Here is a 69,400-nt window from a genome sequence, read left to right on the forward strand (position 1 = left end):
TACTTTGATGTTTTGAAATATTAATTTAGCTAATTTACTAAGTTTAAGTTTACCACTATCAAGTTTATCCATTGATCTGAAATGAAATGTAATTCATCAAATTTCTGAACGCATTATACCGATTGTAATTGTTTTAAGCCCCATAGAAATAAATGATGCCATTAAATTGAAAGCTTAATGTTTTATCAACATTGTCAGTGTTTCTCATAAATTTTCCTTGGCATTTTTTCCGTGGCCATTTTTTCCTTGGCCATTTTTTCCTGCAATCCTCCCATACAGGTATTAGAACGTCGAAGGCTCGATTAACGCTTAACTCAATCGACAAGACAGTGGCCACAAACTGAGCCCATGCAAGCAAAATAGGTACAGTCATAACTATCCATCGATTCATCCATTGATTGACACGATGTTCTACAGATTGCAAGACAGTTTTTACACGTCGGTGCTGATGTGCCCATAGCACGATTCGAGCTGCCCATCCAGATGGTTATCAATACATGCAAAACAACAACTACTAGAATCTGAAGAAGAGTATGGAAAACAAACTGTAAACGAATATAATTGAATTAAGTTGACTTTTTCTCTCGAAGGCTCGATGGACGTTTTATTCACCGAATCAATCATAAGTACATCTGTGACAAAAGAATTTCATGCAGAGAAACGTGCAATCATATTCACGTCTCTTCCCTTGACACGCTTGGCTGCAGGTTGCATGACACTCTTTACACGTAGCTGACACGTTATAAATACCACGAGTAGCCGAACTACCCGCCGAGGCCGTTATCAAAACATGCAGAACTAAAACTATAACAATCATCTGAAGAAGAACATGGAACCTGTTAATCGAACATGGCGAGGTGCTCCGCGGACAGACCGTTTGAAAATTACAATAACCACATGCAAACGTGGTTAACGGATAATAAGATAAAAACCCCACTATTTACAAATTGAAAGAATTTTAAAATCGACAGTACACGACGTTTCGATCTCACCCTAGATATCATCGTCAGGTGTGAGATATAGACTTAAAACAAGGGTATATATAATGAGGAGAACAGGTTGATTGAGTGATATAATACCCTTGTTTTTTAGTCTATATCTCACACCTGAAGATGATCTCTAGGGTGAGATCGAAACGTCGTGTAAATTATATTTCAGATTTTTTGATTGAATAAATTCTCGATTTTAAAATTCTTTTAATTTGTACATAGTGGGTTTTCATTTATTGCCCGCTCCCCCAAGTATGTGCTTGTAAACTTTATTATGAATGAACAGTGAATGAAGTAGATAAGTCAATTTCTTTGTGGTTTAGAATATCATTTAGAATATACTGGCGGCCTATAAAAACCTGAACAAGAAGTCACACTTTCATAGTAACTTAAATATATAGATGAATATGAATAGTTTGATCAATGTTAAGTATATAGGCGGTCATCGATTCATTACGTAAATTTCCAACGATGGAGACCCTCTACCTTGTTGACCTGTACGCACGAGATTGAACCCCCTTGTGCGTATACGTACTACATCCGTATTTTCGCACCCTCCCCCTCTACTGTTCTCATTATCCTAATCCAAACCATATAAGATTGCATACTTTATCAAACTTCATCAGTTCACGAACTTTTTTGAATGCATCATCGCCATTACAACGTCCAATCGGAGTTAACCACCCTATGTTTGGAGAATCACCAAGGTCGATGAGGCGTTTTTATAAAGCAACTCGTATCAAATCGCTTTACTCTGCCGTGGCACAAATCATAATCGCCTTCAATAAATGACCCTACCTCAAAGCATTTCCATGAGCTATTTGGCCGCATTGGGTACTCGCAGTGGGGCTTTGGTTGAATAAGGTTGTAAGGAAATCGTTTTTGGACCAAAATTTCTGATGTCATTAGGGCACTAAGCCCCTGCCCCCTCTGTATGATGTGATGTAATTTACTTTAACCACCCCCCCTATTGTGCTTACGTAATAAATGGATGACCCCATATATATTTCTTCCAAGTTTAAGCCTGGTTTTCACGACAAGTTTCCATCTACCTTTTTTACTGCCGCCAGGCTTTACCAGTAAGTTTAAAGCCCATGCCATGAAACCCAACCGTGCTATTGCACCTCATCTATATAGAAACAACATACCTTACTGCTTTTAGCTGTCATGTCATACATTTGAAAGGGAAGAAAACACTTGGCGCCTGCTGGAAAGATGGTTTAGACGATTATACCGGATGATGTATAATAAATGATGTCGTGTCGTTTTAAGCCAGCTGTCCATATACGATATTCTGAATTATTTAGACAACTGAAGTTAATATTGAGTTAGCTTAACTCAGTTTTGTAATCGTAGATTCTCAGACTGAGGAAAAGTAAAGACGCTAATGAAAGCGTCACTCATAATCTCTCCCCGACTCACCAAAAACTGCTGCCACGTGTACAAAAAAACCCCAATAATAACCCCCACAGCCTCGAAGAAATCGCCATAGGGACGTGCGAACATACCGACATACCGACAAACCGACAAACCGACGAACCGACAAACCGACAAACCGACGAACCGACAAACCGACGAACCGACAAACCGACATACCGACATACCGACAAACCGACGAACCGACAAAAAGACAAATCCGTGCGTGGATCACCCTTATATAAAGTGGCTGGAAGCGAGGGGCTGCGTGTGTGCGTAGGTTACCCTTATATAGAGTGGCTGGGATCGAGGGGCCGCGTGTGTGAGTGGATCACCCTTATATAGAGTGGCTTGGATCGAGGGGTGGTGTGTGCGTGGATTACCCTTATATAGAGTGGCTGCTATCGAGGGGCTGCGTGTGTGCGTGGATCACCCTTATATTCACCCAGTCCTGAGAATGGCCGGTTCGCGGAGCTCCGTATACTGCCTATACTAAAGAGCTCGCGTGAATCAGGGGTCGCATTAGCGATATACTGACACTAAGGTTCTCAGTGAACCCTTATATAGAGTGACCGGGATCGAGGGGCTGCGTGTGTGCGTGGATTACCCTTATATAAAGTGGCTGGCCGGATCGATGAGCTGCGTGCTTCCATCAGTTGATTTTCACAATCAGGATTGTAGACATTGTCGACGAGTAGAATCGGCCGACATTTAGGATTGATAGATCTCTACTTTTACATGTTCTGGAGTTGAGCCGCACGTCCTATGGCGTAATGTCGTAAGATTCAATCAGTCCAATATTGGCGGATAAATTCCAAATACCAGTCCAATGTGATAAGTCTCTGCTGGAACTATTTAATGCTATAATGGACTTGAGCCTAAATAGTTAACACCGGACTCCGCAATCGCGGCCGAGTATCAACGGAACAGAATAATGGAACAAAGATTGAATCACCCGCGTGTTGAACAAAAGCGCGCGTAACATTTTAAATTATACAATTCGCCGCTTACATTCAGCGCTCCCATATGGTCTAGTGGTTAGGATACGCGGCTCTCACCCGCGTGGCCCGGGTTCGATTCCCGGTGTGGGAACATATTTTTCGCTCTTTTTAGTGTTATTTTTTCTTTATAAAATGTTAGTGATTTGCTAGTTACAGCCTACATATTTGATCTACATGCCATAGTTCGCTTTAGCACCAACCCTTTTATTGATATGTTCATTATGACGATTAGCCGTTTTGGCCCAGGCATTTTGTTGCATTCATGGCGATTTGTATGTACTTATACTTGTGAAAAACCGCTCCAGTTTTAAGCGTAAAATGACAAGAAAGAATTCTAATTACAGTGAATTTATTATTCATTTTCACATATATACACGTTGGCTTCATGATAAAGTCACGGGTGATTGTGGGCTGATTGCGGGTCCATTGGGTAGTAATGCATTGACGTGGGCACAACTCGTCATAGACACACGTACACGTGTCTTGTTAGCTGCTAGGCGTAGACCAGGCCTGGGTTCGGGAGAACTGCCATCTGTCGTCAACACGATGCGAAGTCGGATCCGGAGGCTAATTTTGAGAACTCGTCGCGTCCCAAAAGGACACCTTGATGTCCAACGGCAATATAAGCGCACGGGCTGTTGGACTGAAATGCAACATTTTATTTTGTTTGTTGATGTAAAAGGCACCCACAGATTTGATGGACAAGTCGCCCCCTGGATCCACTCCCACTCTCTATATATATATTGTGTTGAAGTTCGGAGTGTAGGTGATAGGCTTAGAACCGATGAGTCGTTAACGTATGCCAATACGATATCTTGGTCATTGGTGAAGACACCATCGCTTTCTGCCAATGCATTAATCCACTGTCAGCACCGCGTGGACCAATCACTATCTGCCCTAGGGGGCGACTCTTTCGCAGTTTACTCTTCGCGCATGCGGTGAATATAAGTTTCATGTTATGACTGGTCGCGGGATTGACGTCGAATACAAATGATTCATTATATTCGGGATTCGTTTGTTTGCGTATTATTCTGGTTTTCCGAGTCTTCACAATTTCGTCCGAGAACATAAAACACACTCTCACAAAGACACCAACTAGAAAATAGCCATTTAAAATTGTTCACGACGGTGAATGTAAATGCACAAATCCCACCGACCTATTAACTTTTGAAGTTGCTTTTTCCAAAAGAAAATATATAGAAAGCGACTTTCACTATCAAAATCATCTTTATATCTCTTTCTAAATGGTAATCTACTCCGAATTACCAAAAGTAGAATTTAGGACATATTTGAATCACCCGCTCGTTGATTAAAGTGTGCATAGCGTTTAATACACAGCATGCGCCCGAAATAATTGTAATCCCATATGGTCTAGTGGTTAGGATACGCGGCTCTCACCCGCGTGGCCCGGGTTCGATTCCCGGTGTGGGAACAATTTTTTTCTTACGTTGCAATTTTTTAAATAAGCCTATTAAGCCTAATGTGTTACTAGCGAACTTTCCGCCGTTTTTACCTGTACTATCCTTTTCCCAAACGTTCGGAATATAAAGATCTTGACCTCGAAGAATCCCAACTGTTAACTTCTTAAATAATGGATCATATGCTAGTGATATATACAATTGTCCTTCATCCAAATCACTCTGAAAAACACAACGAAGAAAACATTTAAAACTGAAAGATTTGTGTTTTGCTCTTCTTTTTAGAAAATGCGTTTTGGTGGTTATGAATTTGAGCCGAGTAGTAGGCCGACTTTTCCATGCGGCCTTAAGCCTAGCGCACATCGACAAAGCGACTGGAGACAACTAGTTGCTAGTGAGCGAGTACCCCGCGCACATCGAAAATTTAGTAAAAACCAGTAACTGCGTGGCTCATGCCGGTCGCTAAATCCATAGCGCACACATCGACAGCAACTGAGATGTGGTTAAGCAAATATTCTTGAGGGCATCACACGTCACGTGACAAATAGCTTTGTTTTAGTCAGTTACAACCATGTGTTGTTGATTATGGAGCGCTCACATCGACGGATATGCGAGCAACTGAGTACAACTAGTTGCTCTAAAGTAGAACATGAGCAACTGGGTGGAACTGGAGATAGATATGGACGCTAACCAGTCGTAAGCTCGCTCACATCGACAAATTCGAGCAACTGATTGTATCCAGCCAGTTGCTCTCATGCGCCGAAAACTGCCTGGCAACTAGTTGTCTCCAATCGCAGTGTCGATGTGCGCTAGGCTTTAGGAAGCTTATATAGCCGCTAACAACGCAGGCACCTAATGTAAGTACTATAAGAAGAGAAAGAAACAGAAGAAATAAGTTTGGTGTGAGAAGTAATTGGGCAAAAATGAAAACTTTTAGATGACGCATAAGCAAATAAATAGTAACAGGGTTGGATGAACAAGGGATTGCACCGTCGGATGTCTGTATATTGTAATGATCAATAATTACACGAATCCTGTTGGGTTTTATTACCAGCGAAACACGAAAAATGCCTATAATCTATAGGGAAAGTACCGGTACGTTCGTAAAAAATCAAACGGCCCCTCAGACGCACACTTGGTATTTGATCCAGCTTAAGAGATAATCGATTCACTTAGGATGACTATGTAATATTGTGATCTACGATGCTTAAGGAATAACAATAGGTATTAGTTTCACCTTAATCATTATAGGAGAAATTAAAAGTTTTCCACATAACAGAATATTTTGAACTTATAACGAAATTCCCATTAGGAACTGACTGCGACTGTGACTTTGACCTGTTGACTCAATCATTTTGTGGGATCTATACGTATTAAATGGGAAAGCGTCATATGACACGGTTTAATTATAATTTTATCAACTCCGATAATGACAAATGAAACTTTATGATTTCAGTTCAGCTATCGTCTGCAATAAAATTAAAAGGTTCAATTTGGTATCGGGTTATTTTAGAATGTTACAACCCGAGCAAATCACCTACACCTCTCTCATATTGATGAAAAATATATATAAAATGTTTGTCCTTGTTTCAAATGTTTAAATGTTTTCTTTTCTCTATTTCTGGTCATTCCATCTGATATGATGGCTGTTGGTCAAGAGTGTTGTTTCATTCCAATAAATTCCATCGGATAGAAAATGTTATTGCTGGTTTTTTCATCTGAACATAGGCTTTGCATTTCTGCTCCAATACGCGCGGTGCATTGGTACTCACCGGTAAAGACTCTTGTAAATCCATCCACATTTCATCTGCTATTGAGCTGTCGTCTGATATAGTTTTCAACGGTAATAGCACGTGACCTTTGATGGAATCTCTTGAAAACCGATCGTATTCACAAACTGTAATCAATAACTTAGTTTCAGTTCTGTAATCCGCGGATAAGTTTGTAAACAGAAACTCCTCGTTGAAAACTGGGTCTGCGTTGCGATAGTTTTTACTGGTAAATTTCGTATCCTTGTTCGGTAGTATAGTTAACTTCAGGAATGTCGTTTCCGATGACTTTTTGCGATATTTCGATCGCAAGTTCTCGGCCCTGTTTATTCTGACTAACAGCGATTTTCTCGCGTTTCGCGGCTCAACCGAGAAACACAATCTTCCGTGGACTTTTCGCGAACAAGCTGCGTTAACTGTCGCGGTTTCTTCGTCGTAACTGCTGTCGGAGAGATAAAGACCTTTATCCAATTCTTCTAAACTGATACTAAACGAATCGAAACTTCCCCTTCTCGGCTGATGTCGGGTCGACAGAGTCAATCTGTCGACTGACCGACACATCGTCGACATCCGCTGTAAATCCGTTAAACTTCGTCGCCTGTCGGCATTCATCTCATCACAACTCTCATAATCCAAAAAACTGTCTTGACTTCTTGTGACGAGCGGTTTTTGAAGTAACTGTATTACTGGTTCAGTTATGATAATAGTAGGTCTCCTACTCCCATCCGGGTCGCCAGGCTCGTACCCTGCATCGTCACTAGCAGCAGCAGCAGCAGCAGTATCCCCTTTAGACTGATTATCGTAACAAAATATACGACAGCAACATTTCCAAATCACTGAAACAATCATGTTTCGATGCGGTATCTTCACATACGCGGGGAAATGAACATTTCAGTTGCATATGCGCGCAGCGACATTCTTAATCGTTTCTATTAAGTGCCTCCGTCCTGAATTCCAGGTTACGACGTATAAAGGCGCTTTTACAGCTTGTGCTCGATTGCTAATTATTCCATTATTCGGTATATTCAGCGAGAGCCTGTTTATCACTAGGACATCGTACATGATAACTGGGTTTGTTGACAATACAATCATAATCACATTTGTATACGGCAGGTCACCCTCTCCCCTTTCTCCTCCCCTCTCCCTCCCCTATATCTCTCCCGCTCCATCTCTCATATTTCTCTCCCCTCCCTAGGGGCGGATCCAGCGGGTCAATTTGACTATATTCCTTGATATTACTGCTCAATGATCTGCCAACGAAGAAGCAAGCATTGCATTGTAAAATCCATTAAAGGAAAATTTTGAAAAATAACTTGTTTTCCGTGTATCTGGGGCATTCATACTATGTACTTCTTAAGAATATGTTAGTCACATTTTTTTCTGACTATATTCCGAAATACAGTGGAATATAGCTTGGATCCGCCCCTGCTCCCCACTCCCTCTCTCTCTAAGTGATTAAAAAAAATTCATTCGATTAATGCAACTGCGGCTCGACAGCCAATTTCCGCTAGTTTAACCATATAGACTCTACAAGGAATTCATAATTGTTTCAACTCATGCTCATTCATTGTAGTACGCGCTCGTGTTGAACGGTCAATTAATAAAGGTGGCGCATGATACTAGAGTTAGTGAGACAGACACGCAGTGTATGTGTCGTATGTCGCTTTAACGGCTAATGTTATAACGTCCCGTTCGGAGCCTCATTCGTTTATTCGAGCTGAATAATAATGAGCCCGGCTCAAGGTCTATTATCCTGACCCCGTGTGTAGACGATATCGTGCACCGCCCGAAAATGAATAAAATTTTTCTAGTTCTAGCTGTTGGACTTGTCTTTGCTTTCAGCATCGAATACAGTAAGTTGAAGATAAATGTTTGTTATATTTTTGGCAGGGATTTCGGGCGTGTAATTGCGAGGAACGAGTCAGAAAACGGTTGTAAGTTGTAAGACATTTGTGTCGGAGCATGTAGGCCGCCATCTTGGAGGAGGTCCCCGAACATGGCGACCAGTATATATATATATATATTATATCATTTCATTAAATAAGTATTTCAGTTTGCCATCCTATTTTGCTAATAGCCCCCTCCTTCGAATGATTCAATTCTAATTTCACAGCTAAAATCAAAACTCGATTTCCAACTAAGTCAGAACAATGGAATATGTTATACTTAATAACAACTTGAAATCAATCATTCAATGCGATTTCATGTTACGAGGGTTAAGCTTATTTTCGTAATAGTTCACCTGATGAATTATTGTTTTATAGTATCACATAAAACAAGCAATTTATATTCAACCTCTTCGAGGTTTCTTCAAACTGTCCTCTTTCTTGCTCCGTTTTAGACGTAAGAAAGTATATGGACATTGTAAATTTGGGGTAATTAATTACTTCACGATATTTATGATATGCTGGTGATTTCAGATATCCTGTGGTATATGCGTATCATTTTGTAGTTGTGGACACACGCACTTCTAGTTTTCCGGCTTTCAAATCCTTATTTGTTCAAGGAGGCGTGATATTCTTCGAGTTATCGACGATCGATTCAGTGCATGATCTTGGAACAGCCTGGATTACATATATCGATAGAAAAGTTAACATTAAAAATAGATTTATATTTCCTTTTGAAAAAAGGTGATCTTTGAAGGATTACCTATCATGAAAAAATGTGTTTCTCTAAAATTGAAGTTAAGTATGCAGCATGGTCGTTTTTAGCAGGGGCAGATTTCCACCCGGAAACTTTGAAAAGGTGCCATTTTTCCAAATACTGGTACATATTATTATGTCCTATAGAATTGGCCTTTTTCTTGCCCTCTAAATTCCAAATGCTCGGTACGACCGTACGCAGTCCTAATTTAAATTCGTTTCTGGTTGACAAACGTAGAATTTGCTACTTCACATTCGTATGCCACAGTTTCGGTAAAGGTAAACACTCAAAACCGTCAATTGCGAATATTTTAACATGATTTCGAAAACATTTCGATATAAGCATTTACATATACCAGTCCTATTGACAGCTGTCGTGTCTCATCGTGAAGCTAAGGAATTCATCTCTGAATGATGAAATATCAATCTCTGTATGTCCTTTATTTACGTATATCGATGCAAGACCATCTAATGTAACATGATCAGATACGCCCAGACTCCTCAGACTAGATCAATATTTCCTGATATAGAAAGAAATTCTGCACACATAGATATCTTCCCACTCCGAATGCTTGTTTATTCCACCAGAGAAGTACATGAATATCACCAATACAACTGCGAATATATTCATAGTTTGTTAATTACAATATCAGTGCATACAAGTACCGAGCAGGTAATTGGTAGACATTATTCCCATATGCTACGAATAGTATTTGCAATGCTAATAATAGGCTGAGTAAAGGAATATCAGACAATCTGTTCTCACAAATTGTACACCGAAATACGTTAAAGTGATTCGTAAGCGCTTTCAATAACATATTAGAATCGTTTTCTTAAACTTAGAAAACAATCTTATGTAATAACGAAATACGCTGTAACCCAAGCAATTTCAGTATCGCTCGCTAAAATTATTTTCTTCAATTTATCTCATGCTTGTCACGTAATATTTATGTATTTTCAGCCTCTTCAATCAAATGTTACCTGTGTAACACCTATGCTCAACCTTTGAAGTGTAATGATTGGTTTGACAATAGTACTCAGCCGGTTAGAGACTGTCCCGATAATACTACGCTGGGACCGGCCATCGGATGTCGAAAGATAGTACAAGAAGGTGAGTAGCAGATAAACGACGATGAAACATTCTGAGTTCATATTGTGTTGTTAAGCAGATATTACGAAATCTCACGCTAGAAAATAAAATCTGAAATGTTTCCTTGAAATAGTAGTAGGTATATCCTAATAGTCCTAGGAATACAGTAATCAGAAGGTAATTTTAAGATAAAGTCGAAACCAACTCGGGGAAACATTTCGTATCCGTTTTTCCTTCTTATTGAGGAATCTGAAGTTATATTTTCGCCTCATTCGAACTCGCTATTTCGTGTATCAAACTAAGACGTATTTCTTTTTGGAATTTTGCAGCTGAATTCGAAGGTAAATGGAACGTTCGTATAGTTCGTCAATGCGCCTATCACGGGGAGCCAGGAGCGGATGAGGGTCGTGTATGCAAGGAACGCGTCGGCACCTACCGAGTACGCGTCCGTTATTGTCACTGCAACAACAAAGATGGCTGCAATACAGCCACCGGTGCGAAGATTAGCTATGCAGCTTTGTTACCCGTCCTATTGATCACGGCAGCGTTTGGATACAAGAGTTTACACTGGACTTTATCATAGTGATAACGAATTGAATTTAGAACCGGGTTTAATCGAGTAGTAAAGATTGACAGAAACTAACCGGAAATATAGAGCCTTTGTTTCCGATTAGTTTCTGATCAGTAGCGAATGATTGATGTTTTAACTCCACGTGGAAAAAACTCCGCGGATTTTAAGGCATCTCTTTCGGTAGCTAGAATGTAGCCCACCATCTTACACAATTTAGAAACCTACATTCAATGAGAATAATGATCAATGGACGGTTTCTGTTATTTCATTAAAACTTACAAGCAGAATTTAGAACAAAATTGTTAGAGAATGAATACGAAGAACTTAAAGCTAATGGAGATTTTCGTAAAAGAGCTAATGCGATATTCGAATTAAATTCTACTGTAGATAAAGATAGATATGTTACATTGTACATAGTCATCAATAGGTGTATTATTCTGTTTAGGAAGCTACTAAAGATTTGGTTTGATTACTATTATGTGGAATCGATTCGCTGTTGAGATCATTGATTGTCGAATATCATTTTGATTTTACCTTCATCTTATCAGTCTCGAATGTCAGATAAAGATTATATTAGGTTTCGACTCGTCCGTTGTAGAAATAATCGGTATATATATATATATATATGTGTGATTAGATTTTAAAGTACGGTATACCCATGTGTTAGTCTCCTATATGCGAGTCCGTTCCGCCCAGTTCAGTTAACTGTAAAGAAAATAAGTTGATTGTAGATTTATGTCAGCAACAGTAGCAGCAGTAGCAGCATCGACAAGACTGTGATATACGAGAAAATGATACAGACCCTTAATATCGTGATCACTAGAAGATGTTAATACTTTTACGGCCGGTTTTTATAGATCGGTTTAAGCTGTGGACTATATCCGATGACCCTGGGGATAAAGAATGTTACACCATGAGCTTTCAAACAACTATCAAATCCCCGAGTAACTCTAGGGTTGAGTAACTTCACGGAGCATTCAACTCTGGATGTGTTCCTTGGTGGCCAGTTTGATTGAAGTTAATACTGGTCTTCGGAACGGTTTTCGTGAAATTAAGTCCAATAATGTTATTAATGAACAGGTCAATTACAGCGAATATGACCGGTCTTTATTCGACCGGTGAGCTTAATCTGGTCTGTGCGGTTAACTAATAGTCAGCTCTCTAAAACCGGCCGTTGAGGCCAAACTATTTCCCCCGTTGTACATGTTGTACATTTATTTTTTATCGATCTCATTTCCTGGCGGCGGAGGATTTGACCCAAGCGCGTGATCAAATGCCTTTCATTCCATTATCGTCCAAGAAGCGAGTAGTAAATTATACGCGATTCCAATATGGAAATACGATTTCTTCGACCAATTAGCTAGGGACTCATTCCTTGTATGGATGTGACATCATATTACATGTACATGAATTAATGGATTATTTTGTGATGTATATTGATTGAATAGCTGTGTACATTTGAAGAGTTAGAGAAAAAATGAATTTCGTTTTTTTTCTTATTCGAACGATCCCGTTTTCATCCAATTTCATGATAGATGAAGAGCTCGGCTTCAATAACAACATCGATATAAGAAAACGAAACATTTGAAGAAAGTGGCTATGGAATTTCTAGTTTAATTCGTTACGCTATTGTTGTGTATGATGATTGTTTGTTTTGCTCATATTCCCTCCATTCTATCAAACATTCCGTTTACATTCGCTCTCAGTTGTTCGATGTGTATTTTATAGTTTTTATAATGCGGTATTTTGAACGTTATCGATGTCAATTTTCAGCAAGCCTTGTTACACCGCCAGTACGATTTATGTACATTCCAACCATGTTTGAAATGTTCTCTTTTTATGAATCATTCTTAAACTGCATGTACTACAATTTCGAGAATATTATACTAACCTTATACGAATATATACGATTTACTAAAATTGAGTGAGCGCCACCTCGTGAAAGTCCTTTTACCACTGCAGAATAGGTAGATAGACCTCCTGCTTAGGAAACTGTTTGTAAATGAATGTTTTTGTGAATCTGACACTAACAAGTTTGAATTTTCTCTTCTAACAACTTTATCTCTCTATCTTAAAAATTGAATCAATGCTAATTAATCATTAATCATGGAAAAACAAAACACGTGTACACTAAAAAGACTTTTATATAAATAAAAAAAAAATATGATTGTTATTTTATATGTCTGTGTTGGTTTTTTTCTGGATATTTTCGATGTGATTTTGATTTCGGCTTACATCGCCATCATCGGTAAAAATTTGAATCGGTAACATTTCATTGAAATATGAAAAAGTGTAAATTAATCAGTAATCAACAGTAAGACCCTCAGTAGCATCTTGGATATGTCTATATGCATAAAACCAAATCAAATCAGTATTTCTTATTATAAAATACATGTAGTAACAAAACCTGAAAATCAGGAACAAATGGCCACTTTGAAAGTACGAGAGCCAGTTCTACAGTTCTAAGACTTGACTCAATGGAGTTTAAACGTTGGAAATTAATTAATTCTAGCTCTTTATCCGTACGTGAATCGAACCGGACAGATATCTATGCAGCCTGTTGCAGGTCGATTGAATATGAGGAGTCGCGCTAAATTGGATTGATATTCACGCTAAACCAAGATGTAATTTATCCCATATTAGCGCGGAGCATCGACGTGTAGATGATCATTAGGATCAATAGGATCGAGGGGTTCTTGTACACGTTTTTGGGAAAATGACTAAGAGACGAACTATACCACGAGAATCGACGGAACCATGAATCTGATTAGTGACGAATGACCAAGACCATTTGACAGTAACCTTAAAACAGTCATTTTCAGTAATACTAAAATTACAACAAAACTAATAAATGTGTATATACAATCCTAAATCAGGGGACTTTGACAGGAGCACAACGAAAGAAAAAGAGTGTATACTGAAAAGGGGCAAGTTAACTAACCACGCAGCCAAAACAAGGTCTGGAAAGTTCTGAAATTTCAGTGCATTTTCATACACTAGGCACTTGAGAGTTATTTAGGAGGATATAAGCTTAATCTTGTGTTGCGGCTGTTCTATTAATCGCGGGTGGAAAAAGTGCCCTGAAAAACTATTGCCGTTGTATTTTCAAAAGGGCACGGGGAAATTCTGAAGCACGTGCTCCTTGTGCTCCGCCTGGATCCGCCCCTGAAAACGAAGAGACTCGGTGTTTAGTAATGAGATGTGATACAAACAAGGGGTAATGCAACATAGAAACAGTAACAAACTAAACAGAGCAAAACAAACTAGGGACACTAGTACTTATTTATGTACAGGAGTATCATATATATAATATTCTTAATTTTAGGGTACATGATATACGTTTCTGGTTGATCATTCATGGCAGAGATAAAGTTTTTCTTTCATTCAAGCCGAGGCTGATCGCGGTCGGAAACGCCGATGATTTGAGGTATTGTCGCTTTAATTCGAGTTCCATTTTGTTGCAATGTTGCCCATCGTGTTCCTCTTGGCGACAACTACGCATGCGCATAAACACGAACTAGTGACATTTATAAAGGGGTGTTAGCATTCTAAAACGTTAATTCTAAACTTTCTTTTTTCAACGAAAATATGAACGGACAAGATTTGTTTCTTTTCCTAGATGAAATGAAATTGTAATATTGATATTTCGTTTTCAGACGGATATTCATGCCTATTAACCCTTCGTCCAGGCGTTAGGTCGAGTCGAAGTTCGGCCATCTTAGAATTGAATAATGTACACAACTAGAATCCTATGAAAATGAAAACTGAAGTCGGAATTATTGCCATAATTGCGTTTATCGTAACACTATTCAAAGAAGGTATAGTATTGATGATTTTTGGGGTAATGTATTTTGTGAAAAGCATCGAATACGATTAAAATGTATGCCCGATCGAGACAAAATTGCGTAAATAGTTCATGGCTACGCCTATCTCTCATAGACCTGTATACAATGTATACAATGTATATATTAGTCATTCTAGGATTGAATCGAACATTGAGATTCTCAATCTCAATTATATTCATAATAGTAGTAGTTTATTCTTTATCAAAGTGTGTATTACACTTGTATGACAGATAATCAAAATTACAAATCTTAACGTGACATGAGAACGTGATATTCGTCCTCAATTTCGTCAGTGGGGCAAGTTGTACATTATATAGTGTAACTCACGGTTTCGCCTTAATTCAAAATGCCTTAATTGGATATGTCTGTATATGCTGCCTATGTGTTTGTAATAATTGACTAATTACAGTTTACATCAATTACTTAAACATATTCTTTAGCGTAGAGATAGGTCGAATGACAATATGTTGTTATCACTGCTGCCTGTCAATCCAGTTTACATTTGATCCCCTTAGATTTAAGTTATATAAAAGCTAGTACTCAGCAGCTCGGAAACACTTTCATGAAAAACTAATAGTTGTCGTTTGCTGTCGATTGCATCCGGTTTTCAACGAGGACAACAATTTTTCGTGAAACTGGATCCTAAGGCCCATTTGCTCCTGGGTGGAGAGAGGCAATTGGGATGTCGGGGATACAAATGCTACGGCACACTGTGGGTTCAAACCCACGGCCAGCATCATAGAATCGAACCCTTGACTGCCTGTCCACTCCTTTCCACAATAACAAACATTTTCTGGTAATCTATAGCTCCAAATATCAATCACGTTTTAAAAGTCGCACAATAATCGTTATAATTTTAGGAGGTGCTATACAGTGTTATCAGTGTGACAGTAATGAAGATAACTCATGTCCAGCCGATCGATGGTTTGATCAGTCTATGAACGCATTGGTCGATTGTGGAGGCTTCGAAGCCCATGTACCCGGTACTTTCTGCGTCAAAATCTACCAAGAGAGCCCTGGATGTAAGTATTACGATATTAGTGAGGAATTGTTTGATGCTGGGACCGGACTTAGTCGCTCTATAGGGATACAAAGCCGTTATCAAACTATTTCATGTAAGCTTTTAGTGATTCCTTCGGGAATGCGGATGTAGTCAACTATCTAATTCACAGTTGATTGTCATTTGATGCATGTGATCAATGGTTTTGACATCCGCCTGCATTGTTTTCTGATGTTTAGCATTTCATTTACAGGGAACGGATGGGTGAAAATAACAAGGAGATGTGGTTCCAGAACTGATACGGGTTAGTGTCGAGAAACTCTTCCCCATTTCAAGGTCAAAAGTTTTTTCCTCTCAATGGCTGAATAATGTGAATTTCTTGTTCGTTTTCTTTTGCGCCAGGTGTCGCCTGGGGTTGTCGTTACTGGTACGAAGATAACGGTGTATTCAAGGAGACGTGTTACTGCGACAACTTCGACGGATGTAACGGATCTTCCAGAATACCTTACAGTTTTATCACAACTATCTTATCCGTCATTTCGGCGACGATATTTATTCGATGGCTGAGATAATCAAATGATTCTTACTATTCATAACTTTCCACACAGTCCGGAGCTGAAATCAGCTTTTAATCTGCTGTATATATATTTATATCATAGTATCGTCCAGTGCAAAAAATACGCACCTGCGATGGGATTAATGGGTACCGGCGGCATATACCAGATGGCGTGACTACGGTCGATTTTACGAAGTCAAAATGAGTTCATTTTCAATCAAATTTGAACTGAATTTTAGGCCCCTGAGTCCAGAAGATTCAACATGTTGAGTTAATTTTCCACTGAATGTTTGGTATAGCTTTCAACGATCATTGGTTTTACTGCGAGAAATGTAAATCGTAACTGGGCGGATCCTTGCTTGCCACAGTAGCGGTGCCGGCATCCCATTACGGACACGATAGACTATTGCGGGGTCTGATAAACTGCGAATTCAGACCGGGTCCGATTTCTACCGGACCCTTTTTTCCACTAGATTCAGGTTAACTCTCCTCTTACGCAGGAGTTGTAACATAAAACGTATATATGTTATTCTAATTTCTAGCGAAACCGTCCGTTTAGAGATATCGCTTTCCTTGTAACCATTTGATTGTAAACATCAACGACTTGTTATGAAATGTGTGTACGACGTAAATGGAGATACATTGATATTATATCGATTAGGCATATCGTAATCCTCGTCCATAAATCAGTCCAAAAACTAACTATTTAAACTTCATTTTACGCATTTTCTTAGTACTCGCTTATTTTATTATGTATATCATATATTTTAAACATTTGATTGAAATTTTGGGACCGGGCAGACACGATTTTTGTAACGAATGTTTTACTCAATTAGATCACTGGGGGTAATATTTGTAAATAGTACCTTACTACGATAGGATATAACTCGATTCGTTAAAATTGATTTGTAATAAAATCTGATGAATTTATAATTTAAAGTATTTTTTACGGAATAAAAAAAGTTTTTAATGAAAATTCTATATGACTGAATTTTTGTTGTTTTGGGGGATTTCGTTCTATCTGGCTTCATATAATAACTGTTGCAGTTGCGATCACCAGAGCTCCAACGGCTGGAACTGGAATTTCTCTATTTTCTTTGTCAGGTTTAAACCTTGGCGCGGAATCCATAATGAAATGTAACAGAAACCGATAGCGTTTCGTAATAACTACTTTTAATCAATCAAATCATCTGGTCTCACACAAACATAACACAGTGTGCATAGTAGTAATATAGTACATACAATGATAATACACAATAGAGATCAATTTCATTTAGTTTCGTCAAGAGCATTGGGTACTATCTGATGAAACTAAGGCAGATTTCGATTGTTCGTATTCTGGTCACCGGATTACAAACTCTCCACCGGCCGCTTCTATCGGCTTTACATTATTATGCTATTTCGGTATTGGTAGAGCGTATTCTGGTTGAAACGAACGCGTCAGTGTCCTAGGAATCGAAACCTGCCTTGACTGTGAAACGGACACGGAACACGGAAAGGCATGAACCTGAGGGAATCGGTAATGGTATACCAATGGAAGTTAACAGTGATTGGAATGGCACAATCATTGCATTGATTAATTTCGAAATTCTATCAAAGGTTTATTGTCATCAACCGGAGTCAGTTTGCAGACACCGCCTTCCACAATAACCAAGTATGAGTGGTCGAATGTTGTCTGGAACAAAAATGTCACTAAAATACAGAAATTATTGTTGAAATAACGTATCTGTGCGATCGACCAACATTGAAGGCTGTTTTCAACATTCATTCTTTACGCAAAGAACCAAGAATGGAATACATATAACATCAACTATATACGTAGCACTGAATACATTGGTTATCCGTCAGATATACACCCTACAAAATATATACCGGTATATTTACACTAATACAGTGTCTATAAACTATATTATGTAGCGATATGTTAAACTATGAGCTATATCATTATAAACTATACATACAGAAATACGTATATTCATATATAAATGTCTTATGCTAAACAACTCCGGGTTTTTCCTCCAAATCTGAGCATTAATATAGGAATTATTGGCTGTAGAGGGCGCTACGCTATACACAGTGAATAGCCCCCGATTGTTAGTCAGGAAAAATGGTCATAGTATTGGTGTAAATTCACACCCTAACTGTTTGAAATTTCAGAATTGAGAACTTCGATGAAATGATTTGGAGACATCGGAAGTTAATCTGTCGAAGTTGATGACTAAATAACCTACACATTCAAATGATATGAAGCCATATGTGTCTAACCAAAATTTAACATGATTAATTACTATTGGCACGGTCACGGTCACTGTGGAGATTATCAACCCACTGCAACAACTACAAATGAAAACGAACGATATTTTTAACAAAAAAAACATAAAATATGGAAGATTGAGTCTTCAGAAAGAACATGGTACATCCCTGGAAGAGTTGATTATATGACCTAGTACCTCTCTATCGGTTATATATTCCTCAATACATATGAATGATACAAACCTAAAACCGAATGAAGTCTAATACACGTAATTCATTACTAGCTGAACTGAATTCAATTCAAAGCAGTTTAAACTATTAAACAAATTGACGTCTGGTGAGGTAGATAATCGATGACGTCATCACGGTAACGATGACGTAGTACGGTTGGAATGATGACGGGGATGCGTTACACAGATCTTTCTGACAGTGACAATATTTGACTTTAGTTCTGGCAGTTCCGGCTCTCAGTGTACATTTGATGGGAGCTGCAGCGAATCCACATTGTCGAATGATTCTATAATCACCGGTTACTGAAAATAGATACAATATCAACAACCCTTTACTGGGGGGCAAGCCTTTCTGTATAATCATATATACAATCATACCCCGATATACCGCCTGGCCCGAGGTTGTATATTTGCCCATATGTTCCTGTTCAAACTTCATGGTTCTTACAAATCTCAGGGGGTCTGACCCTTTCTAGACAACCAGGGAAATATCAGGGTGTCTCGTTGTTCTTGCTGTCGATAACTGGAAGAGGAACCTCTCCCAAAGAAACGGCCCCGCCGAGGATATCTTTAATCATAAGATAGTAAGTAGTCATCTGTATCTATATACTTACTTAAAGATCGACTAGGCTTTAATATGTAAAAATGCATATTTTAATCTCATTCAATAGTTAACTAACCCACATAACAGTACAAAATGTTATTTTTTCAACGACATTTAATGTCTTGGACGATTTTTAGAGAATTTGTCATGTTATTTTGTATGATTATGTACGTATAGAGAAAATCAAATGTATGGTTAAAAAACTATCTTTAATTAAGGAAAAATTTGATCAAGACTTTGGTCAAGAAACAGCAGGGATATTTTGGCTAGCCTGATATGTAAGAACCCTTGAGTAGGCCACCTACGAACCTGTCTGTGAGATTTTCCTGCACGATGTTGCATTCGGACATGTTACTATAAGATCATCCGTCAACGTTTTGTCTTCCATACAGTTAGAATTCAGCTTGGTGTTGCAGCTGTAACATTTCAAAGCTGAACCTTTAAAAAGACAAATTATACAAAACGAATCAACAAATTTCTATGGAAGATGTAGCCAATGGGTGTATAAATCAAATTCTGAAACTCTATAGTTTCATCATTATCTAGCTTAGATTATTGTTGCAGACCTCTCAATTGAAACCGAACTGAGTTGGATTTCACTGTTGCTCTTAGATTCTGAATTTCATAGTATCAGTCAGTATGTTCGACAGCAATTTTAATGTATTCTTTACTCTAATCTGGACGTATGAATTCTGCAAAGCAATTCTTATGGATCTTTGTTTTAATTGTGTTAATGAGGCAGCATTTTGCAGGAAATGCAAATGTGAATTCGTTATTAGTTGCGGTTGGTTAGAGGCTTACGTGTGTCTATTTAAAACTCATTCACCAAGGCCCCAGACTTACAGTGAAAAGGCAATTAACGGATGTACAACTCGTCTCTTCTATATACGAGTCTTTAGGTAATATAATTGACGTATAATAAACGCGCGTACGGTATGTCCAAGTATGTACGATCGATTCAACACCAGAACAGACATATACAACATGGATGGAGGATTAACGAAAATTATCCCCTGTCATTATAAGATATTGACTTGATATACGTCGCAGTATATAGACCTCTAGTCATTGCGGAAACAGTCAATATCGAACAGATATACTCCAATCCGATGATTTCTATACGTAGGTTGGTCAGGTACAGACTGCACTAAGCAAAATCCAGTCCTTAAGCTGGGCGTAGGTTGGCCTTGCGATGCGACGCGATCGTCGCAAGGGCATGGGGGGGGGCTAAGTCGGTGGTCGGCCTTGCCACGGCTTGCGACTCACGGCGACATGCTCTACCATCTGCGACGCGACGCGACCGTCGCAACCGTCCTACGCGCTCTTGCGACTGGCAGAAACTAGTCGCACACAGTTGCTGGAGAACGCATCGCCCCCACTTGTGTTACACCGCGACGATCGCGTCGCGTCGCAAGGTCGACCTACGCCCGGCTTTAGGGGCTGTCCATAAAAGACGTCTAGGATAGGATAGGATAGGATTGTAAATTTCTATAGCGCCTTGTAAATAGCAGGGTTATTATCAAAGACGCTCTCCAGACGAAGATGGTGACTTGAACAGAAATGTCTTGAGCTGTGCTTTGAATGCTGGCAGAGAGTCAATATCACGGAGAGGTTGCGGAAGGGAGTTCCACACTGTAGGTGCAAATGTCTCAAATGCACGTCCGCCGAATGATTTAAGACGACATGATCTGACTAACAAAAGGTTCTGCGACCCGGAACGAAGTGTTCGGACTGGTCTACAGAAAATTGCTAAATTTTGACCTCCTCCCCACATGTCCACAGAATGACCATTCTGTATTTTTCTGTAACAATAATCATTGGTAGATCATGATGAAACTAGAGAAATCAATCTTCCTTTGTGCATCGCACAAGAAGCGATTTCATCGGATACAGTCATGCAAAATAATGTTTCTTTAATACACTCAATCCGCTATGGACTAAAATCAGTTATTCGTTACATCAATTACAGGAATGAAGCGGTAAGAAGAAGGATGTCCATATCCAAACAACTTCAACTCCACCTTGTCCACAAAAGTCCAACCCCCTGCCCCTCGATTTTGGACATCTATTATGGACAGCTCCTTACACAACATGGACCCTCTTATGGATACTGTAAAATTTTAACTTCCTTGGATGCAACATCCTTCTTCTTACCGGGCAGTAAAATTGATTATCACACCTGATCAAAAATCTGCGGCGAGATGAGTTGGAAACAATGTAAAAGCGAAAAGCTGAAAGGTGACTGCTGAACATGTTTGAACAGAGTTTAGAAAGAGGTGTTCTGCAGCATCAGCAGCAGCATCAATTTTCATGTTTTAGTAGGGCCAAACACACACCATACCCGGTGGTCCCCCGTATCCGTGGACCAATCATGATTCCAATGATGAAAACTAATTTCATAGTAGATGGGTCATAGTAAGACAGTATAGTTTGAGTCGCAGAATCGGGCACAACATCGACGAAGTCAAATTCAAACGTCCAGTGATCTAGTGTGCAAACCACAAGGTTCCAGTACACAATGACTAACGCACAAACCGGACATACTGATGCTGATATGAGGCTATGAGCAGAACTGGTGTATAATTGTAGTCCACTAACTACACGTAGTGATGTAAACAGAAAGAATGACGTTAATATTTTAGAGGCTCACCTTCTTCAATCACAAATACGGCGCAGATTACGAGAAATAGAAAATAACTAATCGCTCGGCAAAATTCCATCATTCTCTCGTGATCTGTTCTTCCTCCTCTCTCCTGGTACACTGGTAGCAACGAAGGTCACACATCCGGGTACTCGTTCTATTGCTCGCAACGAGTCTGGTTGCTGCTGCTGCTGCTGCTGCTGCTGCTGCTGCTGCTGCTGCTGCTGCAGCTGGAAATACTACACGAGGATACGGGACTTAGTACCACCGCAGCCTGCTCAACGATCATCAGCGGCAATCGATTCATTGATTCAATCAAGTGAATCAAGAATCTGAGTAATTTCATCTGCCTATTGATTGCTTTTGCTATACATGAGCGCAACATCTTCGGGGTGGATTGGATCTTTAAAAGAATTGAACCGCAGGGTAAAAGTCTGTTTTAAGTTAATTAATTCGATCAAATCCCAGTGATATTATATAAGCTACCGCTGCATTCAATTAAGTGAGAGAATTGCAATGCGGAGAATACGATAAGTACACAATTTCAAAGCAAAATACGTACGTGTAAGGTTTACCGAAAAAAAACTTTTTTCAAACTGTGTAACATGCTTTTTACCAGTGATTCATAACACTAATAGTGCCTACGTGTAGTTCTGGGCGCTGATAATTGTCAGACTTCCATTAACGGCTGAGGTAATGGAACGTATTATCTATTAGTTTTTTGATGCACGGACGAGATAAGAAAATCGCGAATATAAAAAGGCTTAATTCAGCCGTGAGAAATCAGTTTTGATTTTACGCTCCAGAATCGACAAAGATGTTGACTATTTTGTTGTTAGTTGCTGCCACTATCAGCGTTACACAGGGTAAGAATCTTTTTAGGCGTTTAAATGTTTCATTAGAATAGCAGTGCTCAAATGTAGCTGTTGAGGAGCCGTGTTAACTCGGTATAAAAACATCGAGATAACGTAGAATAAACTTGTAGGTTAACTCTATTCCTTGGCTTCATTTCGCTACAGACAGGGGCTCGTTATAAGATAAAAACCCACTATATACAAATCAAAAGAATTTTAAAATCGAGAATTTATTTAATCAAAAAATCTAAAATCTAAAATACACGACGTTTCGATCTCACCCTAGAGATCATCGTCAGGTGTGATTTATTGTCGTGTATTTTATATTTTTTGATTAAATGAATTTTCGATTTTAAAATTCTTTTAGTTTGTGTATAGTGGGTTTTTGTCCGTATTAGTGTATTATCCGTTCACCACGTTCGAGTGTGGTTATTGTTCTAACAGGGGCTCGTATTTTGATTTTTTTGGGGGTGAACTGTAGCTTAGATCAGTATCCTAGGGACTTTCCAAATAAAAACAAGGATATTGGTTGAACTAAGCTACTATTCACCCCCAAACTTCAAAGTAGTTTCATCAGGTAATGGAGAAACTGACTGTATTTAGCATCATAACAATGCGTTGCAATGAGTCGCTGGAAGACGAGCAGCACTTCATCCTATCGTGTAGCAAATTCGACAGTCTTAGGACGAAATTTGATTTGGTAATTGGTGATGCAAATGATATAAATAGAATTTTTAATGATATAGGTAGTCAATCGGAATTGGTAAATTTGGGGAAGTATATCCAATCGGGATTTCAATATTATATTCAATTTTATGCTTGACTAATATTGTACAGTACGCTATGTCCTATGCACTCTTTCTTGTAAATATTTTTATAATCCTAGTATTGTATATAATGTATTATATTGCTTTCTTCTAATTCGCTTTTCATTGACGATCATGTCATTTGATTATGATGAATAAACAAACTTGAAACTTGAAACTTGAACTGAAAGTCGCAAGGCGGCCAAACTAGAATTTTGAATTTACGTATCTGCCGTACGTATTTATTTATTATCCAGCCGCTGATTGTGAACGAAGATACAACGGTAAATGTGTATCGTATAGTTCCTCGTGTCCCAGACGATCTGATGGTTCTTCCGGTTCATTCTACGGAGGCTGCGATAGTTTCTTCCAAGTGTGCTGCCTTACATTAGGTAAATCTACAACCGATTTAGATATTTATTTTCTCGCGTTAGTATTTGCTTTCTCCCTATAAAGTTAGGTATTTTTTGTGATGGAAAAATTTCGGCGTGGCCCGAACCAGCCACGGTCGATAGATTTACTACGTTATATATATATTTTTTTCAATTGAATAGCAAAAATGAATTAATCTTTTACACCATGACATTGTAACTGTTCATCATGATTTGGCAAACCATCACAATAACCTTCAGACTGAACTTGTACACGTGATTTAATACTTATCTTTATAACCAAAATAAAGAATCGGATAAAACAAATTGAGAATGATCTCTATCTTAACAACAAAGAATGCCATAAAAATACAGTTTGAACATACAACTAATTACTTTACCAACACGACTGAATACATAATTCTATACGAAATAGCCAGTTGCTATACTTATAAACTTTATCAGTGATATATTTCTATATTGAAGGTGGTGGTGTTGTGACGCGACCACCAGTCACTAAACCACCAGTTATCGACAGTGGAAATGCTGTTGGTAGTTCTCAGTGCGGTATCAGTAGCGGAGGCTGGAGAATCATCTCCGGGTCTCAATCGGCTCAGGCTCAATGGCCGTGGCAAGTTAGTCTTCACTTCACTGGACAGCACGTTTGCGGGGGAACTCTAATCAACAAGAATACGATCGTAACAGCAGCTCATTGTGTCGCAATTCAAGGGTAAATAAATACATGAATCTTGCAATTGAATTTATGCGATGAATTTATGAAAAAAATGAAACGACAACGTCTCGGCTGTTGATTTTATATGTTTTATCCTTCTGTTTATCTTGTCTCTAAGCAAACTGATTAATGAAGTCCCAATCTGTAGACAGATGTAATGTATTTATGAGATGTATTATGAACGTTTACCGCAGAGGTATGGTGTCTCGGTATTGGAGCGCTGTAATTGGCGAAATAAACATCCAGCGACCGAAGAAATACTACGCGGTCTCAACCATTTACAGACATTCCGGATTCAGAGAGTTCAAGGGTAAGAGAACAACGTCTAGAATTACTCACAGGGTTAATACAACGCTAAATTTGTATAATTCACCAGCGTCTTTTTATTTGGGGGGGGGGGGGGGGTTCAGAGGATCATGAAAAAGGGCAGTCAACGGCAAAAAGGCACATTTTGAAAATTTCTGGAGGCAACTGCCCCACTAGGTACAGCCCTGAAGAAGACGTAGAAAATTAATTCATCTCTTATCCTCATAATCTGTCTTTTCCAGGAAATGATATCGCTATAATGAAACTATCCCAGGACGTGCCATTCAATGACTACCAACGACCAGCCTGTGTCCCAGCACATGATCCATCTCCAGGTGATATCTGTTATGTTAGCGGATTCGGACAGACCAGCACCAGTTCAGGTGACTATTGTATTGCGTATTTTTACCAATCCCGTTTCGATTGTGCTACTCCGGAAGATGCGAGGTTCAGCCACGGCACGAACCCCTGCCACACTAGACCGAGTGCGCAGCTACACCCGCAGCTTAGATGATGTCATAATCAGCCAATCAGATATCCCGTTTTATTTTTTCCCATTTATAGTCATTCCGTGAAATTTACCTCGCCGATTATACAACGAGCAATCTGATTGGTGCCCCAGGTTTTCGTGCGGCAAAGCTGCGCATGTATCTGCGCACCCGGTCTACTGTGGCAGGGGTTCTTGCCGTGGCTGATTGAAGCGATGCCATCAGGTTCGAATCCTTGCCGTGGGAGGATGTCGCGGAGATGGAAGTTTACGGCAGAAAAGAGAAGAGTACGCAATCTGAATACGAATACGAACCGGCAACACAAACTCGCCATCTAGCGGTGAATGTAGTATTGACATGTTTAGTAAAGCCTCACGCTTGTTTACAGTCGTTGTGGGCTATTATTTTCAGTACCATCGGTAAAGATTGAATAAAATGATTAGGTCGATTCTGTCTAATGATGTAAAGAAAAATTTGTTGCAAAAACATAGAACGGAGGTTGGGACATAAAACGAACTTGGAGCGAGTATCGAATTATAGTGTTGTTCACACAGTAGATGCCCGTAGATGGTGTCTAAATTTATCCTGACACCTGAGTGAACGAGCTATTTATTATCTGGGAGGGAGTCTTAAGTGATACACACAGATTTTACTGAAACATTCAAAACGTTCAAACGTTGCAGAAAATTGCTTTCCACTTTTCATTACGCGCATATCTGCACAGAATTCTTGACACATACCTAAGAAATTTTGTTCGTTTTTCAGTTGAATCGCATGGAACACCGTCCAACATCTTATTACACGTAGATGTGAAGGTCATCACAACTAGCACGTGCGCGCGCGCATTTGCAGGCGCGGCTGTAGACTATCGCACTATCTGCGCAGGCGGTCATAGCAGCAAGAACGCGTGTAGGGTAAGTATACAGCCACGATCTATTTCACCCTATGACTTCATAAAAATCGGATTGAATCGAAGTGGCGCTATTGGTGATGTCATATATATATGGGATTTGGAGGGCCAAATGTCATCTTTTTGTATTCTTTTCAAAGTCCAGTTTTTTCAAAGCACAGTTCGTGACGTGAGTCCGGAAGTGTTTTAGTATCCGGTTTTTAGTTGATATTATCATAGACAATATGACCTGAGATCGATCATAAATCGAAGCCTTGATTGTGCCCCAGTTGCACAGTCGTGACTTCCAATCGTGAAGTCCAAAAGTGGCCATCTTAAGACTGGTCTTAAGCTATTAGATTGGCTTTAGAACTAAGTTGGTTTTAGATTGGTCTTAAGTCTAATCCATGACTATGCGACTGGTGTTTCATTGTATATACGAATCGGATTCCAAAGTATTCACAGCAAGTTGAGAATCCTGTCGTAAAAAAAACAGTCTAATTTGCTCGAACAAAGTCTTATCTAATCTTGGAATCATCAGTAGATTTAACATATTCTTTATCGCTGTTTTTATAGGGTGATTCCGGTGGTCCTCTTGTTTGTCAGAAGAATGGCGTGTGGTATTTACACGGTGTTGTATCTTTTGGTAACTTCCCATGTGGTCAGCGAGGCAGTCCCGGTGTCTACACTAGGGTTACTGCTTATCGTGATTGGATACAGAACAGAAGCTGAACTTAATACCGTATTTTCTTGAAAAGATGTCTGAATAAAGATGCGTATATTTTAAAGAATTGTATTGATTTTCTATTGATTTCATGGAGCAAAATATGCGAATTAACCGGATTTTTCTGCAATTCTGATAATCGAGGTTTTTATAGATTTCTGATTGACCAGTCTTCTCTGGTATAAAAACCATTCAATTAGTGAACCGTTGGAACCTTTATCGTTTTAGAGTGTATGGTATACTCATGATGGATCAATGTGTTCTTTTTTATACCAAATTCGAACATGCTAACTTTAAAAATTGCGTCTTGAAAAGAGACAAGCGGGAATTAACATCGCGCGATTGTCTCAAAGTCCACACGACCTTGAGACGACGATGTACTTAAGATGAAATGAAGCTCATAGGATCGTAGGATTCGGCCATGCATGGAACGGCCAGTACACGGCGTATTAAACTTGTTTGTGAGTGACGCGCGGGGTGAGCTTGTAACTTTCCGAAAAATGAGAAACGTAATGTTTTGAAGATGACGCAGCGGGCCGAAATCCATTTTCACGATTTGCAGGGACCAAGCCGTATAAATGAGAGACTGTAAGATATGCATACATATTTCTAGCCTAGAAATAGCGTTCTTACAAATCTACTACGGCCGACAAAACAGGTGATAAGGGTATTGACGATCAATTTACAAAGAAGAGCATTGAAACATATACCTTTAAATGGTGAAATGGTACGTATACCTAAAACGGTTAAATCACGAGTTAAACAAAAGATCTGTAAATGCGACCGACCAAAAATCAGCGCTTCGATTTCCCAATTTCAAAATCAAACCTCCCGTTCTGTTCCCGGCAAATTTTATAGGTTTTTAAGGCACACCAAGTCAAAAGCAAGGGTGTGTAAACGTAATGAAATCAATCATTCAAATAAATAGGAGGGAAATCAAAACTTGACATTGTTAAAAGACGTCGGTACGATCGTCAGTGTTTGGAACTGGAACATGTACTTTACGAGTAAGTAAAACGTGGTCATGGCCGATAATGTTATCAATAGTCATTATCACTATCAGATATTTATCTTATTAAGCTTTAATGGACGGTTCAGTTTTCCCAGGTATATAAACCGGCCGAGTATCGGGCATCCTTCAGAACGGTCAGCATTTTACAGAAATCATGTTAGGTTTTATTGTATTTGGTGCTTTATTGGGAGTTTCGTTAGGTAAGCATTACTCTAGTTGGGAAATCAAGCAGTATTCGCCAGTGCAGAATATTTTGATATTTCTGAAATTTGCTTATTGGTTTGTTGTGTTTGATATTTATTTGCGTGTTTGACGTATTACAATATTGTATCTCTTGTACCTTTCGCCCGTCTTTACTTTATTGATTTTTACTCGAATGCTTTTTTATTGTAAAAATCTTGTAGAGTTCAATAAAGTTCTATTGTATTGTTATGTACCTTTAATCAACAATTTTTATTATCTGAATCAACACATTTCAAATACTTTCATATACGTACGTGTCGGAAATATACATACATTATGATTTGTCGAAATTTTTGTTTCTACCAGGAAATGACTGTGAGAGATACGGAGGACAATGTCAGTCGTTTGGAAGTTACTGTCCCAGAAAAGCTAACGGAGCTTCGGGTGCTGTCATCGGTGGTTGCGATAGTATCTTCCAGAGTTGCTGCTTGACACTCGGTTAGTGAATCAAACGAAATTAAAAATAACAGGTCTGACACAGTCATAGTTAAATACCTCTCAGCCGTCCCCCTTCATTGCACTCATCAATATCCAAAGACGGACGCTTTAACGTGATAAAGGATTATTCAGCTTTTGCTAAAAATGTGGGGATCATGAGTATTCTATCGAGATAGCTGTGTCATGTATGAAATAGGTTTCATAATTCTTACATCTTTCTGCTTCTTTTACCCCACAGCACCGCCAACCAAAAAACCAATAGCAGGCAACAATAACTTTGAATGCGGCAAAGTAGCCGAATCCGGCTGGAGAATTATCAGCGGAAGTCCGGCCAAGTTTGGGCAATTTCCCTGGCAAGTGAGTCTCCATTTCCAGGGTCAACACGTGTGTGGAGGTACTTTGATTAATGACGATACTATTGTCACTGCAGCTCATTGTGTCGCTATGCCATAGTAAGTAATATCTTCGATCAAATGACATACCGGGCGCGGATACATTCTATGAATGTCTTTGCAAATTGAACCAAAACAACACGTAGCAGTGGCTAATTCGAATCTAAATTTTCTGTTGCTGTAATTGTTGAAATGTTGACCATAAGTACATTCGCTACGTTTTCTTTATCACAGTGGTAATTACCCCAGAATGTGGGACGTCGTTGTTGGAGAAGTGAACCTCGATCGCCCGATGAGATATTACTCATATTCAGTAGAAAAAGTTTATCAACACGCCAGATGGCAAGAGTTCAAAGGTAAGAGTAAGAGGTAAATTGAGTAATTGGTCCGAATAGCGCGATATCATTTCAACTAACTAACCAATCAAAAACTAAATTAACACATACATGTATCTGGTACTGTCTCTTTATTTCTTGACTTAAAGATCTGTGATATCAAACTATTTGCTATACGTTCTATAAGGTAATGACATCGCCATAATGAAGTTAACAGAGAAGGTACCATTCGATGAATACCAATCCCCAGTCTGTCTACCATCAGTTGGTATGGACCCAGCGGATGGTGACGTATGCTATGTAAGCGGATTTGGACAGACTAACACCGATGGCGGTAAGTAGAGTATTATTGTATACATCCAATTTACAACAAGTGAAATAGAAGCCACAACGGGCCTTGCGCCCCCTTCCCATCGCCATGGAATTGATGTAAAGAGGGATACGAATTTTGAAGTGAGATTTGATGTGACGTTTCCAGGAAAGCCCCTATCGTGAGCAAATATAGACGCCAGTCAGCCATCTTAAAAGGCAGAACCCCCAAAAGCATTCGGGTGCTTCCATAAACGAGAATGGCTTTATATGATCGGGTCAAAACGCGTCTTCTCTTTCAGTTTTTATTCTAATTCACGGCGTTGATTTTATTAGATATTTAGATTTATTTCTCATTATTCACGTACATAGATATGAATGCTCCATCATCACGCCAACTATTACACGTTGATGTTAAAGTAATAGACCACCGAATCTGTAAACAGATCTTCCGTGGTTTGGACGATGGTAACATATGCGCCGGCGGTCACACGAGTAAGAATGCTTGTCGGGTAAGATTTCAAAATCAATTCTTAGAATATTCAGAGGAGCATTTTTTCATGGATCACCATTTAACTTGATCCCGCAGTGACGCACGTATTCACAACATCCCGTGATGATTTAAAAAGTAGCCTCTAAAATAGACCCTAAAACTCAAATACTGTTAAAGAATTGGTCAGTTCGCCACGCCAAGGATGAGTTACTGAATGTACTCCTTACGTGACTGCAACGAATGCGATAATCTATTAGGTTTTAGCGGTTGTTTTGACTTTCCATTTTTTAAATCTTGAACTGGGGATGAATTTTCATTTAATTGATGTAAGGATTATTTCCCTCTATTATGTTTGATTGATATCTTTGATTGATTTGTCCCTCACAAACCCAACCACCACACTTTTTTCTACACATTTCACGACGATGCTCATTAATATGATATTTGTATGCTGTTTATCTAGGGTGATTCCGGTGGTCCTTTAGTCTGTAACAGAAATGGTAAATGGTACCTGCACGGAATAGTATCATTCGGAGCTGTACCGTGTGGCCAGCCAGGAAATCCTGGTGTTTACACCAGAGTTACGTCATTCTTAGACTGGATTAAAGTGCGCAGTTAAATCCGATACCGATTTCCACATTCCCGTGAACGTAAAGCGTATGAATTCTGTCATGTCGAATAAACGTCTTAATTCTAATTTCTTCCTTCAGTGTTTTTTCGTTTTTTATTCTTTCTTCATCTTTCACGATGTACAGTTGTATCTATACTCTCGAAATTTCAATCTATTGTCAGTTAGATTTATCTGCTTAGAAAAGACCAGGGAACAGCGCTGCTGTCTGTTTAATGGTTGAAGTTAACCCTATTCATGATTAATACTATGGAAGTAATGATCTTGAAATAGGGATAAATTATCCATTTGATTAGATTTAATACTTTGTTGATTACAAACCTAGCACACCTGCCGGGAATAAACACGGGGAATTTAACTGTCACGAAGTCAGTTATCCAGTGGGACCAGTTACACAGTCATTAGATCTTAGACCATTCAAGACCATATATGGCCGATCTATTAACCTCAGAATAGTGTTAGAATTTAAGCGCACTTTTATACTAATGTCACGAGACTGTGCAACTGAGCCTTGGTTAGCCTACAACGTAGGTCGGCGGGTCGTGGGTACGCCCGCCTTGAAAACCGAAATTTTTGGCAACTGGATAAAACATGATTGAACTAGAACCGCGTGTGTGTAGAAGTTCTGTGCACGAAGTAATTTCTGTCAATTGGATATAATTGGAGCAATTCCAGTCAATGGTTTTAACCCTCTTTTATTTTTTGGTGCTATTTGAGTGTGCATGTACCTACACGCTAGTTGTCATCAAATACAATTTCCGGCCAGTTTTGGCCTATACATTGAGCACATACGTTGTATCATCATGGAAATTACCAATTTGTATTGCGTGCTTTAGCGGGATCTCTAATCGTCGCCTTCTAATTTTATCCCTGAATTAAGCCTGCTCGTCGTGTGCAACAAACAACGAACGATTCTCAAAATTTCCCGAAAACTTTATTCCATTCCAGTATCCTCCGCTTGCCAGGGCTTGGTCGCCTCCCACCGGAGCTTTAATGGAAGGTATAACAAGCGCATATGAACCAAACCCTGGCAAGCGAGTGCGTAATTCTACCCGAAGTGTTTAGCCAGAAAAAAAGGGACAAATTGATAGGTAGATTACAAGTGAATATATCTTAACGAGACATCAGATGAGAATTAAGGCGTCGATACGAATGTGTATCAGTATTTTTATGGTCAATGGTTCGTTAGAAATCCTAACAAAACTAAACAAAAGAAACAAAACTCAACGTATTGTTTTATGTATAAAATCCTATTCAATTTAATTGATTAGAAACTCTTTTATATCAAACAGTTAGAAACGCGTGTTAGTCTGAGTATCGTGGTAAAAAAGGTACAAATTGGTGCATATAACTAGACTGTCATTACAAAGATACTTCACGCGACCAGACAAAGAAAATAAGCCACGACATAAGTGAAGCAATGAAGACGTGTTTCAGTCCTGCTAGTGACGAGGATCCGTTACATTTATCTGTATTACAGTGACAATACGTCATCTTTATCTTCGATGTTCCGACTCTTTTGACGCATCTGAGAGGAGCTTCTTCAAAGCCACACTGTCGTATAATTCTCTTTTCATCGTCCACTGGAAATAATCAATTTTTGACCGTAAGTTTCGCGAACAGCACTCTAGTCAAAATACCATTAACATCGCAAACATGCTCTATGATTGTGGTCAGTTTCAAGGTCATTGGTTTTTGTATATGGCCACCAAGGGGTAGTGAATAGTAGAATAACTTAGTATTTCCTTATTATATTGGTACCTAGGCATATTTTCTCATCACAATCAATTGCAAAATTGTAGCTCTTGACACGTTCTATGATTGTAGTGCGACTAGTGGTATTATGTTCATGTTTCTTAAGGCGCACATGGCCCACCAGTCATTTGTGATAATGTATATAAGCCCGATGAGCAAATACTCAAGTTCCACAGTTGCGAGTTCAAGATTCGACTCAGAATCAAAACATGAGAAATGAACCGATTTTAACTCAATAATAATACTAACAGGCCTGTTTCGTGCTTTTTAAGGCTAGTTCTATTTCAAGAAAAAGGGCATTTTTTTACTGTAAAAAAGGACATTTTCTTAATGAAAAAGGGCAGATCTTAAATAAGAAGTGCCCGGGTACCGAGAATGGATCACTTTTCATTGTCAAAAAACATCCATGAAAATTGTTTCCAAATTTTGAAAAATCTTCAAGACCCAAATTTTTTTACACTGACTTTAAAGGGCACAAATTTTAGGGGGTTCGTTCGCTACCCCCGAACCCCTCCTCGACACGGGTCTGGTTAACTGGAACTGACTGTTTCTCATCAAGGCGTCAAAGAATATCTTACCTAATTGAATTATTTTCCTGCATTGTTTCGCATTTGGTTCGCAATGCCTCAGGTACTCGGTCGATGTTTTGTTGATGTGTTCACATCCACTCACGTGAAACGAGTTACAATTGTGACACTGGATAGCTGCATCTGAGAAATTACGAAAATACACTGAAAATTCGTTTAATAGAACAAATAGTGACGATATGATATACGTACATACATCGAATCAGTGAGATACATTGGAAATTACGAAACGTTTTAGAATAAAAGGAATTGCAGCTGATCTATCACAGCAATTGGAACCCTATACTTTTACCTTCCGTGGATTGAGAGCTTCAGTTAAATAAAGATATAACATTAATAATAATGATAATATAATAATGATTTGTCAATAAATGCAGTTAATTCGAGACGTACCAGTCATTAGTGATGTCAAAGTAGTGAGGAATCATTTGAGAGTTTAGTGGAATAAACCCCACTTTGATGTGGTACGTGGTAACTACAGAGTACACCACAGTCTTAGCGAAATTTAGAATTGAAGTCGGTTATCCGATGCAACCAGACGAATTATCAAAACTCCGAAAATATATCTTGTAAGTGCTTTATGTTCTCGCACATCTAGAAGAATGCATGCAGTTGGAAATATCTCTGAGTTGTTTCATATCGTATCTCTATTTTTACAACATGTTCCGCTGTGTATACATGTGGAGACGTATGTATATAAACGCATTACGTTTTACATGTATTTTTCTCATTAAACTACACATTTGTTAACACGCTATCCGGCGTTCTGATGTGGTATCCACCGTATGCATTTTATGAAAAATACATAAAGAGGATGTATTTTATTGAATATAGATTTCGGACATCTGGCCATCTACGTACATAGGTCCGGGGCAGTTGCAGTCTCTGCGATATCATTTATCAAATTAAACAATAAATGATTTCAGCCTTGAAAGCGTTCCACTCTAACTGGATACTGGAATATTGGAACCTCATGAAAGAACCGGCTTCTATATTACAGCATGCATCGATTCTATAAGCTACTTGAACGTATACGCATGTAGGCTACTAAACCACGTATAGGCGTAATACAAAAAAAGGATGTCAAGATCACATTTTCAACTTCAGGGTTCTGACTTCCCGTGCCGGTATATAGACATATGGGTTTCCTTTATAAACAGTATTTGGTGATTGCATTAAGTTTTCAAAACTTACTTTGTTTTACCAAGACCGCGGCTATAAATACCAACATAAGTAACAGAGTGTGCTTTATCCCTGCTAACCCCTCCATCGTTGTAATCCTCACCACCAACCAATGCATCGGAATAGTGGCGCTCACTGACGGTACAACAGAGAGCGCGCCAATTTGTGAATATCACACAAGATCGGGCCTTATGTCGGCCTTGCTACTGCCTGCATTGCTCCAATTTTGGATAATCAGAGAATAATAACAGCTAGTAGATATTAATGTTGAAAACCAAGTGTCAAAAGCCCGATGGGTTAGCTGAATGACCCGTAGTTATCCCGCGTTGATGCAGCGCGGATATGCAACTATAAGGCACCGACCCAATTCGACGATTCCTGATTCCGAATACTAAAGAACTAAAGCTCGGCGAAGGTCGTCTTGCGACTCGTTGGAATTCAAATTCAAACTTTATTCTGCATAAACATTAAAAAACCGTTGTTTGCAACTGATACATTTTCGGTGAAATCAAGTGTTTACATAATAGGAGATAAACAAGCAACAGAATGAGGCATAATCAACACTAATTATAGACGAGGACAAAACATAATTAAAGATTTTTAAAACTGAAAAAAATTGAAAACATTAGGACAAAGGCAAAGCGAGTTCAGTTAATTTAGCTAGCTGAACGATACTGGTTGAAAAATTCAAGTTGTCGAATGTGCAGATAATTACGTCTATGATCAGATGGATATATTCAATTCCTTTCTCAGATTAGCGACCCTTTTAGAATGAAACAAAAAGTGACGTTCATCGTTACGACACGTTTCGCTAACAGCGATCGCGACCTGGAGTCAGTAACACGCACGACTGGCAGAGACGGTACGCCCCTATATTGCTAGTTACGTATATCGTCACGTACAGGGTTCGAGAGATTCTTGCACATTTCTGTGTACGGACCAGCGCTGCTGGGTCTAGGGTTTTTGTAGGGGCGAGATCTAGAGAAGTAAAGGGCCCGAGTGTAATACTGTAAGGACGATGAGCCGCCAACGAACTCGAGGGGGTGCTGGAGGCGGTCTCTCCATCGACGATAGAAATTTGTTGAAATTCTGAGAAGAATCTAGTGAGATTTCCACGAAGTTGAATTTTAAAACGAATTTCATGATATCATTCATAGATGCTAGTGTACATAGACTTAGATATATCATGAATTGTAAAAATTATCGTGTCATTAGAATATCAAGACGCATTGTCCAAAGTGTTCGAATTCTGATTGTAGACATTTTTGTCACCTCAAGTACAGCCCTGATTGTATTACCACCCACACAGCGGTAAGAAATCCGCAATTCTTCAAAGTAGGTAAAAAATGAATGGAGTGTTGGTAGATACAATCTTAAGGTCAATTAATTCGTATGATTGATACATTATCCAATTTATTCATATTTTTCTGTGGAACACCATAATGATATCATGGGCATACAAACTATAGTATATATTTGAATTAAAACATACAACAAATTAACAGTTCATTAATACTAAATTAGTACTTTACGTTATCGAAAGGGTTCATCGCACATTTCAAATATATTATTACATATTATATAGCTTGAATCTAGAATATTTCAAATTAAAAGTCATTATTTCTTACAATTCATAGCATCGCACAGCTCAAATATACCAAAAGTTAACAAAAAAGTTCACAGTTCAAAAAATGTTCTAGTTCGAATTTTAAGATATTAGAAATAAAAAGTTCATTATCAATGTTCAAAAGTTCATTATTATCATCATATTAATTCTAACAATTTATTTTATTCTAAAAGTTTACTTAAGCATTTATCGCAACGAAAGATTTCATTGCACAGTTCACACATATTTCAGTCTCATTGCAAATGAATAAGTTGGAGAGACATTTTGCTTTGAAATGTTCTTTAAAATCACCAAGTGGGGTTTTTACCTACTTTGAATATATGGGGATTTTTACCTACAATATTCAGTCGTACGATATTCATCATACGCAGTATCATCGGCCTTAGGAAAACGCCAGGACCTAGCGTTGTCGATGGTTGGGTATAGATAAAGTCGTTATTACCGTGCGACAAATATGTACGGTACATGAAATTACTAAATACTATTATATCAGCCAGAAAAATGATTTTTTTTTTAGCTAATACAACAACTAAAAACCTTGCTTGATTTGTTGGAGGTTGACTTTTCGAAGGGCCAAAGATTTTCAAGGGCTGGTCCGGACCCCCTCTGAAAAGGTCATTATTCTCTTTCAAATGCTTAATACGTACGCACCTAAAATGTATTGAAATTAGATTTCAGACATCTGGCCATCTACATAAAGAGATCGGGGGCAGTTGTAGTTTCTGCAATGTCATTTTTCAAATCAAACAATAAATGAAGTCAGCCTTCAAAAATATCCGCGCCAAGGCATTTTTCCATGGTTCCTCTCTCTAACTGACTGGAATATTGGAACCTAATGAATGTTCTATACAGGGCGAGAGATTCGTGCACATTGTTTTGTGGACGGATTTTTAAGATGAATGAAAGTCAAAATTATGTTATACTCTATACCTAATTCTGTACTGTACAACATGTATAATAATGCATTGAGTTTAAAGTATAAGGTTGGTTGTTTTGTGTCATGTTAATGGGGGGTAGGTTAGTTCAACATTGTGTGTATGCTGTATGCATTATAAGCATAATCGTGGCGTCCTGGAGACATACGTACGTACCTAGGTAGTACATATACGGTAACGACACATTTTTAAAGAATGTGACTGTTTTCACTCGATAATGAACGGATGTGCTTGACCCAGAATGGTATCATTATCAGAACACTGACCGCTACTAAAACTGCCGTCAATTCAAATGAATAAATGTAGTTCCCGGTTGCGTCAAATATCAAACCTGAAAGTATATATAAACATCTTTAAAAGTATAAACAATTAAATCGATCTGGTGCTTCTTTGTTTATTGAACAACGAACTATCAATGGTTGTGCTGTCCAAGGCCGGTCACAAAACCCTGGAAAACCTGGTGGTTGAACATTTCGTTGGTACATGGGCCCTCCGTAACTTACCGGCTAATGGAGCACCGACCATGTATCCAATCCCAGAAGGTAACAACATGTATTGTACGGCCATATGAAGATATCTATACTCTATGATATCAGCAACAACTAGATGAGTGAGTCCAGAAAATGCTGACATTCCGATTCCAATGATTACAACTAAAACAACAGCGGCTGTAAATCCTTCGAATACAGGAATTATCGCCACCGTAACGCTTAGTAAAACATTAACTATTAGAAACAGAGTGAATGTATCAATACGAGGATGCTGCGAGATTATAGATACGATAAATCGTGCTACCGTATTGCTAGCTCCGAAATACGGAACTAGATACCTGGCGCTCTCTAAATCCAGTTTGCAAATATCTGTGAATCCGGAAACCATGTGGATGTAGATTATAGATACTGCAATGTAAATGAAAAACACCTGAAACAATATACCCATGAAAGCGGGTAGTTTTAAAACTTCGCTGTCCCAAGTAATACAGCCTGAACATCTTTCTTTAGGTTTATCTGTTTTTTTCTCCTTTTCCAAACGTATTTGCGTGTTTTCTTCACTTTCCAAAAGTACATCTTCTTTACGGCGCAGTTTGTTCCATTTACGTAAAACTAAACTGCAGGGTATTACGTTTAGTGCTAGGGCTCCCGTTATCAGAACTGTCCCTCGCCAAGTATAAACTTCTAATAACGTATTAATGATGACGCCGAAAATGAGCGTTCCCAATGGAACTGCGGACATGACGAAAGCGTTCGCTATCGACCTGTGACGACGGAACCTGATCAAAACGTAAGCCATTATAGGTCCGACTTGAAACGAATGCGCCAGTCCTGAAAACAAATCGCATATTATCATCAAAAATTATGCATGATGAAAACAGTTGATATATAGGCTTAACATAGCCGTGAACATAGAGGAAAAAGAAGTAAATTAAGACTTACATCGATTTTTTGTACTAACATACATACATATATACGTACAAGCGTACACATACCTGCTACGAACCATAAAAAGTAGATTTGCCATAATTTGGTCGAAAATGCCGAACTACAAATTGATGAACCGCCCACAATAGCAGAACTGACTAAACATCTTCTTAATCCAAATCTCCTGATTACAACACCGGCAACAGGAGCTGAAAACAAAAATAAAAAACATTTCAAGCCCTGGGGCACTTCCACCCCTGAGGCGCAAGAGTCATTAATTAATTCATTAATATATTCATCCATATAGAGAGCTAAACCATTTGGTGATGAATAATGCAAACGTTGAATACACGGTAGAATATGAGCAACCAGTATATGTATACATCCAGGCCTTGCCTGTGCGCTGCCTCTCTATTGGGTGGGTGCGAATTTAGATGAGGTTGACCTTATTTGACGGTGGAGACGGCGATTGCGTGCGCCGTAAGCGCAAAGCCCCCAGCAGCGAGGGGTTTGAAAAAGAAAATTTTGAGCTTTTTAGATGCATATCTTGTCAATGTTAGTGAATATTTCATATAACAAAGTCAACTTCCCTTTTCAAGGGCCACTCCTTCCGCATCGAAGCGGCTACCGACGCAGCAGCCAGGGGTTCCCTGCACCCGCATTTAGAATGCAGTCAAATAAGCCATTCATCGAAGGTGACATTAAGATTGAGCGATATGCGATTCCGCTTGAAGAAACATTAGAACCGATACGTCGTATTGATACATGGTTACTTACAAAATATCAGCGCCACAGCGGTACTGACGCCAATCCACGAGACATTCGTGTACCCTGTATTAAAGTATTCAACCCATTCAACTATTAGTATACCAGTTGTATAGTATATTCCACCTAATAGCATAACGATTCCTCCCGCTGCAACTACTAAACAACATCCTTCAATTTTACCCGGCTCTAAAAATTCACACTTCACTGCCTTATTTTCCTCTATTCGAACCGTGGTCGCCATGATTTATTATGCAGCAGCTGCGAACATGTGTCACTCATTGGCAATCGCTGATCAGAAAAAAACTAATATAACGCAATAGAAATACAATTATCTGCGGTTATTCTGATTTAAAACCCATTGTTAATACTTTCAATTCCTGAATAGGCCCGCTCAGCTGCTTTGAGGGCAGTAGGACAGCTTGATGAAAGGCAGGCCTACAACCGAGTAAAAAGTGGATATTTGAAATGGAAATTTCTCTGTCGCGTATTGGTCGCTTTTTATGGTGGCTGATTCGGGCCATACTAAAGAAATTTTTTCTGTACGGATAAAGCACCGATAAAAAATTTTTCACATTGGCCCGTTGTTTGGTTTTCTCGAGAGAGAATTCAAAACTTTTGGTTTTCTCGCGCGAGAATTCGAAACCTTTGGTTTTCTCGCGTGAGAATTCAAAAAGTTTGGTTTTCTCGCGAAACTTTTTGAATTCTCGCGCGAGAAAACCAAAAGTTTTGAATTCTCGCACAGGAAAACAAAAAAAAATGGGCCATTGTAAAAAATTTTTATCCAGCTTCTAGATAATAATAATATATACATATTTGATATATATATATATATATATATTTCCAGTTGAAGTTTTTAATGACATTGATGAATTGTTTTCAATATCTACATAGTATCTGTTCATTTTCATATCATATCTATATCTATTCATAAATCCCTTTCAATTTTCTTTTTCATGTTGTGGAACATCTGAAACATCATTCAATACATTTTACAATTTCAGGTACATCTTTCTGCCCGACGGAATATCTCCAAATATGTAGATACGTCTTGCCCCTTTTCAGTGTCTCAGTCATAACTCCTGCGCTACAATTTCGGATTACAAACGGAATGTGATCGTGAAGGATTCTACAATCAACATCTATAACGGTCGTGTAATGCCATGTTCTGTGAGACAGGTGCAACGAAGAACACTTCTTTTCTACGTCACCATATCGGTCATGTATAACTTTTGCCCAACGCCGAGGTGCCGGTAACATAAATCCCATAAACGGTACTTTTATTAGCGGAAAAATATCCTCAACGTCCCGTCTTACCCATGGTTGATAAGTCATATCTTGCATGTAGGTTCCTTTAACGGTATACGGCCATATATCAACAAAAGGCCAGTCCGAGTTGGTAAAGGATAGCTTCCACGGACGTCCGTATGGCGCAAGCAGTAGCATAGACGCTACTTGCGGATCCTTATAAATAAATGATTTCTTGATCTTTACTAAATCGTCGACGGGTATCTGTACATCGAAGTCGTCATCCCACGGTACCGGTCCGTGGTGACGATATGCACCGATCAGTGTGCCAGAAAAAAGTAAATACGTTACATTCAATCTTCGCATTAACGTATCAAATTGAAAGATGAGTGATCTATACTTCACTTTCTCCGTCGCGTTAAGCTTAGTGAGAATGAATTTCTGTTTTACCTTCGTCGACAGAGGACCGCTGGATTCCCTAGTATCCCGATCACGGTTCACATAGAATTCATGATAACTGTTGACCGGGACGGATCGGAAGTTAACGGACTGCGACGGTTCCTCGATTCTTATGCGCGTAGCACGATGAGAGCAATTACAATATCCACTTAACTGCCTCTGAGTGTACAGAAATTCAGTAAAAATAAACGTAGCTGTGAAAATGAAACAGGCTAAACTCGAAAACTTCAATAGTAAAGCCATGACGACTTTCACCATCTGTGTCGATCAACTTGAGATTATCAGATAAAATATATCAGAGATTGTGACTATCGATTGATTGCTTTGTATCCGTTTATGTACGTGACGTTATCGACTTTAGAAAACAGATAGAAAATAAAAAGCCTTATTCCAAATCCCAAAAGTCTATTTTTTTTTAATGAGGAAATTTAGGCGTTAACGACCTCGAATCAGGATGGAAAGTCCTTCGTAACCGAAATATTCAATTTTGGGTAGCGACCGTGAAGAAAAAAAACAAAAAGGTGTGATGAGGTTATTTATCGGGATGCGTGTGCGGGAGTGCTTTACTTAAAAAAAAGAAACGAATTTCTGAAACAGAGTTCTGCACGCGGGATGCGCATTTTTATTTCCATTTTTTCCTGACGAATTTTTTTTTACTGATGAAAAAAATACAATTTTTTTGCGTGGCCTTATGAAATCCATCGTGGGACAAATAAAAGATTTCGTGATTTCTATACTAAAAGAATTTTGAATTAGAAATAATTGGTTTAGAGAAGTTCCAATACATTACTCAATGCAATTTGATCTTTATTTGCATAGAATTTTGTGAAAATAAATTGTTACATTAAAACTACATGATTCAGGTCCGTTGTTTGAATGCTGTATCAGATCAGTGATTAATGAGAACGCTTACAACGAAATATCGGGTAGAAGAAAGTAAGTTTCGTGTCCCAATAGCAAAATAATGCCACGAGGCCACAGGAGAAGATCGACCCCATGTGTTAAATAGTACAAAGCACTTAAGTCTTTTTAATCAAGGAAAACTAGTTCAAAGCCACCATCTGTTCACGGCAGCAGCTTGTATTTCATTGAAATGATCCATATCGAATGATGAATCCATTACAATTATGTCTATCTTACTCAAGGATCTTCCTAAAAGGTTCGGTGACGTCAGCTCACGTCCGGTGCACACAGGCCAAATTCGGTTTTCATTGCTAGTCGACTAGTGGTTGTAACTAATAACCGAATGCGCTTATTACCGAACTATTTCCGGAATATAGTTTTGACTAACTGAAATTCGGATTCACATAGTTCGACAATAGTCGACTAACTCAGATAACCGAAGTTGGCCATAGTGTATATACACGTATCCGAAACTAAATTATGGTGGCTGATTTGGGCCATAGCGTAAAAGTCCGGGTATGCAAATGAGGGCGCTAGAACGCCAGAACGCCGGAACGCCAAAACGAAAAAACCGTCCAATTCTCTCTGAATGTCCGTTTTGGTGCGCCAAAACCAAGATATTTTCGTTTTGGCGCTCCCTCCAAAACAACGAAAAACGTCGAAATTTCTCTAAAAATCCGTTTTGGCGCACCAAAACAAAGAATATTCCGTTTTGGCGCCCCCGCCAAAAAGAACTTTCATTATAGCGCCCCCGCCAACACGAACTTTCGTTTTAGCGCCCCCACCGAAACAACGAAAAACGTCGAAATTTCTCTAAAAATCCGTTATAGCGCGCCAAAACAAAGACTATTCCGTATTGGCACCCCCGCCAAAACAACGAAAAACGTCGAAAACGAAAACGAAAAACGAAAAATCCGTTTTGGCGCGCCAAAACGGACCTTTTTTCCGTTTTCGCGCGGTTATTTACGTTTTGGCACCCCGCGCCCCGGAAGTTCGTTTTGGTGGGGGCGCCAAAACGGAATTTTCGAGAAATTTTGACTTTTTTCGTTTTGGCGTTCTGGCGTTCTGGCATCCTCATTTACATACCCAGAATTCTACGCTATGGCCCGAATCAGCCACCATAGTAAATCTAAATTATTGCGACTTTATTATACAGGGTGGTCCAAAAATGCAACCGCATACTTCTACTTATCAGATTCCTTCGTTATCTACATGGATGGATTGAAAATATCTAGAGATGGAAAATGACACCAAAACTCACTTTTGATTTCGGGCCATTGTTGCGAAGCGTGAAATCAACAGACATTACGTAACCGGGATTGAAATCATCGCGTGAAGTAATATGCAGACCTAACAGAATAGTGAACAAGGTATTTTGAAGTAGTTAATTACCTTTTATTCTTATTCTTAATATCTGTCACTCAGTAAGTTGATATTGTTTGTAATTAGTACTGTCTTATTTTATGTAAATACCATCGTATTATATGAAAATTTAATCACTTGCGCTATGCCTCAAAAGGGGAAAATGTAACTCCCGAAAACGCGTGCTAGAATAAATCTATAATCATTAGAAAATGAGATTTGTACTGATTTCGTTTTGCTATGGATTTTTACAATTTACAACTATGAATAGTAATCGAGTGGCTCACCGTCAACAGTCACGTGACATGTTCTTGGTGAGGAGGCACTAGAAAATGTCACATGACTGATACAAAATAGGAATAAAAAAGAGACTTCTCACAGCAAATAGAAGAATACAACATATAGTTAAGAATAAGTCTGCGACCGATAACAGCCCAGTTGATGATGGACGAGATATGGGTACCGGCAGCGGAACAAAAAGAGAGCGCATCCCGTCAGACGATTCAACGAGGGATATCGCACCGACTAGGAGTGCGAAACAACTGCCTAAAAAACAGAAGCAGGACATGGCAGATATACCAGAAGATGTAAGTGACATGCTGTCACAAACTCGAAACATCCTGAACATGGATACAGGTGCCGTCATCGCGTAGGAATGCCAGGCCTACATAAGGCTAAGCTTTGGTTAGTGCGATGTGAACAGTTGGGCGGATACTAACACTAACGACTCGACCAAGCTCTGAGAAGATATAATAGTGAACAGTAATCTAGACATTATAACTATTTGTGAATCGCATCTAAGAAACAACTCAACAATATCAGTCCCAGGCTATAGGTGGTTTGGCCATAACAGAACGGAACTCCATAAACGCGCTGTACGTGGATCTGGAGGCGTGGGGGTACTAATTAAGCAGACAATCTTGCGCTATTATTATGTGGATGTACTAGACGCATCATTTGACGGTATAATGTGGCTGCGTCTCCGATCAGTTAGCGATGACTCTCTGACAGTCCTCATGGGTGCTGTTACCCTGCCCCCAGAGCGTTCGTCTAGAGATGATACCTCCCAATTTTTCTATGACACTCTGTTATCGCAATTATGTATGTATTGGAATAGCGATCCGTGCGTTATAGCGGGTGACTTAAACGGGCGTATTGGCAATAAAAAAGACACATCGGATACAAATATTCCTCCGCGCGTTACTATCGACGAAAGTGTAAATAATTATGGTCGGTATCTGATTGATTTTGTACAGGACGCTAATATGTTTATTCTCAAACGGAAGATATACGAATAATGATGATTTTACGTGTATATCCGGAAGAGGCCGTTCAGTCTTGGATTATTTTCTAATCCCGTGTGCCGATTTTCAGAAAGTTTGCGATTTCGAACCATGACCGATCTTGCCGACACGGCACACTATAGCTCTGCGTGCCGTAGACCCGATCATTCATTGATTAAATTTACGTATACACTATCGGATTATGTGAATTTTGATAATAATCCAAAGAATCGACAGATCATCATGACGTTTAGTTCAGCACAATGGCGTTTATGAGCTGGAATTAAAAAAGGAATTTCATTGTTTGTAACGAGTGGCGAGAATCGATACATTTCCGATGATTTGTTGTTTCCTAAGTATCTATATGGCAGTACTCGTGTCGTCATCTGGCATCGTTTTCATTAGTTTGTTCTGTTGTGTATCGTTGTGTTCACGTAGCGCGTCTTTCAGGTTTTTGCCGTTAGTTTCTGGCAGCCAGAAGAGCACAAAGATTGTTGAGGTTATCGCAAGGAATGCGTAGAATACGTACGGTATCATCCAGTGACTGATTAGACCCTGGAATATAAAAAGCATTATATCTATCTAGTTGATGAACCGGTAAAAATAGATATTTTTCATTGGGAGGAAATGGTCCATGTACTGTGGCAAGTTTCTGGGGAAATTTCCTGGGAGTAATTTACGAGTGTGGTTTCTTTCCCAGTGATGAGCGATGGCCAGAGAGAATAAAGAAATCACCGCGTGCCGACAGAAATAATTATTTGCCATATTAATGACCGTTCGAGCTCCATTGTGGATGTATCTAGCTACAAAAACCAAACGCAAGTATCTAGGGGACTCACTCATTGACCAAGGTCTGACCAGATGCCGGCCTAAGACAATTTGGGTATCGATTTCAAAAAATTCTCTCGTTAGTAACACGTAACACTTTTTCATTGGTTTCCGTTCAAAAATGCGCTTGCTTTCAAATGTACTTGATTTGAGGCCACAAAACTCAAAGAAGCAAAACTCTAACCCCAATTCTGCTAGAAATTGTGAACTATACTATACTACCAATCCCAGGGCCCTAAATGTGTTTTACTTGATAAGAGTTCCACTATCATGAAAATCTAACCCCCAAAGACATGACTGGTTACGTTTTGTGAACCCATGGCAAGTAGAACCTAAGTTAGCATCACTGTGCTAGGATGTTTAGATTTACCAAATACGCAATCTGTGGAGCGGTAATACCACCAACTCTTGCGCCCATACTACCAGCTGCACAGCCAATACTCCTGTTAAAAACAGAACAAAAGAATGGTTATATTCTTTTTAGCCCATATCAAAATTTTCAATTCGTAATTTCTAAGTTCTAAAAATTTAGATGTGATCCCTGTGCCAATGGAGACTAGTTTTGCTACATAAGAGAATTATTCCACATCCCTGTGCCCAAACAGCAAAACAGGAAGTAAATGATGATATGCGTTTTAGGAGAAGCGATATATTTCCCCACAGGTGAACGGGAAGTGTGTGCGTTGCTTGAGAGAGTGAATCTGAAGATTAAATCTTACCTTATGACGGTGGCATAGATTTCTGCGGAATATATTGATGCCAATGTCCAGCACGAACTTATGCCTGCGTTACCAATAAGCACCAATACCGTCGTCAATATTCCGAGTTCTTCTTTCTTGTTGAGTGCTCCAATAATCACCACTACTACCATGCAAGTAATTGGTATTAGCATGTAAAAGAAAAACGACCGTCGCCGACCAAACCTAGGATTTACAATTCAAAAGATACCCAAACATCATGACAGTTAACGACCGATCAGTTACCGAGATATTCAGACTTATGGTACCAAAGAATAATCGCACCATTTTGAAGACATATTGATATTTCTGGATTGTGAACTAAATGTCCATGATTAACATAAGCTTTGGATCATCTTGTTTTCGTATTTCAACGTCAATATCCTCTCATTGTTTCAGGAGATCGATTAAGGGAAGATTGCAACTGAAATGAGCTGACAAGAGACAATGAAAAGGACCACGGACCAGTCACACCAGCCAAAAGTAGTTTTGTTCAAAAAGTAGTTTTCAGTCTCATAAAGTTGTTAGATTGGCTATAAAACTACTAAGCCATGACCGTGAAACTGAGCCCTGGGACCAAAGGTGTTCTTATGACTAGTCTTAAGTTTATAGATCGGCTCAAGAAGATACCGCAGTCTTAGATAATTGAACATCATGATATAAGTTGATATATTGGCTAAAAAAGATACTGAGTCTTAGAGTGGTCTTGCATCTAAGCTATTGTGCAACTGGGTTTTTAGATTTTACCTGTTTGCAACAAAAATGACACTCCAATCTGCGGGCATGGTAACAAATGCACCAGCGACAACGTTTACAAAAACAGTTCCTTCAAACGTGCTGTACATAGAACTAATACCGTAGTTAATAGCGGCACAAGAAAACCTAAAATAACCGGAAAAAGTATTAGAAAACCTGGCTGAAACCTGGTTGATGGTTTGTTTTTCATGCAAATAGACAGTTAACGGGAAGATAGATATTGATAAAAAAGTTAGAGCTAATCGAGTAAAGTCAATGGAGAAACAACAGTATTGATAGGCCCTATCAATAAGGTTGTTTCTCCATTGACCCTGTGGAAGGAAGTGGCGTTTGTCGAATGAAGCCACTGCGCAAGTAGCTATCTAGTATATACTAGCTCACACATGTGATCTCTAGTTCGTGATATATAATTCGATAGCATTACAATCAATCTTCAATATACGGGTTAGTCTTGATAATTTTCATACCTATACAATAATTCATTTTTTTCATGCTTTTACTGTTCTGATATCGGGTTACTACGGCTTTTCTATACCTCTATAAAAATGAAAATGTCGTTTAGATGTCATTACCAGCAGTAAATGATAACACATGTTTGAAGAGCTAATTTTCTCGTTTTGAATAAATCTAGATATCCATGCTTTCTGATTTTCTCTTGTTCTCTGCGATCTTTAGCGGCAATAAGACGAAGTAGATTTAAATCTGGAATTTTGGTTTTATTCGTTCGGGCCATCCAGCGGATAATTTCATCCGCTTCTTTAAATCGGCCTTTCATTGTCAACCAGCGAACGCTCTCCGGAACCCAACTTAAAACATAAAAACAACGTACTACAGATTAGATATCGGCCTTATTTAATCAAGTCAAGTTTGGTGGCCATCTCGAATCTCTGCTTAGCGCCATACAGCCTTTGATTTTCCCGAAACGTTATGTATATGACTTGTTTAGCCCAAATGAATATTGCGGTCCAATATTATATTATCAAAACACATCAAAGTGTGTTAAAAATTCCAACCACCCCTAAAAAAACACTTGATTCCACCTACGGATGGGCAATAAATTCACACAATTAAAAAAAACTGATAATCAATGCTGTTTATTCGGTCACAGTCATAAAATGAAATACACTATTGCATACTTTTACTATGCATGGATTCAGTTTCATATTTGTAATTTAGAATGAGTTCTTTTTCATTAAATCAACTCCGAGTAAAATCTTCTCATTCTTGATAATAATGATAATGTTTATTCACGGATTAAATTCCAATAGGAAGTATAGTAAGTTAGTTATTCAGGGTCTCCAGAATTCGAATTGACACGATGCACTCACACGTCTGTAGAGATAGGGAGAGACAGGGGGAGAGGGACAACTTACAGAACGATAGCAGGAATTAGAGGTATCCCGAATGAAGCGGTTATGAATGCTGTATGGCGCCAGTCACGGGTCAAATAGGCTACAGCCGAGGTCAATGAGGAGCCGACACCATACATAACGAAACACGCACAAAACGTCCGCCATTTTGTACCAACAAACTCTATCGGAAGTGCGAAACAGACGTTCAGAGCACCACCTGAAAAAATAACAATGAAGTACAAACAATGTTTATCTAAAAGGATACTCGCTGGTAATCGAATCAATAGACCTACCGTTAAAAAAACCACTCGAAATACGAACAATAACATACATGACCCAACTATTTGAAAATCCAACGACTATCTGCGTAACTATCATCAAACAAGCGAACGCTATCAATGTCTTCTTGCGACCGATCCAGTCAGCGAAATATCCAGACACCATCGCACCGAAGAATACCCCCACCATTTGAAGACTGATTGAAAGTTTTGGGATGTAACTCATGTCACAAACAAGATCGAACTATGAGTAAAAAATGAACGAGAATGAATTGAAAGTCTGTGATATGACAATAAGACTAAAGACAATGATAACGATAGAATGATAATCAAATACTACTCCACTATTATGTGAGTATTGGAAATTCCGCATTGGAAAAGCTTCGATTTAATTGACTTTTACGGAATTCGAACCCGTATGTGCGTTAAAACTGTTTTTTGAAACTGCATGGTATCGATCAAAAATCTTCGCATTGATTTAAGTGATTCTGGGCGGGTTTATCGTGCTTCGTTGTATTTGGTTGGCAATGTTTATATTTGGGCTTGGGTAGGGTATATCGGCCCAGTTTGAGGACTTACCCGTATTGTTTTCGAGGTTTACCCCTAAAGGTAATTGTGAAGCCCGGTCTACGAAACTGGGCCTTACTTTCACTTACCTCGGTTATCAATGACGTCAAAGCATTAGTAAAGTCGTAATCAAATTCTACACACTTGGAACTATTGAACGAACATAATCCGTCGGTATTATTTGGTAAAGAGGCGTTTTCGGCGAGTCTGAGACAAGTCCACGGGGGAACGTAATGAGAAAATATAAACAGCATTGAAACAGGTTGGTTCGAGAGATCCATCAGAGTCAGAATCACAAATACGCGAATTTGAAACCTCCCGAAATGACCAAGTGTATCCAACATTTCCTCAAACGAACTTTCATTTTTCTGAGCATCTTCATCTTCATCGCGATTGCGAGGTTCATCCATCAGAATAATCTGATACAAGCTTGTGCGACATACGGTTGTAAGTCTAAAGAGACGAATAATCGCACCGTAGCAAAACATAGCGAACCCTACGAACATTATTGCGTGATTTATGAGAAAATAAAAGGTTTTCGCCCAAGATTACACGTGATCATATTGAAAAGACCTGAATGGAGGCGAACAGGTTTCTCAAATACATTTTCCTTTTTTGTGAATAAAGACGATATTTAGAATACATAACACTAAAGCCAGGCGTAGGTCGGCCTTGCGATGCGACGCGATCGTCGCGTTGCGTCACAGGTGGCCGCGCAAGTCGGTTGTGATGCGGTTGTCAGCGACTGTGTGCGACTAGTTGCTGCCAGTCGCAACAGCACGCAGGTCGGTTGCGACGGTCGCATCGCCTCGCAGAAAGTAGAAAATGTGCGACTCATTGCGACTGGCGTCGCTGGCAGTCGCAACCCGTCGCTGGCAGTCGCAAGGTAGCGTAGGTCGGTGAGTCGTTGCGACGCGATCGTCGCTGGCGGTCGCAGTGAGTCGCAAGCCGTCGCAAGGCCGACCTATGCCCGCCTTAACATTTAAAAACATCTTCGCAATGTAACGATTTTTTAATGTGGCGTTAAGCCAAGAGTCGCACGTTTTGAATACATCATGTCGCACAACACAGTCACGAGAACCCCAATATTTTCATCGTTAAACATCTTACTTTAGAATAACCTCTTAGTAGAAATCAAGATTATTTGGATTCACGACAGTTATAGTCGGTATACTCATAATCTTCGACAGTTGGGCAATTTTTGACCCGGCGCCACATTGCACATCGTTAAATCGGCCTTAATGAATGTGCTACAATTCATGCGTCAATGGTAACCTAGATTGCTCTCCCCAAAATTAAATCTTGTCTTCACTTTATTCCTGGTCTTGATACAAAAGACAATTCGAGCGTTACAGTGCATAAAAAAAGAACATTTTTTTACGACGTACAGTACACATAGTTATAAATATTGATTTACATGTGAGCACAAGATACTAATAGGGAATCAAATGAAAAGTCTCACGATTTTACCAACAAAATACACAGTTTGACTTTATCCGTCGCAGAAACTTGCAGTACCTATTTTCAATTTGAAAGCAGACCTTAATGAGGACTGTGCTTCGATAACCATCGAAAGATCAAGAATAGATATTTCGTTAGACGTGAGCTCGTTAGATAAAGATAATAATAATGTAAATAATATTATAAATTACGATAATAATAATGATCTTCATCAATTAGATCAAATACAAAATAACAAATAGATTACATGAAATAATTCGAGGATTGTTGATAGGGGCCTGAACAGAGCCATCAAGGCTGTACAATCACTAAGACGTGCATGCCCCTGATATCGAATCGTTCGAATTTACAGTGTTGGATCTATTTCAAAACACCCGCGAATTAACAGGCCAATGGGGTATCGGCACAAAACAGATGGCGCTACAATACAGGTATATGCAGTGAAAATGAGTTCATTTTCAATGTTTGACTTTGAACTGGATTTTAGGCTCCCAAATGGAAATGTTGTGAAATAAGTCGTCAAATAGATATAAGATTGACATTGCCAATGAATGTATGGTATAGTTTCATTGGAAATTGATTTGCAAATGAGAAAAATTGACTCGAATTTAATTGAAATGTAGAAGAAATAGTAGCGCGGTAACCGAGTAAACACGAGTGAACCTAGTGGATCCTCACCTACCAGACATGGAATCCTCGATTGCCACAGTAGCGTTGCCGGTACCCCCTTTATTGTGAAATTCATAAGATATAGCTATGAAAATAGCGTTATTAAGAATCGTAAAAAACCCGAAGGGGCGAAGATATCAATCAACGAGGATTAGAAATTATTGGAAAATTGTTCATCATTTACGAAGGCAGCTACTCGCGAAGAATAACCCACCGGGCACTCGATGAATGATCGTGAAATTTTACATGTAAAATATGTAGGTTTTGCAAGGGCATTGTGTTCGGCGTAATTCGTAAAAAATTAATACAATAGAAAATTTACTGTTCCTTTAGCGAAGATCCGTGATCAAATATGAAAGAAACTTATTTTTATGCGAAACAAACAGGGATTATTGATAACAATTGGAAGCGTGATGGATTATTGGAAGTAGTTTTTCTGTTATTAAAGATCGTGGACAGAAAAAAATTCTACAATGGACACATTAATCTCTCAAGGTTTCGATAGTTATGTATACTCGAAATCTGTTCCCGACAGTATGGACTTCTCATAATATTAACTCAATACGGATTTGGAAATACGAGTATTAAGAAACAAGAAAATTAATTTTAATAAATTATTTGACGCCTGCGAAAAAAAATGTAGAATTTCTGGGATAAGCTAATGTGGAATTGCGAATTTGAAATCGAAGTTTTAAGAAATTTGGGGAATTATGAGGTTTGGCGATTGGGTAGATGATACAGGTCTTCGACTGGTCTAATTAAAAAAAAATTGTCAACTTGCGACCGACTTCGATTTACTTTTGCCTCTAAGCTGGTCTGCAACTTCATTGCCTCCATGGTTGAAGAAAGGGCTCTTCTGATGTCTGCTTCATCATGACTTCGAGCGTATCGTGTAGCCAGCCGGCCCGGTCCCCGGGGCCCGGTTTGGTTGTCACTCGATATCCTAGTCTTGAGTCTGGGTTGAAGTAGACATTGTCATTTAAATAACTTATTTATGTTATTCTGTATGAATTAACCATGTGTCTTGTATTTTGTATTTTCTTATTCTAAAATTTGTAACTTCATTGAATTTGGGAATTTTATCCCGGAATTTCATTGTAATAAGGATCAATAAAAAATTGAATTGAATTGTCACCTAATACACATGCCATCAGTGGACGCGGAGCCGTATATGACAGCTTTGCTTTATAAATTGCTAATCTCATGAAACCTGCATACCCTAATATCGAACATATTTTCTAAAACATTTGAATATTGAAATTATATGTTTACACGTATTTATATTGACAGCTTGTAGCCGCCGATGAAATTCACGCCGGCCCTACACAGATCGTAGATAGCTTCGTCATTCCACCAGTATCCCCATGTCAGGGTCTTACTTTTATATCAGACTTCCACATCGCGTACATACATCCACCATTTTGACCGAACAATCCGATTTACTTATCATTTCTATTTATGCCTGCCGCTTCTGATTTAACCATACATCCATTACTATTACAATACATCTTCTCATGATATTCAATGCAATATAACATTTTGACGTTCAAGTAGGGCTCGTTAGATAATCACAGGAAGCATTCTACATCTTTGTCAATGATATTTTGCCAAATAGCTTTGACCTGTGACGTCTTGCACATCGATTTACGGTTGTCGTTTATAAAATGACGCTGAATGGTTAACATTGTTTAGGTTTCATAATGGTTACGTTTTATAAGGCGTCAAAAAGGGGCGATTTATATACAACATCCGATCCATAAAGACTGCGCCACCTAGTGCCCGTTATTCCTAATCGGAAACGCGTTTATACTGGAAAACCAAACTCAAAGCAGTTCCGAATTGATAATCACGGTAGTAGGCCTAGATTGAAACCCGAGCACCAATAGTACGTACCTCAAATCGTACTTAAATCCGCATATAATGTGTGCGAGGAATTGTTCTCGTGCAAGGGCGATGAATCGACGCTGCCGACGCGGATATACTTAATTTTTTCCCATGCACAAGGATCTCATCACTACCCGCGGTTAGCCAATAAACCAAATAAAGAGCCCCGAGTGAAGGCTTCGCTAAAGCGAAATTAATACGAATCTATGACGTAGATTATATTCACTTTTGAATCCTTAGAAACATTTCGGCGTTGCTTTAAGTTTATTACGAGTCGGGAACTATTTACGGACCGAGGGAGCAGTAATTTTACATTAATTCAACGTGGTACGTCTTCGATGCTTTTTTATTTTTGTCTATTTTATTTATTATCATAGTGACATGTACATTATATTTGAAAATAAACAGAATATAAAGGTTTGGTACCCAGCCCTAATTTAGACTTATAAGTCACTTTATACTAACGCATGACATAATATTACGAATATACATATATCTACACATGTATATACATGTAAACATACATATATACATACATACACATGCATACATACACATGCACATACACACAAATGTATTAAGATATTTCTACAAAAAATAAATGGTTACAAAATTGGGTTCAAAAGTAAATTTCTTTTTGACCATGCAGCAAGGAGAAAGTTTCATAGGTTAGTAGATCTTTGAGAAACATATGCTTAGTTATTCTTGTATTTGGCATAGATATCATTTGAGTCCAAATCGTATCTGATGTTTGAAACGTTTATATTTACACGGTAACTACCCCATATCCCCATACAGAAAGGGTAACGGCGTTAACGGATTTACTCCGAAAAATATCTACAGGCTCTATACTGAACGCACTCAACCATATCGGACTCTTTCGATCCCCAAGTCTCAGCTCCATAACTAATGACTGAACCAACACCTGTTTCAAATAATTTAGTAAAAGTTTAATAACCAATGTTTTTGATCTGTTTAAATTTACTTATAATTCTGCCAGGTCTGACCAGATGCCGGCCTAAGACAATTTGGGTATCGATTTCAAAAAATTCTCTCGTTAGTAACACTTTTTCATTGGTTTCCGTTCAAAAATGCGCTTGCTTTCAAATGTACTTGATTTGAGGCCACAAAACTCAAAGAAGCAAAACTCTAACCCCAATTCTGCTAGAAATTGTGAACTATACTATACTACCAATCCCAGGGCCCTAAATGTGTTTTACTTGATAAGAGTTCCACTATCATGAAAATCTAACCCCCAAAGACATGACTGGTTACGTTTTGTGAACCCATGGCAAGTAGAACCTAAGTTAGCATCACTGTGCTAGGATGTTTAGATTTACCAAATACGCAATCTGTGGAGCGGTAATACCACCAACTCTTGCGCCCATACTACCAGCTGCACAGCCAATACTCCTGTTAAAAAGAGAACAAAAGAATGGTTATATTCTTTTTAGCCCATATCAAAATTTTCAATTCGTAATTTCTAAGTTCTAAAAATTTAGATGTGATCCCTGTGCCAATGGAGACTAGTTTTGCTACATAAGAGAATTATTCCACATCCCTGTGCCCAAACAGCAAAACAGGAAGTAAATGATGATATGCGTTTTAGGAGAAGCGATATATTTCCCCACAGGTGAACGGGAAGTGTGTGCGTTGCTTGAGAGAGTGAATCTGAAGATTAAATCTTACCTTATGACGGTGGCATAGATTTCTGCGGAATATATTGATGCCAATGTCCAGCACGAATTTATGCCTGCGTTACCAATAAGCACCAATACCGTCGTCAATATTCCGAGTTCTTCTTTCTTGTTGAGTGCTCCAATAATCACCACTACTACCATGCAAGTAATTGGTATTAGCATGTAAAAGAAAAACGACCGTCGCCGACCAAACCTAGGATTTACAATTCAAAAGATACCCAAACATCATGACAGTTAACGACCGATCAGTTACCGAGATATTCAGACTTATGGTACCAAAGAATAATCGCACCATTTTGAAGACATATTGATATTTCTGGATTGTGAACTAAATGTCCATGATTAACATAAGCTTTGGATCATCTTGTTTTCGTATTTCAACGTCAATATCCTCTCATTGTTTCAGGAGATCGATTAAGGGAAGATTGCAACTGAAATGAGCTGACAAGAGACAATGAAAAGGACCACGGACCAGTCACACCAGCCAAAAGTAGTTTTGTTCAAAAAGTAGTTTTCAGTCTCATAAAGTTGTTAGATTGGCTATAAAACTACTAAGCCATGACCGTGAAACTGAGCCCTGGGACCAAAGGTGTTCTTATGACTAGTCTTAAGTTTATAGATCGGCTCAAGAAGATACCGCAGTCTTAGATAATTGAACATCATGATATAAGTTGATATATTGGCTAAAAAAGATACTGAGTCTTAGAGTGGTCTTGCATCTAAGCTATTGTGCAACTGGGTTTTTAGATTTTACCTGTTTGCAACAAAAATGACACTCCAATCTGCGGGCATGGTAACAAATGCACCAGCGACAACGTTTACAAAAACAGTTCCTTCAAACGTGCTGTACATAGAACTAATACCGTAGTTAATAGCGGCACAAGAAAACCTAAAATAACCGGAAAAAGTATTAGAAAACCTGGCTGAAACCTGGTTGATGGTTTGTTTTTCATGCAAATAGACAGTTAACGGGAAGATAGATATTGATAAAAAAGTTAGAGCTAATCGAGCAAAGTCAATGGAGAAACAACAGTATTGATAGGCCCTATCAATAAGGTTGTTTCTCCATTGACCCTGTGGAAGGAAGTGGCGTTTGTCGAATGAAGCCACTGCGCAAGTAGCTATCTAGTATATACTAGCTCACACATGTGATCTCTAGTTCGTGATATATAATTCGATAGCATTACAATCAATCTTCAATATACGGGTTAGTCTTGATAATTTTCATACCTATACAATCATTCATTTTTTTCATGCTTTTACTGATCTGATATCGGGTTAACACGGCTTTTCTATACCTCTATAAAAATGAAAATGTCGTTTAGATGTCATTACCAGCAGTAAATGATAACACATGTTTGAAGAGCTAATTTTCTCGTTTTGAATAAATCTAGATATCCATGCTTTCTGATTTTCTCTTGTTCTCTGCGATCTTTAGCGGCAATAAGACGAAGTAGATTTAAATCTGGAATTTTGGTTTTATTCGTTCGGGCCATCAAGCGGATAATTTCATCCGCTTCTTTAAATCGGCCTTTCATTGTCAACCAGCGAACGCTCTCCGGAACCCAACTTAAAACATAAAAACAACGTACTACAGATTAGATATCGGCCTTATTTAATCAAGTCAAGTTTGGTGGCCATCTCGAATCTCTGCTTAGCGCCATACAGCCTTTGATTTTCCCGAAACGTTATGTATATGACTTGTTTAGCCCAAATGAATATTGCGGTCCAATATTATATTATCAAAACACATCAAAGTGTGTTAAAAATTCCAACCACCCCTAAAAAAACACTTGATTCCACCTACGGATGGGCAATAAGTTCACACAATTAAAAAAAACTGATAATCAATGCTGTTTATTCGGTCACAGTCATAAAATGAAATACACTATTGCATACTTTTACTATGCATGGATTCAGTTTCATATTTGTAATTTAGAATGAGTTCTTTTTCATTAAATCAACTCCGAGTAAAATCTTCTCATTCTTGATAATAATGATAATGTTTATTCACGGATTAAATTCCAATAGGAAGTATAGTAAGTTAGTTATTCAGGGTCTCCAGAATTCGAATTGACACGATGCACTCACACGTCTGTAGAGATAGGGAGAGACAGGGGGAGAGGGACAACTTACAGAACGATAGCAGGAATTAGAGGTATCCCGAATGAAGCGGTTATGAATGCTGTATGGCGCCAGTCACGGGTCAAATAGGCTACAGCCGAGGTCAATGAGGAGCCGACACCATACATAACGAAACACGCACAAAACGTCCGCCATTTTGTACCAACAAACTCTATCGGAAGTGCGAAACAGACGTTCAGAGCACCACCTGAAAAAATAACAATGAAGTACAAACAATGTTTTCTAAAAGGATACTCGCTGGTAATCGAATCAAAAGACCTACCGTTAAAAAAACCACTCGAAATACGAACAATAACATACATGACCCAACTATTTGAAAATCCAACGACTATCTGCGTAACTATCATCAAACAAGCGAACGCTATCAATGTCTTCTTGCGACCGATCCAGTCAGCGAAATATCCAGACACCATCGCACCGAAGAATACCCCCACCATTTGAAGACTTATTGAAAGTTTTGGGATGTAACTCATGTCACAAACAAGATCGAACTACAAGTAAAAAATGAACGATAATGAATTGAAAGTCTGTGATATGACAATAAGACTAAAGACAATGATAACGATAGAATTATAATAAAATGCTACTCCACTATTACGTGAGTATTGGAAATTCCGCATTGGAAAAGCTTCGATTTAATTGACTCTTACGGAATTCGAACCCGTATGTGCGTTAAAACTGTTTTTTTGAAACTGCATGGTATCGATCAAAAATCTTCGCATTGATTTAAGTGATTCTGGGCGGGTTTATCGCGCTTCGTTGTATTTGGTTGGACTTACCCGTATTGTTTTCGAGGTTTACCCCTAAAGGTAATTGTGAAGCCCGGTCTACGAAACTGGGCCTTACTTTCACTTACCTCGGTTATCAATGACGTCAAAGCATTAGTAAAGTCGTAATCAAATTCTACACACTTGGAACCATTGAACGAACATAATCTGTCGGTATTATTTGGTAAAGAGGCGTTTTCGGCGAGTCTGAGACAAGTCCACGGGGGAACGTAATGAGAAAATATAAACAGCATTGAAACAGGTTGGTTCGAGAGATCCATCAGAGTCAGAATCACAAATATGCGAATTTGAAACCTCCCGAAATGACCAAGAGTATCCAACATTTCCTCAAACGAACTTTCATTTTTCTGAGCATCTTCATCTTCATCGCGAATGCGAGTTTCATCCATCAGAATAATCTAATACAAGCTTGTGCGACATAGGTTGTAAGTCTAAAGAGACGAGTAATCGCACCGTAGCAAAACATATCGAACCCTACGAACATTATTGAGTGATTTATGACAGAATAAAAGGATTTCGCCCAAGATTACACGTGATCATGTTGAAAAGACCTGAATGGAAGCAGACAGGTTTCTCAAATACCTTTTCCTTTATTGCGAATAAAGACGATATTTAGAATACATAACACTAAGATTTAAAAACATCTTCGCAATGTAACGATTTTTTAATGTGGCGTAAAGCTAAGAGTCGCACGTTTTGAATACATCATGTCGCACAACACAGTCACGAGAACCCCAATATTTTCATCGTTAAACATCTTACTTTAGAATAACCTCTTAGTAGAAATCAAGATTATTTGGATTGACGACAGTTATAGTCGGTATACTCATAATCTTCGACAGTTGGGCAATTTTTGTTATCCCAAGAAATCCATACTGTATTACGAAGCCATGATATAGGCAAATACGAGGGCGGTACGAATCTAACCGATATCATTAGTACGATATCAAACCGATAATACCTTTTACCAGAGGCAACTGATATAGGTGAATAGCGGAAAGTAGACTTAAAATTACCATCCTAGTTTACAAATACCAATAATAATTGAATGCTATATATACGTTGGTGGTAATTACAGCCATCGATTTTTGGTAACCGTCTGAATCTATTATTCCGATATTCGCGTAAATACATACAAATTATTGATGCGCCATCCGACAAAAATGATTTGTTTCAGTTTGTGGTACGAACTGCTCTCAGCAAGACCATGGTCAAAATATCTGGATGGAAAATTACCCAATAAGCACGGCCTAACCAATAGTTGGAAACTAATAGTCATTTATTTGATTTTGACAATTCTAATACATATATTTACATATAGTTTTTCCGAGCACCAGTTTGACCCGGCGCCACATTGCACATCGTTTAAGGGTAACTGACACTTTTTTAAAGATTTCCTACTTTTTACACTAAACGATATATTATAGTATACAACAAGAAAATTAACTTTAATAAATTATTTGACGCCTGCGAAAAAATGTAGAATTTCTGGTATAAGCTAATGTGGAATTGCGAATTTGAAATCGAAGTTTTAAGAAATTTCGGGAATTATGAGATTTGGCGATTGGGTAGATGATACAGTCTTCGACTGGTCTAATTTTTAAAAAAATTGTCAACTTGTGACTTCGATTCACTTTTGCCTCTAAGCTGGTCTGCAACTTCATTGCCTCCATGGTTGAAGAAAGAGCTCTTCTGATGTCTGCTTCATCGTGACTTTGAGCATATAGCGTGTAGCCAGCCAGCCCGGTCCTGGGGCCCGGTCTGGCTGTCACTTGATATCCTAGACTTGAGTCTGGGTAGAAGTAGACATTGTCATATAATTAACTTATTCATGTTATTCTGTATGGATTACCCGTGTGTCTTGTATTTTCTTATTTTAGAATTTGTAAATGTATTGATTTTTGGAATTTTATCCCGGAATTTCAATGTAATAAGGATCAATAAAGTATTGAATTTAATTGTCACCTTATACACATGCCATCAGTGGACGCGGAGCCGTATATGACAGCTATGCTATTATAAATTGCTAATCTCATGAAACCTGCATACGTCTAATATCGAACATATTTTCTAAAACATTTGAATATTGAAATTATATGTTTACACGTTTTTATATAGACCGCTTGTAGCCGCCGATGAAATTCACGCCGGCCCAACTCAGATCGTAGATAGCTTCGTCATTCCACTAGCATCCCCATGTCAGGGTCTGACTTTTATATCAGACTTCCAAATCGTGTATACATCCGCCATTTAACCGAATAATCCGATTTACTTATCATTTCTATTTATCCCTGCCGCCCCTGATATAATCATACATCCTTTACTATTACAATACGTCTTCTCATGATATTCAATGCGATATAACATTTCAACGTTCAAATAGAGGTCATTATATAATCCCAGGGAGCCATTCTACATCTTTATCGATAATATTTTGCCAAATAGCTTGTATGTGTACACATAAACCTGTGACGTTTTGCACATCGATTTACGGTTGTCGTTTGTAAAATGACGCTGAATGGTTATCATTGTTTCATAATGGTAACGTTTTATAAGGCGTCAAAAAAGGCTAGGTGATATCATAATTGGAAAAATCTTTTCAATCTAGTCAGAACTGATGATTCTGATGTTCGCGCACCTGTTCAGTGTATACATTGCTTCTGCTGAACGCGTGGTACTGTGTCTATTAATAGAACTACGTCGGCTCGCAATATTATGATGTCTATAGAAATGAATAGGAAATAAGCTTTTACAAGAGCAATTCAACTTAATTTTATACCTATTTGGCATTCGAATCGAGACAAAATGCCTCTTGATTTTGAAAGTCAACATATTAATGATTATAATTAGCTGTTGAACGGACCATATCCGTTCAAACTTAAACTCAAAAATAGGATTTGAATAGCAATCCATATCATTTTCTAGTAGACAGCGAGGAACACGAATGTTTAAATCATCGTTTTGTATTATCATTTAGTGATAGTAAGTAAGATCAAGGTTAGATCTAAGAATATTTTGACTTATGAACTGATGAAACTTAGACAGAATTAGCCGCAAGAACAATTTCAATTCTTTACTTGAAATATACCTCGAATTGGTAGCGGCTTTGGTCACAAAATTAGAATATTTCCTCATCCATCCTATTTTAAAACTTAGAAATAATGTTTGTGAAGGATTTGTAACTTAATCTATCAAAACTCTTCTGCAGCGTGAAACTTTAATCGAAAAACATTATTCCTTTGAATATTTGTTGTAAAGGCTGTAGAAATTTATGAAAGTTTTTGTAGAGTTTTGAAGTGTTAGTTTTCAAACTACTTAGTCTTAAATTACTATGAAAAAAGTAAATAGTAAACGAATATGAATCTATTTATTCTTTAGCGAGATCGAAATCTGTGATCGCTTATAAGACACTGTGCTTGTGGTGCTGAACTAAAGGTGAACTATGGAGCAGCAGTAACAGTGCTGAGAGCTTAGCATAGTGTACTTTAATAGCTTCATAGCAGCAGATTGAAATCTGCATCTTCAATTTGATCGATTTAGCCTATTCAAATTACTCATTGATTCTTTGAAATAGGTTTATGCAATAGACAATAGATCCTTTTACCTCCCTGGCCAGTTTCAAAGCTGTAAAACAATCTGGCATTGAGATATAACAGAAAATACACGCAGTTTCCTCAAAATTCAACGCATTTCTATAGACGCTATTTCTCAGCTCTGCCTGTAATGACGTTGCAGCGCGCACCTGCTAATTTAGCCGACGCTGAACAGTAAGCGATGTAAACAACGAAATGAGGTCAAAAATCTTGTTACAAAATCACAAATTGCGCGTAAACTAAACATTTTGGAACAGAACGGTTGAATATGAGTGTATAGATCAATAGAATACATCATATTTTGAAATTTAAAAAAAAGTGTCAGTTACCCTTTAAATCAGCCTTAATGAATGTGTACTCCAATTCATGCGTCAATGGTAACCTAGATTGCACTCCCAAAAATTAAATCTTGTCTTCACTTTATTCCTGGTCTTGATACAAAAGACAATTCGAGCGTTACAGTGCATAAAAAAGAACGAAATTTTTTACGACGTACAGTACACATAAATATTGATTTACATGTGACCACAAGATACTAATAGGGAATCAAATGAAAAGTCTCACGATTTTACCAACAAAATACACAGTTTGACTTAATCCGTCGCAGAAACTTGCAGTACCTATTTTCAATTTGAAAGCAGACCTTAATGAGGACTGTGCTTCGATAACCATCGAAAGATCAAGAATAGATATTTCGTTAGACGTGAGCTCGTTAGATAATAATAATAATAATGTAAATAATATTAATTACGATAATAATAATGATCTTCATCAATTAGATCAAATACAAAATAACAAATAGATTACATGAAATAATTCGAGGATTGTTGATAGGGGCCTGAACAGAGCCATCAAGGCTGTACAATCAGTAAGACGTGCATGCCCCTGATATCGAATCGTTCGAATTTACAGTGTTGGATCTATTTCAAAACACCCGCGAATTAACAGGCCAATGGGGTATCGGCACAAAACAGATGGCGCTACAATACAGGTATATGCAGTGAAAATGAGTTCATTTTCAATGTTTGACTTTGAACTGGATTTTAGGCTCCCAAATGGAAATGTTGTGAAATAAGTCGTCAAATAGATATAAGATTGACATTGCCAATAAATGTATGGTATAGTTTCATTGGAAATTGATTTGCAAATGAGAAAAATTGACTCGAATTTAATTGAAATGTAGAAGAAATAGTAGCGCGGTAACCGAGTAAACACGAGCGAACCTAGTGGATCCTCACCTACCATACATGGAATCCTCGATTGCCACAGTAGCGTTGCCGGTACCCCCTTTATTGTGAAATTCATAAGATATAGCTATGAAAATAGCGTTATTAAGAATCGTAAAAAACCCGAAGGGGCGAAGATATCAATCAACGAGGATTAGAAATTATTGGAAAATTGTTCATCATTTACGAAGGCAGCTACTCGCGAAGAATAACCCACCGGGCACTCGATGAATGATCGTGAAATTTTACATGTAAAATATGTAGGTTTTGCAAGGGCATTGTGTTCGGCGTAATTCGTAAAAAATTAATACAATAGAAAATTTACTGTTCCTTTAGCGAAGATCCGTGATCAAATATGAAAGAAACTTATTTTTATGCGAAACAAACAGGGATTATTGATAACAATTGGAAGCGTGATGGATTATTGGAAGTAGTTTTTCTGTTATTAAAGATCGTGGACAGAAACAAATTCTACAATGGACACATTAATCTCTCAAGGTTTCGATAGTTATGTATACTCGAAATCTGTTCCCGACAGTATGGACTTCTCATAATATTAACTCAATACGGATTTGGAAATACGAGTATTAAGAAACAAGAAAATTAATTTTAATAAATTATTTGACGCCTGCGAAAAAAAATGTAGAATTTCTGGGATAAGCTAATGTGGAATTGCGAATTTGAAATCGAAGTTTTAAGAAATTTGGGGAATTATGAGGTTTGGCGATTGGGTAGATGATACAGGTCTTCGACTGGTCTAATTAAAAAAAAATTGTCAACTTGCGACCGACTTCGATTTACTTTTGCCTCTAAGCTGGTCTGCAACTTCATTGCCTCCATGGTTGAAGAAAGGGCTCTTCTGATGTCTGCTTCATCATGACTTCGAGCGTATCGTGTAGCCAGCCGGCCCGGTCCCCGGGGCCCGGTTTGGTTGTCACTCGATATCCTAGTCTTGAGTCTGGGTTGAAGTAGACATTGTCATTTAAATAACTTATTTATGTTATTCTGTATGAATTACCCATGTGTCTTGTATTTTGTATTTTCTTATTCTAAAATTTGTAACTTCATTGAATTTGGGAATTTTATCCCGGAATTTCATTGTAATAAGGATCAATAAAAAATTGAATTGAATTGTCACCTAATACACATGCCATCAGTGGACGCGGAGCCGTATATGACAGCTTTGCTTTATAAATTGCTAATCTCATGAAACCTGCATACCCTAATATCGAACATATTTTCTAAAACATTTGAATATTGAAATTATATGTTTACACGTATTTATATTGACAGCTTGTAGCCGCCGATGAAATTCACGCCGGCCCTACACAGATCGTAGATAGCTTCGTCATTCCACCAGTATCCCCATGTCAGGGTCTTACTTTTATATCAGACTTCCACATCGCGTACATACATCCACCATTTTGACCGAACAATCCGATTTACTTATCATTTCTATTTATGCCTGCCGCTTCTGATTTAACCATACATCCATTACTATTACAATACATCTTCTCATGATATTCAATGCAATATAACATTTTGACGTTCAAGTAGGGCTCGTTAGATAATCACAGGAAGCATTCTACATCTTTGTCAATGATATTTTGCCAAATAGCTTTGACCTGTGACGTCTTGCACATCGATTTACGGTTGTCGTTTGTAAAATGACGCTGAATGGTTAACATTGTTTAGGTTTCATAATGGTTACGTTTAATAAGGCGTCAAAAAGGGGCGATTTATATACAACATCCGATCCATAAAGACTGCGCCACCTAGTGCCCGTTATTCCTAATCGGAAACGCGTTTATACTGGAAAACCAAACTCAAAGCAGTTCCGAATTGATAATCACGGTAGTAGGCCTAGATTGAAACCCGAGCACCAATAGTACGTACCTCAAATCGTACTTAAATCCGCATATAATGTGTGCGAGGAATTGTTCTCGTGCAAGGGCGATGAATCGACGCTGCCGACGCGGATATACTTAATTTTTTCCCATGCACAAGGATCTCATCACTACCCGCGGTTAGCCAATAAACCAAATAAAGAGCCCCGAGTGAAGGCTTCGCTAAAGCGAAATTAATACGAATCTATGACGTAGATTATATTCACTTTTGAATCGTTAGAAACATTTCGGCGTTGCTTTAAGTTTATTACGAGTCGGGAACTATTTACGGACCGAGGGAGCAGTAATTTTACATTAATTCAACGTGGTACGCCTTCGATGCTTTTTTATTTTTGTCTATTTTATTTATTATCATAGTGACATGTACATTATATTTGAAAATAAACAGAATATAAAGGTTTGGTACCCAGCCCTAATTTAGACTTATAAGTCACTTTATACTAACGCATGACATAATATTACGAATATACATATATCTACACATGTATATACATGTAAACATACATATATACATACATACACATGCATACATACACATGCACATACACACAAATGTATTAAGATATTTCTACAAAAAATAAATGGTTACAAAATTGGGTTCAAAAGTAAATTTCTTTTTGACCATGCAGCAAGGAGAAAGTTTCATAGGTTAGTAGATCTTTGAGAAACATATGCTTAGTTATTCTTGTATTTGGCATAGATATCATTTGAGTCCAAATCGTATCTGATGTTTGAAACGTTTATATTTACACGGTAACTACCCCATATCCCCATACAGAAAGGGTAACGGCGTTAACGGATTTACTCCGAAAAATATCTACAGGCTCTATACTGAACGCACTCAACCATATCGGACTCTTTCGATCCCCAAGTCTCAGCTCCATAACTAATGACTGAACCAACACCTGTTTCAAATAATTTAGTAAAAGTTTAATAACCAATGTTTTTGATCTGTTTAAATTTACTTATAATTCTGCCAAGAACTTTTCAACCAGCAGATGCTAGTCCTTCACAGTGCTATTTGAAATTTAAATGGGAATCTAGATATACACCTAAATATTTATAGGATTCGACCTTGTTTATTTCTTGTTGGTTTCTTCCGATGTTGCCTAGAATTTACGATGTTGGATTTTCATGTGTTAATTGAAAGAAGCCATTTGCTACACCACTGGGAAGTTTTATCAAACAAATTTTGTAACTCCTCTTCCGAGTTGGCGAACAGCACAATGTCGTCAGCGTAGGCTAAAACATTAGCTTTATGGAACGAAATGCTCCTTGAAATTTTTCAAAAAATCGAAACATATTCGTCGATTTCTCTCAAATGAAGGCGATATCAAAAATTCCATTTCCAACAGATTTGAGCCGTGCGATTTCGCACAGGCATCGTTGATTGCATGGCATTAAAAGTTCTAACCACATTTGTTAAACAAAATTTACATTTTTCGAACCATAACAACGTTACGGAAAATGTACCGCCACCTAAAACCCACAAACATTGTGATTATATCTGCAGTGAATTTCCTGTGATAGTGTTGTTTTAAAATATGGCATCTCAGAGCGCTAGACGGCTTTCAGATGAGTTAGTGTATACTCGAACAAAATTACTTCCAATAGTTTCTAGCGTACGAAAACAATTTTGAATCGTGGATTTCAATAGTAGCCTATTATATATGGTCTGACTAGTGTGAATATTAACAAATCGCGAATTCAATTCATTTCGAAATATCTCAGTATCTGTTACAACTATATATTTCCCATTTTCCAGAGGTTTAAAGCTCATTATACTCAATCTGCGTTTGAATGTTTAGAATACTTTTCCTAGAGACAAATCTTTAAACGCTTGAGTTTGAAATTTTGCACCAGAGGGATTTCCCACTGCGCACCGCCATTTTAATGGAAATGGAGGTTCATTCGCATTTTCCCGAATGGGTAAATACGAATGAAAAAGAAACTACCTGGGTAGGCCATGGAAAAGGGGGGAAAGGGGGAACAAACCAAAGAATCTGTCAGTCATAGTGAACTTTGGTTCAGCACAATGGCGTTTTATTAGCTGGAATTAAAAAGCGAATATTTATGTGTTATGGTGGTGTTTCCACTATTTGTTGTGGTTCTCCAGCAATTGCTGCTGAATGTCTACCAGTCTCCTTATCAATCTTTATTTTCTCTTAAGGGATGTATACATTCTATCTATACAGCTCTTGCTTTTCTTTTCTTCTGACTACAATCTCTTCCCAAAGCTTAACTAAGACTCCTTCTTTCTAAAACTCCCAAAACGGCAGAAATTACTCGTGAGAACAAACTTTGCTACCTGGTGGGGGACTTTAATATAGATCTCATGAAATATGATAAGCACAAAGATACTGAAATATTTCTCGAATCTTTATTTTCTCATTCTTTTTCACCTTTGATTGACAAGCAAACTCGAGTAACTTGTGACTCGGCATCCTTAATTGACAATATTTTTTGTAACGATTTGCGACATGTTCACAAATCTGGGATTTTTATGACCGACCTTTCGGATCATTACCCAATATTTACTATCTGCAGTGGTGATCAGCCTCTGTCTGACAGACAACCTTTTAAAACTAGAATTTTCTCGCAGCGCAATATTTCTAATTTCAACAGATTACTAATGAATATTAACTGGAGTGAAGTGTATTCATCTGATAATCCCTCAGTTGCTTACACTACTTTCATTGAAAAAGTTTCTTTAGTTTTCAATCAAGTTTTCCCTCTGGTACCAGTTAATCATATTAATCCCTCATTCCATAAACCATGGATAACTCCTGGTATTATCGCAGCAATTAAAACAAAAAACAACCTTTATAGGAAATTTATTAGAACACGTTCAGAAAAAATAAAATCAAAATACAACTCGTACAAAAATCTCATTTCAAAGCTTATTAACAAAGCCGAATCTAATTATTATTCTGAAAAATTGCTCGCTGCTGGGAATGATATGAAAGAAAAGTGGAAACTGTTGAACACAGTTTTAGGTAGAAACATTTATTCTAAAATGCCTAATTCTTTTACTTCTGATCAACGTGTTATTTCTGGTAATATAAACATCGCCAACGAGTTTAACAATTTTTTTGCAAATATTGGTGAAAGGCTTGCTACTCAAATCCCTGATACAGGGCAATCCTTTCATCAATATATGAATAAACGTGTCAATGAAAGTCTATTTCTCTTTCCGACTTCACCTCATGAAATAAGTGATGTGGTCTCGGGTTTCCCCTTAAAGAAGAGTGCCGGTGTCGATGGTTTCAGTATTTTTGTTATAAAACAGGTGATTGACATCATTAAGTTCCCTTTATCCCATATCTTTAACCGTAGTCTTCAGACTGGAATAGTTCCCAATGAACTCAAAATTGCGAAAGTTTGTCCTTTGTTTAAATCCGGAGCCCCTAATTCTTTAAATAATTATCGACCCATATCTTTGCTTCCTAGCTTCTCAAAAATTCTGGAAAAAACTAGTTTACAACAGATTGGTTTCCTTTTGTAACAAACAGGATATTGTAATCCCCGACCAGTTTGGCTTTCGTTCAAAACATTCAACAGATTTGGCATTAACCAAGGTTGTTGATAATCTTTCTGAAGCCTTGGAAAATAAGAATATTACTATTGGATTATTCTTGGACCTGTCTAAGGCATTAGACACCGTTAACCATGACATTTTGTTAATGAAGCTTGATTATTACGGAATCCGAGGTGTTCCTCATGATTGGTTTAAAAGCTACCTGACTGACAGGAGTCAAGTTTTAAGTTTCAACAATACCTTATCGTCTCCATTAGATATATCAATTGGTGTACCCCAGGGTTCTATTCTAGGCCCTTTGCTCTTTTTATTATACGTTAACGATTGTGTTAATGCGTCCAAATTACTCCATTTTATCCTCTTTGCCGATGACAGGAATTGTTTTTATAGTAACTCAAATATCAAAGAATTGGTTTCCATAGTAAATTCTGAACTGGCGAATCTTGGCATCTGGTATCAAGTAAACAAACTTTCAATAAATATTGCGAAATGCCACTTTATGATTTTTGGTCGTGTAGATCACTTTAATTCTTCCATTTGGTTAAATGGAGAATTAATCAAACGTGTACATAGTACGAATTTTCTTGGTCTTTTTATAGATGACAAATTAAATTGGGATGTCCATATCAAATATGTCTGCAGTAAAGTGTCACGCTCCATTGGAATTTTAACCAGATTAAAAAAGCATTTCCCATCAAATATCCTTATTACCATTTATTATAGTTTTGTTTATCCTCATTTACAATATTGTAATTTAATCTGGGTAAGTAATTATGCAAACAAGCTTAATCCACTAATTTTACTACAAAAAAAGAGCAGTAAGAATAGTTAATAAGTCTCATTTCCTAGAACACACTGACCCTATCTTCAAGAAATTGAATATCCAAAAATTTAGACATATTACAAAATTTCAATTAAGTCTTTTTATGTTCAAATTCAGTAATTCAAAATTGCCAAATTCCTTTAATCGGTATTTCAAAAAGAATGTTGATATACACTCGTATTCAACCAGAAATATGAATTCTTTTCGTGTTGCCAGATTTCGGACTAACAAAACACAATTCACAGTAAAAATTTCTGGTCCTGTTGTCTGGAATAATTTGCCAAAAAGTTTAAAACAACTGTCGTGTATAGATACTTTCAAAAGAAAACTTAAATTGTATCTAATGAATTTGTAATTAACCTGTCTGTATCTGTCATCTATTACCAGATTGTAAGAGTGAATGAAAGATAGTGTGATTGACCGCCTGAGTGACTACGTGTGTGGGTGCATGTTGGGTGAAGGTGTATGACTGCATGTGTGTATGAGTTGAGTGAATCGGTGTATGCTAGGGGATTAGAGATTTTATAAGCCTTCATTGGCTTCATTTTATCTCCTCCACATTATATTAAAACATTTCA

The 69,400-nt window shown here is 38.2% G+C and overlaps 9 protein-coding genes, 1 long non-coding RNA gene and 2 other non-coding genes across 13 annotated transcripts; 6 read left to right on the plus strand and 6 right to left on the minus strand.

Annotated features, from left to right (window-relative positions):
* The first annotated feature begins 3,425 nt into the window (after positions 1–3,425).
* Positions 3,426–3,497, plus strand: Trnae-cuc (transfer RNA glutamic acid (anticodon CUC)). Its single transcript has one exon. It is a non-coding gene; the product is annotated as a tRNA-Glu (tRNA).
* A 291-nt stretch (positions 3,498–3,788) lies between these two features.
* LOC141904725 (synaptotagmin-7-like) lies at positions 3,789–7,462 on the minus strand. Its single transcript, XM_074793369.1, has 3 exons — positions 6,597–7,462; positions 4,920–5,046; positions 3,789–4,501 (listed from the first exon to the last, which is right to left on the minus strand). Exons 1-3 carry the CDS (start codon positions 7,440–7,442, stop codon positions 4,182–4,184), a joined length of 1,293 nt encoding a protein of 430 aa, XP_074649470.1. The 5' UTR covers positions 7,443–7,462; the 3' UTR covers positions 3,789–4,181.
* Positions 4,767–4,838, plus strand: Trnae-cuc (transfer RNA glutamic acid (anticodon CUC)). The gene has a single exon. It is a non-coding gene; the product is annotated as a tRNA-Glu (tRNA).
* Positions 7,463–8,348: 886 nt separating the features above from the next.
* Positions 8,349–13,033, plus strand: LOC141904726 (UPAR/Ly6 domain-containing protein crok-like). The gene is made up of 4 exons (XM_074793370.1): positions 8,349–8,446; positions 10,197–10,346; positions 10,655–11,312; positions 12,076–13,033. Exons 1-3 carry the CDS (start codon positions 8,386–8,388, stop codon positions 10,906–10,908), a joined length of 465 nt encoding a protein of 154 aa, XP_074649471.1. The 5' UTR covers positions 8,349–8,385; the 3' UTR covers positions 10,909–11,312; positions 12,076–13,033.
* Positions 13,034–14,602: 1,569 nt separating this feature from the next.
* LOC141904453 (UPAR/Ly6 domain-containing protein crok-like) lies at positions 14,603–17,267 on the plus strand. The gene is made up of 4 exons (XM_074793041.1): positions 14,603–14,714; positions 15,602–15,763; positions 15,995–16,045; positions 16,144–17,267. Exons 1-4 carry the CDS (start codon positions 14,648–14,650, stop codon positions 16,311–16,313), a joined length of 450 nt encoding a protein of 149 aa, XP_074649142.1. The 5' UTR covers positions 14,603–14,647; the 3' UTR covers positions 16,314–17,267.
* Positions 17,250–22,134, minus strand: LOC141904454 (UPAR/Ly6 domain-containing protein crok-like). Of its 2 annotated transcripts, XR_012619140.1 has the most exons (4): positions 22,035–22,134; positions 19,694–19,822; positions 18,794–19,083; positions 17,250–18,634 (listed from the first exon to the last, which is right to left on the minus strand). XR_012619140.1 is itself a non-coding variant. In XM_074793042.1 (3 exons), the coding sequence occupies exons 1-3, from the start codon at positions 22,105–22,107 to the stop codon at positions 18,869–18,871; spliced, it is 417 nt and encodes a 138-aa protein (XP_074649143.1). In that variant the 5' UTR covers positions 22,108–22,134; the 3' UTR covers positions 17,250–18,868. The 2 variants fall into 2 exon arrangements, 1 of the variants encoding a protein (XP_074649143.1); XM_074793042.1 differs by having other exon boundaries at positions 17,250–19,083.
* Positions 22,135–22,793: 659 nt separating this feature from the next.
* On the plus strand, positions 22,794–27,254 carry LOC141903719 (chymotrypsinogen A-like). The gene is made up of 7 exons (XM_074791969.1): positions 22,794–22,891; positions 23,943–24,077; positions 24,543–24,786; positions 24,984–25,099; positions 25,338–25,478; positions 26,349–26,497; positions 27,049–27,254. The coding sequence occupies exons 1-7, from the start codon at positions 22,843–22,845 to the stop codon at positions 27,202–27,204; spliced, it is 990 nt and encodes a 329-aa protein (XP_074648070.1). The 5' UTR covers positions 22,794–22,842; the 3' UTR covers positions 27,205–27,254.
* A 1,108-nt stretch (positions 27,255–28,362) lies between these two features.
* On the plus strand, positions 28,363–31,057 carry LOC141904418 (chymotrypsinogen A-like). The gene is made up of 7 exons (XM_074793005.1): positions 28,363–28,408; positions 28,758–28,889; positions 29,128–29,341; positions 29,516–29,637; positions 29,804–29,950; positions 30,298–30,437; positions 30,882–31,057. The coding sequence occupies exons 1-7, from the start codon at positions 28,363–28,365 to the stop codon at positions 31,035–31,037; spliced, it is 957 nt and encodes a 318-aa protein (XP_074649106.1). The 3' UTR covers positions 31,038–31,057.
* Positions 31,058–32,325: 1,268 nt separating this feature from the next.
* LOC141904591 (uncharacterized) lies at positions 32,326–34,698 on the minus strand. The gene is made up of 3 exons (XR_012619151.1): positions 34,583–34,698; positions 33,380–33,511; positions 32,326–32,629 (listed from the first exon to the last, which is right to left on the minus strand). It is a non-coding gene; the product is annotated as an uncharacterized LOC141904591 (long non-coding RNA).
* Positions 34,699–37,320: 2,622 nt separating this feature from the next.
* LOC141904419 (monocarboxylate transporter 13-like) lies at positions 37,321–39,559 on the minus strand. Its single transcript, XM_074793006.1, has 5 exons — positions 39,499–39,559; positions 39,328–39,381; positions 38,619–38,759; positions 37,636–38,454; positions 37,321–37,463 (listed from the first exon to the last, which is right to left on the minus strand). Exons 1-5 carry the CDS (start codon positions 39,557–39,559, stop codon positions 37,321–37,323), a joined length of 1,218 nt encoding a protein of 405 aa, XP_074649107.1.
* Positions 39,560–43,911: 4,352 nt separating this feature from the next.
* LOC141904420 (organic cation transporter protein-like) lies at positions 43,912–49,498 on the minus strand. The gene is made up of 8 exons (XM_074793007.1): positions 49,178–49,498; positions 48,537–48,765; positions 48,265–48,460; positions 47,464–47,697; positions 46,883–47,017; positions 46,118–46,321; positions 45,769–45,841; positions 43,912–45,125 (listed from the first exon to the last, which is right to left on the minus strand). Exons 1-8 carry the CDS (start codon positions 49,496–49,498, stop codon positions 44,931–44,933), a joined length of 1,587 nt encoding a protein of 528 aa, XP_074649108.1. The 3' UTR covers positions 43,912–44,930.
* Positions 49,499–54,415: 4,917 nt separating this feature from the next.
* LOC141904421 (organic cation transporter protein-like) lies at positions 54,416–58,124 on the minus strand. The gene is made up of 7 exons (XM_074793008.1): positions 57,804–58,124; positions 57,210–57,438; positions 56,939–57,134; positions 56,138–56,371; positions 55,557–55,691; positions 54,792–54,995; positions 54,416–54,515 (listed from the first exon to the last, which is right to left on the minus strand). The coding sequence occupies exons 1-7, from the start codon at positions 58,122–58,124 to the stop codon at positions 54,416–54,418; spliced, it is 1,419 nt and encodes a 472-aa protein (XP_074649109.1).
* Between the last annotated feature and the right edge of the window lie 11,276 nt (positions 58,125–69,400).

Source organism: Tubulanus polymorphus, chromosome 4, assembly GCF_964204645.1.
Source record: "Tubulanus polymorphus chromosome 4, tnTubPoly1.2, whole genome shotgun sequence".
NCBI lineage: Eukaryota > Metazoa > Nemertea > Palaeonemertea > Tubulaniformes > Tubulanidae > Tubulanus > Tubulanus polymorphus.

What these genes read in the sequence shown, in the direction of transcription:
- LOC141904726 (XM_074793370.1), top strand. Translation starts at nt 8,386, where the DNA reads ATGAATAAAATTTTTCTAGTTCTAGCTGTTGGACTTGTCTTTGCTTTC. An exon ending in TGCTTTCAGCATCGAATACA is followed by an intron (nt 8,447 to 10,196) that starts GTAAGTTGAAGA and finishes ATGTATTTTCAG; the next exon opens with CCTCTTCAATCAAATGTTAC. An exon ending in TCGAAAGATAGTACAAGAAG is followed by an intron (nt 10,347 to 10,654) that starts GTGAGTAGCAGA and finishes GGAATTTTGCAG; the next exon opens with CTGAATTCGAAGGTAAATGG.
- LOC141904420 (XM_074793007.1), bottom strand. Translation starts at nt 49,498, where the DNA reads ATGGATGAACCTCGCAATCGCGATGAAGATGAAGATGCTCAGAAAAAT. An exon ending in TTCGAGTGGTTTTTTTAACG is followed by an intron (nt 48,461 to 48,536) that starts GTAGGTCTATTG and finishes TTATTTTTTCAG; the next exon opens with GTGGTGCTCTGAACGTCTGT. An exon ending in CTCCACAGATTGCGTATTTG is followed by an intron (nt 45,126 to 45,768) that starts GTAAATCTAAAC and finishes TTTATATTCCAG; the next exon opens with GGTCTAATCAGTCACTGGAT.
- LOC141904421 (XM_074793008.1), bottom strand. Translation starts at nt 58,124, where the DNA reads ATGGATGAAACTCGCATTCGCGATGAAGATGAAGATGCTCAGAAAAAT. An exon ending in TTCGAGTGGTTTTTTTAACG is followed by an intron (nt 57,135 to 57,209) that starts GTAGGTCTTTTG and finishes TTATTTTTTCAG; the next exon opens with GTGGTGCTCTGAACGTCTGT. An exon ending in TGTGTTATCATTTACTGCTG is followed by an intron (nt 55,692 to 56,137) that starts GTAATGACATCT and finishes CGGTTATTTTAG; the next exon opens with GTTTTCTTGTGCCGCTATTA.
- LOC141904419 (XM_074793006.1), bottom strand. Translation starts at nt 39,559, where the DNA reads ATGGCGACCACGGTTCGAATAGAGGAAAATAAGGCAGTGAAGTGTGAA. An exon ending in GTGTGAATTTTTAGAGCCGG is followed by an intron (nt 39,382 to 39,498) that starts GTAAAATTGAAG and finishes ACTTTAATACAG; the next exon opens with GGTACACGAATGTCTCGTGG. An exon ending in CGCTGTGGCGCTGATATTTT is followed by an intron (nt 38,760 to 39,327) that starts GTAAGTAACCAT and finishes TTTTGTTTTCAG; the next exon opens with CTCCTGTTGCCGGTGTTGTA.
- LOC141903719 (XM_074791969.1), top strand. Translation starts at nt 22,843, where the DNA reads ATGTTGACTATTTTGTTGTTAGTTGCTGCCACTATCAGCGTTACACAG. An exon ending in CATTGTGTCGCAATTCAAGG is followed by an intron (nt 24,787 to 24,983) that starts GTAAATAAATAC and finishes CGTTTACCGCAG; the next exon opens with AGGTATGGTGTCTCGGTATT. An exon ending in ACAGACCAGCACCAGTTCAG is followed by an intron (nt 25,479 to 26,348) that starts GTGACTATTGTA and finishes TTCGTTTTTCAG; the next exon opens with TTGAATCGCATGGAACACCG.
- LOC141904454 (XM_074793042.1), bottom strand. Translation starts at nt 22,107, where the DNA reads ATGATGGAATTTTGCCGAGCGATTAGTTATTTTCTATTTCTCGTAATC. An exon ending in CGTATTTGTGATTGAAGAAG is followed by an intron (nt 19,823 to 22,034) that starts GTGAGCCTCTAA and finishes GTCTTTTTAAAG; the next exon opens with GTTCAGCTTTGAAATGTTAC. An exon ending in CAGGAAAATCTCACAGACAG is followed by an intron (nt 19,084 to 19,693) that starts GTTCGTAGGTGG and finishes ATCTATTTTCAG; the next exon opens with TAACCGGTGATTATAGAATC.
- LOC141904418 (XM_074793005.1), top strand. Translation starts at nt 28,363, where the DNA reads ATGTTAGGTTTTATTGTATTTGGTGCTTTATTGGGAGTTTCGTTAG. An exon ending in TTTATTGGGAGTTTCGTTAG is followed by an intron (nt 28,409 to 28,757) that starts GTAAGCATTACT and finishes TGTTTCTACCAG; the next exon opens with GAAATGACTGTGAGAGATAC. An exon ending in CATTGTGTCGCTATGCCATA is followed by an intron (nt 29,342 to 29,515) that starts GTAAGTAATATC and finishes TCTTTATCACAG; the next exon opens with TGGTAATTACCCCAGAATGT.
- LOC141904453 (XM_074793041.1), top strand. Translation starts at nt 14,648, where the DNA reads ATGAAAATGAAAACTGAAGTCGGAATTATTGCCATAATTGCGTTTATC. An exon ending in CGTAACACTATTCAAAGAAG is followed by an intron (nt 14,715 to 15,601) that starts GTATAGTATTGA and finishes TTATAATTTTAG; the next exon opens with GAGGTGCTATACAGTGTTAT. An exon ending in TGGTTCCAGAACTGATACGG is followed by an intron (nt 16,046 to 16,143) that starts GTTAGTGTCGAG and finishes CTTTTGCGCCAG; the next exon opens with GTGTCGCCTGGGGTTGTCGT.
- LOC141904725 (XM_074793369.1), bottom strand. Translation starts at nt 7,442, where the DNA reads ATGATTGTTTCAGTGATTTGGAAATGTTGCTGTCGTATATTTTGTTAC. An exon ending in ATTTACAAGAGTCTTTACCG is followed by an intron (nt 5,047 to 6,596) that starts GTGAGTACCAAT and finishes TGTGTTTTTCAG; the next exon opens with AGTGATTTGGATGAAGGACA. An exon ending in TTGGGAAAAGGATAGTACAG is followed by an intron (nt 4,502 to 4,919) that starts GTAAAAACGGCG and finishes GCTATTTTCTAG; the next exon opens with TTGGTGTCTTTGTGAGAGTG.